This window comes from Ursus arctos, unplaced genomic scaffold (genome assembly GCF_023065955.2).
Source record: "Ursus arctos isolate Adak ecotype North America unplaced genomic scaffold, UrsArc2.0 scaffold_16, whole genome shotgun sequence".
Classification (NCBI taxonomy): domain Eukaryota; kingdom Metazoa; phylum Chordata; class Mammalia; order Carnivora; family Ursidae; genus Ursus; species Ursus arctos.
The window spans coordinates 24756895-24827186 of NW_026622830.1; the positions used below are offsets into that span (position 1 = coordinate 24756895).

The window sequence follows — 70292 nt, forward strand, 5'->3', positions numbered from 1 at the left end:
TCAAAAATGTGTGTTAAAGCCTAACATATGTAAGAAAAATGCCCGTGAGCGAATAGCTCAGTGAATTTTCACAAACTAAACACCCTCCCCACAACATCCAGATCAAGAAACAGAAGCCCGCCTCGAGCCTCTCCCGGTCGCTAACACTCCCCTCAAAGCTAGCCACGGTCTCCATCTCTGACGGCATGGACTCCTGTTGCTGTTTTTGAGCTTCATATAAATGGGAGATGCAACGTGTGCTCTTCCGTGCCCGGCTTTGTTACGTGCCTGAGATCCACCCACGTGGTCGTGTGTCATCGTAGGTCATGTTCGTGACCGTAGAGCATTCCCTTGGGTGACTGTCCCATGGTACTTTTACCCACTCTTTTGATGTGCATGCGGGGGTTTTACTCAGGGGCTGTTAGGACCACTGGTGCCGTGAGCAGTCTCGTCCACGCCTCGCTGTGTCCCCAGGCGCATGTTTCTGTGGGGCACCCGCCGGGGAGTGGCACTGCTGGGGCACAGGCCAGGCCTATGTGGCGCCCTTGTAGCCACCGCCCCCAGGGTTTATAAAGCGGTGTCAAGGCTCCTGTTGCTCTACCTCCTGTAAGACCTCTGTCCCCACTTTGCAGGTGAGGGAGACCTGAAGGTCAAGTGCCTTGTCCCCCACACAGCCATTGAGTCCTCAGACCAGATTCATCCAGCACTTAACAACAGGCATGTGCTGAGCTCGCACCCTGGGCCAACCCTGTGCTGGGGGCCGGGGGTCAACAGCCACTCTGAGGCACGTGGTTCATACCCGCATGAGACTTCTCCTGGGGCTGAATCGTATTTGAACTCAGATCTGTTCGGTGCCAACATTGACGCTTCTCTGCTCTGTCGTCCTTTCCCTGCACTCCACTGGAGCCTGGCAAACACTTGGCACATAATAGGTACTCAACAAATATGGGCTGAATGAGTGAGAGAATGGGAAATCTCGACAGGGCCCTCCCTGCTTTGATGAGCAAATGTCTAGGTGGGCTTCTGGCTGCAGATTACAGGAAAACAGTGTTTTCTCTGGTGTTTCTGGGCTGGCGAGCAAGCCCAGGCATATTTAGTCTTAGGATGGACCTTCATCAAGTCTGACTTCTGGAACCCTAACCTCGGGGCCCAGGAAGGGGGACCTCTGTACCCTTCAGAGTTAGAGTTTATTATAGGACAGGACAGGACTCCACAGGGCCTGTGGTAAAGGTTTTTGGGGGCAGTGGAAGCCCCACTCTGAGGAAGACCTAAGGTCCCAAGATGTGGACTCCCCTTCCGGATCAGTAGGTAGCGGAGGACACTCAAGTCGGCCCGCGGACGGTGGCTGGACTCACAGTTGGTTGAATTTATGGGCAGCAGCCTGTTCTGTAAGGAGAAGAGGCAGGATCAGGCACCAGGGTGATGGCCGTCCAGCCCCCTGCAGGGACTCTCACCCATCCATGCCCACCAGGGGCCAGGGCCTGTGACACTTGCATTAAAATTCTCCATAGTCCATGAGAGACTGTGGACTCTGGGAAACAAACTGAGGGCCTCAGAGGGGAGGGGGGTGGGGGAATGGGATAGGCCGGTGATGGGTAGTAAGGAGGGCACGTATTGCATGGTGCCTGGGTGTTATACACAAGTAATGAACCATGGAACTTTACATCAAAAACTAGGGATGTACTGTATGGTGACTAACATAACATAATAAAAATTTATTATAAAAAAATTATTTCCAAATGATAAGTCTTTATGTGCTTCTTCCATTCACTAGACTGTGAGCTCTGAGGGTGGGGACTGTATCTGTCTGCACATGGAGGGGTGGCCTCAGGTTTGGGGGGGCAGTGCTCCCTAAAGGACTGAGTGGAGATCTGGGGAGGACTTGCAGTTCCTGGTAATCTGGAGGTTTGGGTGACTTGGTGGGGCACAACCTGCTTGGTAGGGGTGCCCTCTGCTGTCCTAGCTCTCCCAGGGGACAGTAATGGTCACTGTCACACGGTCCCGTCTGAGTGTCCTCAGAGCACATGCAGACACCCCTCAGCAGGCCTCACTGGGAGCTCCCCTGGGGCACGTCTTCCCTTTGCCAATCCTGAGTCCGCCTCCCCAGCTGGCTGCAGACACTCACCCATGAGGCTCTTCAACAGTTTCACGTCCAGCTGTCTGAGGATTTCACTGATCAGAGGACACACCTGGGCCACCAGAGAGAAGGGTCAGGCCGGGGGTTGGGAAAAGAGAGCTAGAGAGCCTGCAGTTGGAAGCTTCACGGGATTTCCACAGGGAATCATAGCAGCAAGGCTCCCTTGTATTGAACGCCAACGGGATGCCATGCGCAGCACTTTCATGTCTGCCCTAATCCTCATGCTGACTCTATGAGATAGGGATTGTGGTGATTCCCATGCTACAGATGGGGAAACTGAGGCACGGGGAGGCTGAGGCACTTGCCAAGGACACACAGCCAGTAGATGACAAAACGGAAATTTTTCATGGAAATTTTTCAGGTCCTGAAGTCCAAGATTGGAAACTCTTTCCTGAATTGCCAGTATATATGTCCTGACCCTCAGACTCAAAGATACCCCAGGGGACAATATTTTTCTCAAACTTACCTGACTTTCCACCAGGTGTGGGGTAACTTTAGCCAGGTTCCCCCTGAAGTTGCGGAGAAAATGTTTCATCTTTGGTGAGATATCTCTAGAAAGAGAGATAGATGTACAGAACAGAACAGATAAATCCATGCAATACCAATGCCAGATGCTAGGCATTGAGTACACCTTACACAGTCATTTAATCCTCAGTGAGTCCTATACAGTCGAAGGGGCACCTCAGAGAGGTGATGTTACTTGCCCAAGGTCACTCAGCTAGTAAGTGCTGATTAGATTAGAACCAGGTCAGTAGAGCTCCAGAGTTCAGTCCTTCCCTGGCACTGTCCTAGCCATGAATGCCTGGCATGACTTAGGCAGTCAGCGAACGTCTGATGAATAAATGAATGGACACCCACTGAAGACCTAGTTGCTTTCAGCATTCTGGAATTACAGGGAGAAATCACACCCAGATCTTGCCCTTAAGGGACTCACAGTCTGCTGAGGTTAATAGACTTGGTCAGCCAGTATATAGATCTATTATACTGTATTAATACATACACCCCATAAATAGTTCTATTTTGTTTTTTTCTGTCTCGTTCACGATTGTATCCCTGGCATCAAGCATGCCATGTCTGGCTCATAATACGTTCTCAGTCAATACTTGTTGAATGAATGAGTGATGAGGAGGAGTTCTAGAGAAGAAGGGAAGGGCATTCCAGGCAAAAGGATCAACATGTGCAAAGGCACAGCGGTATGAAAATACATGGTGTGTCGATGGAGGGGTAGGTCCTTCAGTGACACAAGAGGGCAAAGGGCTGCAGAGCAGGGCAGGTGAGAGGACAAATGGGGTCCTAATGACATCCAGAACCAGTGGAGGGTTTGGAGCAGGGGCTAGGGGACATGACCACATTTCTGTGCTAGGAAGTTACTTCTGCTGCAGGGGGAGAATGGAGTGGAGGAGGTGAGGTCTGAGTCCAGGAAAGCCGGCTTGGCTCCTGCAGTGATCCAGGAAGTGGTCTAGGAACCAGGGTAGTGGCTGTGGGGATGGAGAGAGAGGAGGCAAGCAGGGGCTGCCAGTAGGTCATCGATGGGAGCCGGGGAAGGTGACTGCAGGGTGTGAGGAGGAGGAAGAGTCTGGCTGCTAGGGGAGTGGCTGGGCCGGCACTGGGATGCTGACTCAGGAAGAGAGGTAGATCCTGGGGGGAAGGGTGAGATCTGTGTTGGGCCCATCCAGGAGGTGGTGGAGGCGTGCGCCCTCAGCTAGGGCTAGCCAGGAAGGGGCCCAGCCCTGGGGAGGCCCCTGGGACCTTACTCGGTTAGGACCGTCGTGTAGATGCTGTTCGGCTCCACAGAACAATTGCCTATCACCAGATGCCTCCGGCCAAACTCGTCTTTCTCCAGCCAGAACTCCACGACGAGGTTCATGCATGCATGTGTTTTTATAACTTTGTTATTGAAGGGCCTGGGGACGAGAGAGGAGGAGGAGGGAGAGGGCAGGAGACGGAGAGGAGGAGGTGGAAACAGCCAACACAAAGGGAAGAGTGACTTTTTCAACAAACCAGCCCTGCCTGTTGACTCCTGCAGCCAGGGACCAAGGAGCAAATTCTGTTAGGCAGAGTGACTTCTGAAAATCCTTTAGATAGACCAGCTTGGGGCCTTTGGATATTCAGAAGTGGAGGGTTCATCTGTTTTTAAAAATCTGTACTATTGAGCTGTGCTCTCCCTTTTCTTGGGGGCAGCTGATGGTAAAGGATGGTCTCAACAGATGGAGGAAAGGTGATGATATAATTAGTGTTTCTCTCTCTCCCTCTCATCAATGTAATGAACTCACATAGGTTTAAATGAGCAAATCACCAGGGCTTGCCATCCACATTTCAGCTGAAGAAACCGGGGTTTGGAGACGTGAAGTGACCTGCCCTGTGTGACCTGAAGTCACACAGCAAGTGAGTTCAGAAGCCAGGATTTGAACTAGGTCGGAGTCAGAAAGATCTGCATTCCCCAGGTTGCCAAATTCCACCCTCCCCCCAACTCGTGGATTCCCACTGGAGAGGAACAGTGCCCCACCAACCCTGCTGATGTATGACTCACAGTCTCAAGTCAATGTCAAATTCAAGTAAGATGTTTGCTGAGAACCACTCCTTATGGAAAGACATCCGGATCCCACCATAGTCTAGCTGAATGTTGGTGATGTTGGCGCTACACAGGGAAGAGCAGAGGTGGGAGGGAGCTCAGACATCAAGGCCTCAGGCTGACAAAAAAGGCTGGCATGCTGTTTATGAAAAGGGCCTGGCGGTAAGCTTTGGAGTCAGATCTTTTTAAAGATGCTCAGAGGGCAAGAGCCACCTGCAGGAGCCTGGGGCTGCAGGTTGTCCCAGAGGGCCCTTCGCAGCTCCACACAACAAACGTGTGCAGCCACAGCCAGCTGCAGACCAGACTGGGGCTGTTCTGAGACCCGGCCACAGCCTCCCAGCACAGGGCCCCACCACCTGCCCAGATACCCAGGCCCGAGCCCCAGGAGCCTTCTTGGCCTTCTCTGTATTCTTCACCTTCACATTCACCCCACCGGTGAATCATGCTGGCTCTGCTTACAAAATATACCCGGAATTTGGCAACTTCCCACTCTTTCTGTCCCTTTCACCTGGACCAGGTCACCATCACTTCTCACCTGGAGATGCTCTAGTTTCTCTCTGGGCTCCTTGCCATGAACTTGGCCTCTCTACAAACTATTCTCCACGTGGCAGCCAATAGGCAGCCCTATTACTTAACATTCTTTCTGGGTTTCTCACTGCTCTTGGAATAAAATCCGAGCTCCACGCCATGGCTCCTAAGACCTGCAGGGTCTGGTCCCCCCCGGCCTCCATAGCCACACCTTCTACCACCCTCCTCCTTGCTCACCCAGCCACACAGGACTTTTTCTCTTTCTCAGACACACCAGTCTCTTTCCTACCTCAGGGCCTTTGCACTCACTGCCCTCCTATGTCCTTCATGTGGTTTGCTTCCTTCTCTTCATTCTTCCTAGGGATTATCTCCTTAGAAAGGTCTTCCTGATCAGCCCCTCACTCTTACCCCTTACCTTGCTAAAGTTGTCTTCATAATGTATCTCTCTATCTGAAATTAGTTTTTTACTTTTGTGACTTAACTCACTAACTGAGATATAAGATCCAAAAAGGCAGTGACCATATGTCTCGTTCATAGCTGTATTCCAAGTACCCATCCCAGGTCCTGGTACACAGCAGGTGCACAATGAATACTTGTAACAGCTGTTAAGGGACTGGAAGGAGAGAGGTGATTGTGGCCGCACACGTCCTGGGAAACCCTGCTGGCGAGTACCAGTGCTCATTAGAATAGCGAGAATGAGGGGCAGAATGAGAGAGAAGGTGTCTCAAGAGCACAGCAGGCTGGAGCTGGGGTGCTGCACCGGAGCGGCTGGGAGCCTGGGAGGCTGAGGTCTGGCCCTCCAGAGGATGGAGTAGAACTGTAGGCGGGCAGCCCGGGTCCAGCTCTGCTGGGTTAATCGGAGCGCCCAATGCCTACACATCCACTAGGAGCAGAGAAAGCTCCCAAGTCCCCGAGGCAGGGACAATTATTCCGCCCATTTCGCTGATAAGGCTGAAGCTCAGAGACCTCAAACACCTATCAAGCAGAGTCACACAGCAGAGTCACACAGCTATCAAGCAATAGAGTGGGGTTCAAATGTCTGAGTCTAGTCCTGGGTTCCTTTGGCACCCCACATGTTTATCCAGTCTGTGCTCTGGGTACCCATGCTCTACGTAAGGTTGGAGTGCTCTAGCGATTTCCCCACGGTTGGTGGCAGACCCAGGATTTAAATGCAGAAGCTTTTATTCCTGGCTTTGCTTTAATTACCGTTATGCTGCCTCCCCAAATGACCCCTCATATCAGGCCCCCACTCTCTCTTGTATTGGGCCTTTTATCCCCTCCTTCCAGTCTTCCTGCTTTCCCTCTTCATAGCCATGTCCCTCCATGCCCTCAGCTCTGCCCTCTGACCCAGAGCTTTATAGAGCGTCCCAGGGCCAGGGATGGGGTTCAGGGGCTCACCTGCTTTCTTGCTGATGCTGGAGGCTCATGCCGCTTATTAGCCAGCCCACCATCCCTGGGGCCATCTGCCCCGAGGCATTCAGACTGTCCATGAGTCGGAGGTTCTGGATTCGGCCCTCTGCATTGTGCTTCATGAGGCCCTGGGCGATAACTGGAAATGGACAAGGGACCAGTGACCTTGCACAATGTCGTGGACAAGATAGGGGGTTTGGAGTCAAGAGGCCTAGGTCGTGTGTGGGCTGGTGCTTCCGCTTCCTTTTTTTTATAATGATTTTTTATTATATTATGTTAGTCACCATACAGTACATCCCCGGTTTCCGATGTAAGGCTCGATGATTCATTAATTGTGTATAACACCCAGTGCACCATGCAATACGTGCCCTCCTTACTACCCATCACCGGCCTATCCCATTCCCCCACCCCCCTCCCCTCTGAGGCCCTCAGTTTGTTTCTCATAGTCCGTAGTCTCTCATGTTTCATTCCCCCTTCTGATTACCCCCCTTTCTTTATCCCTTTCTTCCCCTACCGATCATCCTAGTTCTTATGTTCCATAGATGAGAGAAATCATATGATAGTTGTCTTTCTGTGCTTGACTTATTTCACTTAGCATTATCTCCTCCAGTGCAGTCCATGTTGTAGCAAATGTTGAGAACTCGTTCTTTCTGATAGCTGAGTAATATTCCATTGTATATATGGACCACAACTTCTTAATCTAGTCATCTGTTGAAGGGCATCTCGGCTCCTTCCACGATTTAGCTATTGTGGACATTGCTGCTATGAACATTGGGGTGCATATGGCCCTTCTCATTACTATGTCTGTATCTTTGGGGTAAACACCCAGTAGTGCAATGGTTGGATCATAGGGTAGCTCAATTTTTAACTTTTTAAGAGACCTCCACACTGTTTTCCAGAGCGGCTGTACCAACTTGCATTCCCACCAACAATGTAGGAGGGATCCCCTTTCTCCACATCCTCTCCAACAATTGTTGTTTCTTGCCTTGTCTATTTTTGCCATTCTAACTGGCATAAGGTGGTATCTCAGTGTGGTTTTGATTTGAATTTCCTTGATGGCTAATGATTTTGAACATTTTTTCATGTGTCTGTTAGCCATTTGTATGTCTTCATTGGAAAAGTGTCTGTTCATATCTTCTGCCCATTTTTTGATTTGTTTATTTGTTTCTCGTGTATTGAGTTTGAGAAGTTCTTTGTAGATCTTGGATACCAGTCCTTTATCTGTAGTGTCATTTGCAAATATATTCTCCCATTCCGTGGGCTGCCTCTTAGTTTTTCTGACTGTTTCCTTGGCTGTGCAGAAACTTTTAATCTTGATGAAGTCCCATAAATTCATTTTATCTTTTGTTTCTCTTGCCTTTGGGGATGTATCATGAAAAAGGTTGCTTTGGCCGATGTCGTAGAGGTTGCTGCCTATGTTCTCCTCTAGAATTTTGATGGATTCCTGTCTCACATCGAGGTCTTTCATCCATTTGGAGTTTATTTTTGTGTATGGTGTGAGATAGTGGTCAAGTTTCATTCTTTTGCATGTAGCTGTCCAATTTTCCCAGCACCATTTATTGAAGAGACTGTCTTTTCCCCACTGGATGTTTTTTCCTGCTTTATCAAATATTAGTTGCCCAAAGAGCCGAGGGTCCATTTCTGGGCTCTCTATTCTGTTCCATTGGTCTATGTGTCTGTTTTTGTGCCAGTACCATGCTGTCTTTGTGATCACAGCTTTGTAGTACAGCTCGAAATCCGGCATTGTGATGCCCCCAGCTTTGTTTTTCCTTTTCAACAGTTCCTTGGAGATTCGGGGCTTTTTCTGTTTCCATACAAATTTAAGGACTATTTGTTCCAGTTCTTTGAAAAATGTCCTCGGTATTTTGATCGGGTTAGCATTGAAAGTGTAGATTGCTCTGGGTAGCATGGACATTTTAACTATGTTAATTCTTCCGATTCATGAGCATGTAATATCTTTCCATCTTTTTATGTCTTCCTCAATGTCTTTCAAGAGTGATTTATAGTTTCTAGAGTATAGGTCCTTTACGTCTCTGGCTAAGTTAATTCCAAGGTAACGTATGGTTTTTGGTGCTATTGTAAATGGGATGGATTCCCTAATTTCTCTTTCTTCAGTCTCGTTATTCATGTACAGAAATGCAGCTGATTTCTGAGCATTGATTTTGTATCCCACCACATTACTGAATTGCTCTATAACTTCTAATAGTTTGGGAGTGGCTTCTTTTGGGTTTTCCATATAGAGTATCATGTCATCTGCGAAGAGAGACATTTTGACTTCTTCTTTGCCGATTTGAATACCTTTGATCCCTTTTTGTCGTCTGATTGCTGTTGCAGGGACTTCTAGTACTATGCTGAATAATAGTGGCGAGAGTGGGCATCCTTGTCGAGTTCCTGATCTTAAGGGAAAGGCTTCCAGCTTTTTCCCATTGAGAATAATATTTGCAGTAGGCTTTTCATAGATGGCTTTTATGAGATTGAGAAATGTACCTTCTATTCCTACACTCTGAAGGGTTTTAATCAGGAAAGGATGCTGTATTTTGTCAAATGTTTTTCGGCATCGATTGAGAGGATCATATGGTTCCTGAGTCTTTTCTTGTTGATATGATGTATCACGCTGATTGATTTGCGAATATTGAACCACGCTTGCATCCCAGGTATGAATCCCACTTGATTGTGATGGATAATCCTTTTAGTGAACTGTTGGATTCTATTAGCAAGTATCTTGTTGAGGATTTTGGCGTCCATATTCATCAGGGAAATCGGTCTGTAATTCTCCTTTTTGAGGGGGTCTTTGCCTGGTTTGGGGATCAAGGTAATATTGGCCTCATAGAGTGAGTTTGGTAGCTTTCCTTCTGTTTCTATTTTTTGAAATAGCTTTAGGAGAATAGGTATTATTTCTTCTTTGAATGTTTGGTAGAATTCCCCAGGAAAACCGTCCGGGCCTGGAGTTTTGTTATTTGGAAGGTTGTTTATCACTGACTCAATTTCTTCTTAATTAATTGGCCTGTTTAAGAAATCAATTTCTTCCTGTTTCAATCTTGGTAGTTTATAGGTTTCCAGGAAGGATTCCATCTCTTCCAGATTGCTTAGTTTATTGGCATATAGCTGTTGATAAAAATTTCTAATAATCCTTCCAATTTCAATGGTGTTTGTCCTGACCTCTCCTTTTTCATTCGTAATTTTTAATCTGGGTCCTTTCTCTTTTCTTTTGGATAAGTGTTGCCAGTGGTCTGTCAATTTTATTGATTCTCTCAAAGAACCAGCTTCTAGTCCTGTTGATCTGCTCTACTGTCCTTCTGGTTTCTGCTTGATTGATTTCACCTCTAATTTTGGTCAACTGCTTCCTCGTGCGTGGATTAGGCCTGTCCCTCTGTTGCTGTTCCAGCTTCTTGAGGTGAGAATATAAAAACTGCATTTTAGATTTTTCTATTCTTTTGAGTGAGGCTTGGATGGCTATGTATTTCCCCCTTAGGACTGCCTTTGCAGTATCCCATAGGTTTTGGACTGTTGTATTTTCATTCTCATTGGTCTCCATAAATTGTTTAATTTGATTTTTGATTTCCTGGTTTATCAAGTCATTCCTGAGCAGGATGGTTCTTAGTCTCCAAGTGTTTGAGTTTCTTCCAAATTTTTCCTTGTGGTTGAGTTCCAGTTTCAGAGCGTTGTGGTCTGAGAATATGCAGGGGATAATTTCAATCTTTTGATATCAGTTGAGACCTGTTTTGTGTCCCAGAACATGGTCTATTCTTGAGAATGTTCCATGGGCATTAGAATAGAATGAGTATTCTTTGGTTCTGGGGTGTAGTGTTCTATATATATCTATGAGGTCCAACTCGTCGAGTATGGCATTCAAAGCCTTTGATTCTTTGCTTAGTTTTTGCCAGGGTGTTCTGTCTATTTCTGATAGTGGAGTGTTGAGGTCCCCTACTATTAATGTATTTTTATTTATACGTTTCTTTATTCTGGTTAAGAGTTGGCTTGTGTATCTTGCTGCTCCCCTGTTGGGGGCATATATATTTATAATTGTCATATCCACTTGTCGAATACTTCCTTTAAGAATAATATAGTGCCCTTCTGCGTCTCTAACTATAGTCTCTAGTTTAAAATCCAATTTATCTGATATAAGAATTGCTACCCCAGCTTTCTTTTGAGGTCCATTTGCGTGAAAGATGGTACTCCATCCCCTTACTCTCAGTCTGAATGCATCTTTGGGTTCTAAATGAGTCTCTTGTAGACAGCAAATGGATGGGTCATTTCTTTTTATCCAATCTGCAACCCTGTGGTGTTTTATGGGAGAATTTAAGCCATTAACATTAAGACTGAGTACTGAGAGATATGATTTTGATGATGCCATGTTGCCAGTAAAGTCTTTGTTTGTATTGGCTGTGACTTTCTGTTCTGTATCACTCTTGGGGCCTTTTTACTTTTATAGAACCCCCCGTAATATCTCCTGTAGGGCTGGTTTCATGGTTACGAAATTGGTTAGTGACTGGCGATTCTGAAATGTCTTTATTTTCCCATCAATTCTGAATGACAGCCTTGCTGAATAAAGGATCCTTGGCTGCATGTTTTTCTCTGAAAGAGCTTTAAATATGCTCCCCCAACCCTTTCTCTCATTCCAGGTCTGTGTAGACAGGTCTGATGTAGTTCTGATGCCTTTGCCTTGGTACGTGAGAAATTTCTTTGCCCTGGCCGCTTTCAATACTGTATCCTTGGATCTAATATTTGTGAATTGCACTATGACGTGACGTGACGTGGCGTAGGTTTGTCGTGGTTGAGCTTGGGAGGGGTCCTCTCTGCCTCTTGGACACGAATGTTTGTTTCCCTCACTAGATTAGGGAAGTTTTCAGCTACAATTTGTTCAAATATCTCTACTAGACCTCTGTTTTTCTCCACCCCCTCGGGGATGCCGATGATTCTAACATTGGATCGTTTCATTGAGTCAGTAATCTCCCGTAACCTACATTCATGGGCGTGGATTTTTTTAAGACCATCTTCTATTTTCATTTTTTCCTCTATTAACCCATCCTCCAATTCACTAAGCCGTTCCTCTGCTTCTGTGACCCTGGCCGTCAGAGCCTCTAGTTTTGCCTGCATTTGGCTCATAGAATTTTTAATTTCTGTCAGATTCGCTCTCATTTCTGTCCTTAGGGATTCTATATTCTCAGTAACCTTTTCGTTAATACTTTTTTCAATTCTACTCATCATTTTGACCATCGTTACTCTGAATTCCATTTCTGATACTTTGGTTACATCCATATCCATTATTTCTGTGGCAGAGGCCACGGACTCACTGTCTTTTCTTTGCTGGGGGGGGGCTTCTCCTTCTTGTCATTTTGATGAGGAGAGGTTGCGGGGTTGTCCAGAACCCAAATTATTGACTGGGTCCCAGGCAGTGCGCACTTGTTTTATAAGGATCTTAGGGATGTGGGCTTCTTCTTTAAAGATTTTATTTATTTACTTATCTGAGAGAGAGAGACAGACAGTCAGCAAGAACGGGAACAGAAGCAGGGGAGTGGGAGAGGAAGAAGCAGGCTCCCAGCAGAGGAGCCTGATGAGGGACTCCTTTCCGGAACGCTGGGATCACACCCTAAGCCGAAGACAGGCGCTCAATGACTGCGCCACCCAGGCGCCTGGGTTGTGGGCTTCTTGATTTTTCAGACTGCCTTCTGTGTTCTGGGGGAGGGGCCTGCCGCTCCGATACTCAGGCAACCCTGTTTGGGTAGAGTCTCCGTGTCCCCTGCGAGGGGGGATGGGGATGGGCTCTCTCTGAGCCGGTATTTCCAGGCTTTTGTTCTCCGGCGTCTTTCCCTGGCGGTTTGCTGTGCCTCTTCTGGGAGTCAGAGCAGCAGCGGCCAAATTTCAGCCTCTGTCACAGAACAGAGGGATTGCGGCCCGTTCTCCACTGATGTTCTGGCCACTTTAACTCCGTTACTGTTGGTGCTGCTCAACCCTGCAGCGTCCTGGGATGTGCGCCCCACACCCGGCGTCCCAGCCCTCACTTCCAGGGCTGGCGCGTCTCTGTCCTTTGTGTTTCTAATGCCGCCAGCCACCGGCCTGCGCGTCTCTGTCCTTTGTGTTTCTAATGCAGCCAGCCACCGGCCGCCCCGCGCGCTCCCGGGGTCTCCCGGTCTCAGTCTATGCCCGGTGAGCACACCAGGATTCCGGAGTTTCGTGAGAAGCCTGGTGGCGCGCACCCGGTTCAGGGTCTCAGTCTGCTGTTTCGCAGTGCCGACCGCGAGTCCGCCCGCTCCCCCGTGCAGGTGGCCCGCCAGCCGCCAGCCGCCCCGCGCGCGCTCCGGAAGCTCCCGGTCTCAGTCTGGATCCCGTGAGCACACCGGGATTCCGGTGTTCTGCGAGATGCCTGGTGGCGTGCGCTCCCGGCTCACCGGTCTCAGTCCGCTCTCTCGCGGGTGCCGTCCATGAGTTCGCCTGCTCCCCTGTGCAGGTGGCTGCCGCTTCCCGGCACCCGACCGCAGCGGCTCCCTCCCCCTTCCGTTTATCTTCCGACATCTGTGCTCGGTTTTACGGCTCCCCGCTTTGTACCTCAATACTCAGCGCTGGAGATGTTCATTTGTAGAGATCCAGATGTATCTTCCTGCGTCTCAGGCTGATTCCGTGGTTGTTTAGGCTGGTCTGGTACCTATCCAGCTTGACTCGGGGGACCGGCTGAAAAAGGGGTCCCCTACTTCTCCACCATCTTAACTCTCAATCCCTCCTCCATCTTAACTCTCAACCTGGTGCTTCCGCTTCTTGCTGAGTGATAGGTGCTTGTCACCCCCAGCTCCCCTCTCTACATGGAAATCCATGTGCCTTATCTGGGAAATGGTGCTTTGCAGGGCTGAGGCAATACCCTGGCAGCGGGTCTGGCAGGCAAGAGCTGCTCGAAGAGATACAACGGTGGAAAGCCAACCTGGTGCGGTCTCTGAATCTGTACCACAGAACCTCATGTACAGCATGTCCATCACAATAGACGTTGGCTGAGGAGAACAACTAAGAAGAGAATGAACGTAATCTCTCCCGCACTATGCCTGGAATCAGATGTAGGACTAAGCGGAGCTACCAGCAGAAAAGAGTAAATTCCAGAAAGGAAGGGGATTTCAAGTGCCGGGCATGCTGAAATCCTGCTCTCTTGGTGCTAGGATTGGGCCTAGCTCTGATGAATCTCTGAGCACACCACAGGACACATTGATCTCAGTGCCTTGACCCTCCTTGTGATCAGAACCCACACTGCAGAGCAGCAGAAACCATGGTTCTCCCTCACTCCCCTCCCTCCAGCTCCCAGACCCCCTTTCAGTATCCCATGATTCTGTTGCCTGCAAATAAGAAAGTGTGTCTGGAGTCCTAGATCTGGGTTGAAATGCTATCACCTTCCTGGGTCTTGATTTCCTCATCAGTATAATGGGGGCAGTAATATGCCCATCTCACAGGATTCTTGTGAAGAATATTGAGATAAGTTATCCAAAGATATTTGAATAAATATCATTTATCCAAAAAAGAATATTACCGAGCATCTATTGGGTATCAGGCCTTGTGATGCATACCAAAGACACAAACCAGTTTTCTATCTAGTAAGAAAGATATACATTGACCAAATAGTTTCAGAGGTAGAGTGATACTATAGGTATGCCTAGAACTCTTAGTAGTTTTTGGTTAATGATAATAACAACACTTGGAAAATTGTGAGCAGTAGACATTAGTAGTTGCCAGCCCAATATCCATTTATCCATAGACCCATCCATCCATCCATCCATCCATCATCCATCCATCCATCCATCCATCCATCTTCCATCCATCCTCCATCCATCCATCCATCTTCCATCCATCCTCCATCCATCCATCCACTTACCCATCCATCCAACCATCCGTCCTCCATCTATCTGCCCAATAGCCACTCATCTGTCCATCCATCCACCCTCCCAGTCATCTTCCATCTGTCCAAATATCCACCCATCTATTCATCTATCTATCTATCCTCCCATTCATCTGTTCTGTCATTCCCATCTGACACCTGTTTTGATTCAGGCACTCTCTCCAATTCCTGATCCAGATGAGGCCTTTGATTATCTGAACCATCATTGTCCAGTGATTGTTTCAGATGTAGAGTGGGCATGTGACCCAAGTTAGCCTTATCAGACTAAACAGAAGATTGTATGTTTCACGTTTGAGGGAAAGTTTCTTTCTCTGTCTCCTACTGGAAGGGAGCAAGGCAGTCTGTTGCTTTGATGGTCACTGGCCACCATTTTCCTATCACACTGGGAACGAGCGGCCTGAGGATGAAACTATGATGATAGCAGAGCTGAAAAAAAAAAAAGGACAAAATCCAGCTCTGGATGGCACCTTTGAGTTGCTGATTGGATCAGACCTGGAGCTTGTCCCATCTATGAGTTTGGTTATGTGAAATAACATTTTTTTCATTGTTTAGGCCATATTGAGTTGTTTTCTGTTCTGTGTAGCTAAGTATACTAACTGATATGAGAGGTGGTTATAGTGATAAATATATTCACAGTTGAAAAAGTACTTGGCACATGCTTTTCCTCATTTAAATCTCCAGCGTAACCCTATGAAATAGCATTCTAACTGCACCAGTTGTAACCGTGAGAATGCCTGGGCCCCCAAACACACACGAATGTATCTCATAACCTATATGGAATGGATACCTTTGTGGCAAACCATAAAATGCCAAGTTGTGATGAGGGAAATGGGAAACATTGATAATCTAAGAGATTTAAGAAATAGAAATAGTAATTGAAGATTTCATTCCCCAAAAGTTTTTGATCTGGATGGTTTTGGGGAAGAGTTTTACCAAACTTTATACAAAAAGAGATGATTGTGAAAGAAAATAAAAGAAGATGATGCCAAATTCATTTTATGAGGCTAGTGTAACTTGCCCAGCTTCCAGAACAGTACAAGAGAAGAAAGGTCCATATCAATTTCACGTATGAAAAATCTGCTAAAGTCCTATAAAATTACCAGGTAGCAAATTGAATAGCCAACAGTACATTATAAAATGTATTTTAGTATGATACATTGTAAGTACATTCTAGTATGTTATAAAAATAGTACATTATAAATATATCATTCTAGTAAATTACAAAAATATCCTATTTATTCCAGAAATGCTGGGATGGGTTCAACAGAAGAAAATCTATTAATACAATTTATCACGTTAATGGTTTAGAGGAAAAAATGGAGTAATTTTTAGATGCAAAAAAAAAAATTCGTTAAAAGCCAATACTGATTTATGATTAAGAAAAATTCAGAAAAAAAAAGAAAAATTCAGAAAACCAGGACTATGGGGATTTCTTTAACATGATAAGAAAGATTTCAAAAACCTCTGGAAGATGTCGTACTTAGCAGAGAGAATCCTAGATACATTCCCGTTCCTATAGGAGGCCTAATATATACTACAAACAAGAAAAAGGCACAAGAAGTGTAAGGTTAGAAGAGGACAGGAGATGAACCTGTCATTATTTGCAGATGCTACAATCCTCTAGATAGAAAATCCAACAAAATAAGTAGAACAAACTATTAGAACTAAGAAGAGGTCAGTGAGATTTTTGGATAGCAGATTCATTTCCAAAAACCAACAATTTTCTTCTCGTCAGAACCAGCAATACCAACTAGCAAATATAAAAGAAAATTAGGCAATATTTACCATAGCAACAACTATACATTTCTCTAGGAATCAATTTAATAAAGCTCAGGACTTTAACAAAGTTCATAGGACTTTAAAATTCTACTAAGGGACGTAAAATAAAATCTAAAAAACTGAAAAATATGCTAAGTTTGTAATGGGTGACCTCTCATTGCAAAAATGTCAGTTCTCTCTAAATTAACAAATTCAGTGAAACCCAAATCCAATTTCCAGGTGATTTTTTTTTTTAAGAACTCAGCACACTCTAAAATTCAAGAAGAAAGGTCTATTGGACAAAACAGCATTTTACAAAGATGTAGTATTTAAAATATTCTGCTGTTGGTGTAGAAATAGTTACACAGACACAGAATACAGAGCCCCAAAGGGAGTCCACGTGCTTGGGAACTTGATCTTTCATAGCTGGGTTGAGAAAGCAGACTCCTTACCCAGACGGAAGTGAAGCTGGTGCCGTAACTTACATGCATAAGCAACATAAAAGTGGCCTTCAGGTGGGTTAAGATCCTGAACGTGAAGGGTGAAACGATAAAGCTATTAGGAATAATAAAGTAGAAGATGTCTGGGGTAGAGACAAGGGTTTACGACTAATCAAACATAAACCATAGGATCAAATTTTGATGAGTTTGAAAATCTTCCTGTTCGGTGAAGGATCTACAAAGTTGTGACAGTTCGAGAGAATGTTAGCACTGGTTAGACCTGACGAAGGACCAGTGTCAAGTATAAATTAACACTCAAATGAGAGAGTCTAAAAAAAAAAAAAAAAAAAAACCCTGGGGGAAGCAAAAAGAAACAAGAGATAAGAACAGGGAATTCGAAGAAGTCAAATGGCTAACTAAACTAGGATGAGATGCCCAAACTTCCCACTGATGAGATGAAGTCAAGCTGAGACAATTCGATAGCACTCAAGTGCACTTCAGGCTGGCACAAAGGAGAAAGATAGTGTTACGTACTGAATTGTGTAGCTCCTCCTGCCCCCAAATTAATATATTGAGGTTTTAGTCTCCAGTGGGACTGTGTTTGGAGACAGGACCTTGAAGGAGGTAAAGAAGGTTAGATGTGGTCCTGCGGATGGGGCCCCAATCCAGCAACACTGGTGACTGGCGTCCTTCTAAGAAAAGAGACAGACAGCAGAGTGCACTCTCTGTGCACACACAGATGGAAGGACATGTGAGGACACGGAGAGGGCAGACACCCACCAGCCAGAAGGAAGAGAGAAGAGGGGTTTCCACAGAGACCAACCCTGTGGGCGTCTTGATTTTGAACTTCCAGCCTCTAGAACTGTGAGAAGAGAAATGTCTGTTGTTTGAGCCTCCAGCCTGTGGTATCTGGCTGTGGCAGCTGCAGTAGACTGAGGCAGATGGATCCTCCCCAGTGTTGGGAAACAGGTGTGGGGATACAGGTAGGCTCTTTTGTCACTGGAGTGGGTGTAGACCAGCACAACCCTTCTAGAGAGCAATCTGGCAGTCCTTAGTTAATTGCGTTTGTACCCCTAGGGCCCAGCCATCCATTCCACTTCTGGTTCTATCCCAGGGACATTCTTCCATGGCTCCTAACAGGGACACATGCAAGGATGTTCATCTCAGTGTAGCCTTTAATAGTGGGGAGTTAGAGACAACTCAGGTGTCCATCTCTAGGGACATGGCCAAGCAATGGTGAGGTGGAGGAATCTCATGGACTTCTCAGCACCAGCCTGAAGCAACAGATGTCAACAGCGCAGTGTCCAATGAAAACAGTAAAAACCAACAAGATCTATATGACAGTACCATCTATGCAAATAGAAACACTGCATGTTGTATCAGGACATGAGCGTATAGAAACACATGTGTCAAACACACCACAGGGCCTGAGGAAGAGGGGGTGGGCGTGAGAATAAGAGGTATAGGGAAAACGACAAACACAAGAGGGCCTTGCCACGATTCACGGTAATGATGATGTGCTATGAACTGGCGTGTGATCAACTCAACCTCAGTTTTCTGTACTTGAGGTCTGAGAGAAAAAGGAAGAGAGGCAGTGACTGACCCGAGTTCACCCAGCAGGATGATGCCTTCCCACCCACCCTGTGACAGTGGGCAGAGTATGGGCTGAGCTTACTTCTCGCCAGAGCTGGTTTGCTGTCCATGTGGGCCTTGGCCAAGCCACGCCAGGGCTGCTTGTGCAGTGCTGAGGGCACGGACAGCAAGCTGAGGAGGACCAGGAGCCTCCGGATTGGACACATCCTGGGTTCTGGGACTTGCCGGTGTCAAGAAGGGTCAGATGGTACCCAGGTGTGTGGTTGCGGAGGTGGCTGCCTGAATGAGTGGACTCATGGCTTTCTGTGGGAGGACGACACCAGAGTTAGCCCTGAGCATGCTGTGGGCAGGTGTCATGATGGGCTGTGGCAGCTGCCACTGGGCTTTGCTCACATGGTGAGGGCAGCAGGTGGAACCCTGTGGGGAGGGCCAGGGATTCAGAGGGAGGCTGTGTTGCTTGGATACGCCCAGTAGAGCCCACTGTTGGGTCATCCAGCGGGAGTCCTCTCCCAGACCCTGCACAGGCTGGGTGTTGGGGATCCCACAGTAAATGAATGAGGGTGGCTAATTTCAGGCTCTCCAATTGAACTAGGGCTTTCTTAAGGGCAAGGTTATTCGCGATGCCTACCATGATGCTTGCTTGCCAGGAATCAGTGTTAATGAATGTTTGTTGAGTGCTAAATGACTGAATACATGAATGAGTGAGAATAGTTGATCTCTGAACCACCTACCGAATTATAAGTTTCTGGAGGACAGGGTGTGAGTCGATTTAATTCTCATGTGTCCAGTGCCTCCCATGTTTACTGCATGGTAGTTAGCAATAAATGGTTGTTAAATGATATGAATGAATGAATGAATGAATGAACAGTTGGATGGATGGTTTATGGGTGAGATTTACAGGAGGCAGACAGAGAGTCTTGAAGCCAAAGCATTAGGTTTTACTTCATTGCTCTGGATTTGGGGGTCAGAGAAACTTCAGTTCGAATCCCCCTGTCCTCGCCATCTCAAGAAATGGTGCCACAATCCATCTAGTTGCTTTGGCCCCAGCCCTTGGAGTCCCTCTTGACCGTTCTTTCCTCATTGCCCACAGCCCATCTGTCAGGAAATCCTGTCAGCACTTCCAGAATCTGACCACGTCCAGCAGCTCCTTCTCAGCCACCCTCACACTGGCTTGGATTACTCAGGGGTGTTCCTACTTGATTTCGTGGCTTTCTCCCTTGCCCGCCTACAATCTCTTTTGCACACAACAGCCTGTACAATCATTTTTTTAAAAAAAATTTGTTTATTTTTATTTGGGATGGGTGGAGGGGCAGAGGGAGAGGGAAGGAAGAGAATCCCAAGCAGACTCCCTGCTGAGTGCAGAGCCCAAAGCAGGGCTTGATCTCACCACCCTGAGATCATGACCTGAGCCAAAACTGAGAGTCAGACACTTAACTGACTGAGCCACCCAGGTGCCCCCTGCATGGTCATTTTAAGATGTTAATCAAAATTCTTTAAAGTTTCCCACTGCAGCCACACAGGCCTCCGGGGTCTGGGCCCCACAGTTCAGCTCTGAGACAAAGGCACTCTTCACTCCGTGCTCTCCTCCCGGGCTGTAGGGAATGTGCAGGGTCCTTTGCAGAGCTCATGAAGCCCTGGGGCCATCCTTGGGCACTTCACATCCAGTTTTGTAAGCGATCATAACGAAAGCATTAGTTCAGGGTGATGGCTTTCCGGAATTGACGTCCTCGCAGGGTTCACACTCCCCTTGGGGATGTTTGCAGAATATCAATTACCTCGAAATGTACTTTTCCAGTCTTCCTGGTCTTGTGTAACCAGTTGGGATTTTGTTATTTTTTGTCGAGAAAATTGGAGAAGAGTGGGCACTGTTGGGAGGAGCAAACCTGTTGTCATTGGCTCTTTGGAGGTCTGAACTTGGCAGTCCTGCCCCATCATAGGCTGTGGGTCTCAGGGCCACCGAGTCTATGGAGATGACGAGGTAGAGGGTGTAGACTTCCAGCCTGGTGCAGGACAGGGGAGCAGGGAGACACTGCTCAGGGGTGAGCCCTGCAGTTCCTTGTCTTTGTGGTGCCCCCCATCCCTGTGGGGAGACTGACAGTCTTCAACCGTCCCTGCTGTGAGCACGTGATGGTGACATGTGGTTGTGAAGGGGAGGCGGGAGGTGCTCGGCGAGGGCCCAGTGAGGGAACACCTGAGCAGTGGGGAGGGGGTTATCAGAGAAACGACTTCCCTGAGGAGACGGGGTTTGAGTGGACATTGAAGGGAAGGGTTAGCTGGTGGTCCGAGGATGGAGGTGCTGACATTTATTTGGTTGGCCTCGTTCACTGAGCTAAGCCTGCTCCACGGGTGATCTCATCCCACCCTTATAACATATGTGGGGGGACAGGGACCCAGAGGGACTCAGCGGCCTGTGATCTTATCCCGCCCTTATAACACATGCGGGGGGACAGGGGCCCAGAGGAACTCAGCGGCCTGTGGAGCTCCCAGCCGGGACAAGGGCGAGCTGCCACCCCGACAGGCTCCCTGGCTCTTCCCAGGGTGGTGAGATGTTGTTTCCTGTGGAAGGTGGAGCTGCTGAATGCCCCAAACCTCATCTATTAGCCACCACCTTCCAAAGAACTTTCTTTAGAACAAACTTCTTTACCTTTTTGGGGGGCATTTTGAAAATGTGATGAAAACTTTGGTTTGTCTGTTCAGAAAAACAAAATGTACCTAGTTAAAAAATGTTGCTCATAGTAGCAGGATTTCCATCCTCCTCCGAAGGTATGCCCATTGACACCAATTAGAACGCCCGCTTTGCGGGGTAACTGACTTTCAAGGAATTTGACTTGGGTAAAAATGTATTTATCCAGTCACCTATTACTTTCTGTGGGCCTACGATGTGCCAGGCACTGTGCTTGGCTCTAGGCAATAACAGACACCCTCCTTCTCCAGGAACTTCTAGTCTGGTGAGAGAATCAGAAGCAGACAAAATAAACAATGCATGGAATAATTACAAATCATAGCAAAGGGAAGAATATGGGTGAGATTGAGAATAGGAGAGAGGCCACTTTGGGTGACGCGTAGGGAAGGTCTCTCAAGAAGGTGACATTTGAGCTGAGTCCAGGAAGAGATGGAGTCTGCACTGAGTGTAGATGGGGGAGGGTGTGTCTGGCAGACAGAAGGGCAGGGGCAAAGTCCCTGAGGTGGGCAAGGTCTCAGTAGATTGGAGGAACAAAGGAAATGGGTGTGGCTGCATCTACTGGGTCAGAAGTTGGTGCCCAGGCTCCTGTTCATGGCTCCAGGGAGGGGGTGTCCAGCGTGACAAGGAGGCAGGAGTTTCCCCTGGCTGAACCAAGGGCCAAGCAGGCTTTTGTTCATGAGCACCCTCCTATAGTCGGGCAGAGGTGCCCCCCTCCGCCAACCCTGCAAACTCCCCCACACCCACCCCCCTGCAGCTCCTTGGGCTCTCAGGCAGCTCCAGGTCCCCAGCCAAAGGCAGAGGTCCTAAAACTCCAGGGGGCAGCAGAATGGGTAGAAGCAGAGTGGTGGAAGATTCCTGCACCTGATTCAGTGGGGTGGGCTGCTTTAGTTCATCGAGAATCATTCTTATATGGAATGGGACTCATTATTCACACAGGCATTCATTTATTCCATTTTTTCATAGAAATATATGTTTTTAGGGGTGCCTGGGTGGCTCAGTCGTTAAGCATCTGCCTTCGGCTCAGGTCATGATCCCAGTGTTCTGGGATCGAGTCCCGCATCGGGCTCCCTGCTCAGCGGGAAGCCTGCTTCTCCTTCTCCCTCTCCCACTCCCCCTGCTTGTGTTCCCTCTCTCGCTGCCTCTCTGTCAAATAAATAAATAAAATCTTAAAAAAAAGAAATATATGGTTTTTTTTTTAAAGATTTTATTTATTTATTTGACAGAGACAGCCAGTGAGAGAGGGAACACAAACAGGGGGAGTGGGAGAGGAAGAAGCAGACTCCTAGCGGAGCAGCCCGATGTGGGACTCGATCCCAGAATGCTGGGATCACGCCCTGAGCCGAAGGCAGACGCTTAACGACTGAGCCACCCAGGCGCCCCAGAAATATATGTTTTTAACAATCATAGAAGTCTAAAGACTGGAACTTTAACCCAAAGACAAACTTCTTGAAAAGGGGGTGAGGGGTAGGAGGGGAGGGGGTGCCCTCTGAATGGAATATCGGGTTTGACAAAGGATGATGAGGTTCTGGGTTCTGGTGTGGCCTGAAGCAGGGAAGGGAAAGTGGAAAGCTGGAGTTTCTGGGTACCTTGCAGTGCTTTCGGGAGGACAAGTGGGGCTTCTAGAAATGCAGATTCCTGGGCCACCCCTGAGCAATTTAGTCTATCTCTGGAGGTGGGAACTGGGACTAAGCTTCTGGGGGAGTCTGCTGCACGTGGTGCATGAGAACCATGTAACTGAAGTAGGAAGATGGTGCTAGACAACATTCGTTGAGAACTGTGCTCAGAGGGCAGTCTAAACGCTTTCCTTGCGATCATTTTTTAACCCTGCACGCAGCCCTTTGAGGGAGGTGCTGTTTTGACTGGCCTCCCTTTGCAGAAGCACAGAGAAGTTGAATAAAATCCCTGAAGTCATCAGCTGGGGCAGGTGGGGCTGGGGCAGGAGCAAGGCAGCCACACCCACAGAAGGGAGATCAGAGGAGCGGTCACTCATTCCCCATCTACCTCCTCCTCCCACATCCCACTCTGCTCCCCAACACCATCCCACAGCCCCCACAGGCATTGCAAGGAGAGCCAGGAAGAGCAACAGCGGACTTGTATTGAGCCTCAACTCTGTGCCAGGCTCTGCTCTAAGCTTTTGTTGTAGATTAATTTCATTAATGCAATAGCGCTGAAGGGTTGTGCTGTTTCTGCCGAACTTCTCAGATGCAAAGCCTGAGACACAGAGAGATGGAGTCACTTGCCCAAGGACACGCAGCTGGTAAGCCTGGAGCCAGGAGTCAAACCCAGGCTGTGTGGCTCTGTAGACTCTGTCTCGTCTCTAGATAAACTTGCCCACAACCCTTGCCCTTCATCCTGGGCTCTGTGAGCCTGTCTTATCCAGTGGCATTTCCTCTCATAATCCAGAGAGGCCACTAAAGACTCCAGGGGACTTGCATGGCAACTGTCAAAGATTTTCAACGAGCTGGAGTAGATCCACCAGGGGCAGTGAAGACTGCAGGTCTCACCATAACCATGAACTCTCTGAACCACTAGGGGGCGGGAATGGGCCCCATCAAGCCCAGGGTCCTACCAAGCAGAGATGTCCTCAGGAGAAAATGACCGGGGCAGGCCATTCACAATGACTAGCTATTCAGAGCCACGCCTGCGTTAAATGTCAGCCAGCGGGGAGGAGGAAATGTGCTCGAGTCCTTCTCCTTAAAGTGCACATCAGACCTCAGCATTCGTTGTAAGAAGCTTGAACAGGAGAAGTCAACTAAAAACAAAGCAGGCAGGGGTGCCTGGGTGGCTCAGTTGGTTGAGCATCAGACTCTGGGTTTCAGGGCATGATCTCAGGGTCCTGGGATCAAGTCCCTTGGTGGGCTCTGTGCTCAGCACTGAGTCTGCTTGAGATTATCTCTCCCTCTGCCCCTTGCCCTGCTCCTGCATGCAGTCTCTCTCTCTCTCTCCAATAAATATAAATCTTTTAAAAAAATAAAAACAAAGCAAGGAAGTAATAAAGATTAGAATAAAAATTAACGAAATAAAAACGGAAAAACATTAAAGAAAATCCATGAAGTCAGAAGCCAGTTGTTTTAGAAGATTAATACTATTGATAAAACTCTCGTCAGGTAGAGTCAGAAAGAGAGAGAGAAGACACAAATGACCAGTATCAGGAATGAGAGGGGTGACAGCATTACAGACTTTATAGGTATTATAAGGATAATGAGGAAATATTATGAATGACTTTATGCCAATTAATTCCACAACTTAGATAAAAGGAACAAATTCCTTGAAAGACACAAACTACCAAAGCTTCTCAAGAGGAAAAGGATAACCTGAAAAACCCTGTATCTATTAAAGATATTGACTTTGTAGATAAAAACCTTAGCGCACAGAAAACTTCTAGGCCTAGATTGCTTCATCGCCAAGCACCACATTATACCCAAGCAATTCCAGAAAATCGAGAAGAGAATACTTCTCAAGTCCTTCTATGGAGCCAGCCTTACCCTAATACCAAATCCAGACTAGGATCAATACTACAGACCAATATTTATCATGAACATAGGGACAAAAATCCTCAACAACATATTAGCGATTTCAATACAGATTTAGGTGTATAAAAAGAATAACACATCATGACTAAGTGGGGGTTTATCTCAAGACATCAGGTTTAGTTTGGCATTTGAAAATCAGTGTAATGCATCATATTGAGAAACATGGTATGTAGTCCATGAAGGACATCTCAGATTGCATGGTTATTTGATGTCCATGCTTAGATATTCATCTCTACGAGGACTCAGCAGCAAGACAGGAGCTAGTTTTAAAAATTAAAAGTTATCTGCAGGCCAGCATAGGGCTTTTCTCCAAAGCCCTAGAGATCCGTGCTGTGTTTCTCTTATTAGAGCTTGCCAGAGCATCTATAAACATCCTCATTTGCCATAGATGCTCTGAAAGTGCAATTGGTTCTGCCTCTAGGTCGTAAGGACAAAGTGGTAGAGAAAATGGCACTGCTTGCTGGAGAGCCTATTCTTGCTCTGATTCCTACTCGAACTGGTACCTTAAAGTTACTCCGTAGATGCATCAAAATAACACTTTTAATCGTGGTGTGCATTACCTTAAAAATTAAAACAGCCCATGAAGCTTTGTGCCTTTTGGTACTTGCAGAAACTTCGTTAAAGTGCTGGGGACCTGGGCTTTGATGAGATTTTATCTCACCTTCATCCTCATGTGTATTTTCCTAATGCCTTTAAATGCTTGTTAATTCCTGCTCATCGAGTTTAATCAGCCTAATGTTAACAATGTATTGGACATATGTGATGTTCTGTGATGTCAGCATGATCAAGATTTTTATGGATTATGCTGTGGTAGAGAGTCGTGCCGGGGAATACTGTGAAGGTGTGCTGATAGCGCTGCCACGTAAAAGCAAGCTGATTCTGACGGTCCCTACATCTTGAAATAGGGGGGAAAACATTTTCAAGGGCAGTAATGAATCCCAGGTGTCAGGGGCTGGGCTGACTTTAAGGACAGTGAACAGTCTTGTTAAATGGGGATGGGATAAGTATTGTGAGGTTTTTTGTTTTTGTTTTTTTCTAATGTGTCAACTTGGCTACAATCCCATTATTTAATCAGATGCTAACCTAGGTGTTGATCTGAAGGGAGTTTTCAGATGTAATTAAAGTCCATAATGAGATGACTTAATGTAAGGGAGATTATCCCAGATAATCCAGGTAGGACTAATTCAATTAGTTGGGAGGACTTACAAGCAAGGCTGAGGGGAGAGAGGGAGAGAGGGGAAGAGAGAGAGACAGGGAGAGAAGAGGAAGGAGGAGGAGAGAAGGAAGAAATAGTCCCTGTGGACAGCTTCAGTGCTAGATTCTCCCTTCCTCACGACTTGACCAGTGGGTTTTGATTTTGCTTAACCAACCCCCATAATCATGTAAATCAATTCCTTATAGTCCCTCTCTTTCTCTCCTCTGCATTAATCCTGACTGATACAAGTATCAGCATCCTTTTGTCCCTCAAATTAAAATGATGGCCTTTGTCTCTCCAATTTCCCCCCATAGTATTGCTTTGGTTTATTATCCTGTTACGAGAGAAAGCTCTGGTAGTTTCCACTTGGCCTTTCTTCTCCCAAAAGCTCTCCCTCCATGGATCAGAGAGCCAAATGGGGGTTCTGCCAGTTGCTAATTATGGCTCTTCCAATTACACATTAAAGAATTGGAGAAATAATCACAGAACGGGCCTATGTAATTATCAGACCCATTCTGAATCAAACGCATGCCAGAACTCCCATTTATCATTTGACAACCATAAGCCCACTTTGGTGGACCATAAAACTATTTTGGGTTACTGGAAAATAGCATAAATTCAGAGGCAGTAATAAATGTCAAAAGGTCAATTTGGGAAAGAATTGAAGGAAGACTTGGAGTGTATGTTATGGCAATATTGCAGGGTCCCTTGCCTCTCCTTCAATCAAGGATTCCTGATCCTGAACTGGCTTTTAACTGGAAATTGGATGAAAAGCTCTGACTTTCCATTTTGGCCACCCAAGTCAAGTTTCTGGATTCCAAACCTGGAGATCCTCCTGATCAATTAACATTTAGTAGGTGGACCATCTCTTTCCTTTCTAGGGAAACTGTGATCAATTAATAATTGCCGAATATTCTGATTACCCATTCATCGTTGTTATCCATTACAATAAACACGCCCTCTTGTTTCTACCAGTTTAGCTCCACCACTTGCTGTGTTCCTGGAATATCGCATCATCCCCCATTAAGATCAGGGAGTCCCTTTCAATGGCAGCATTTCCTAGGTAATAGAAAACAACTTTTCAAAAAAAAAAAAAAAAAGAACTTTTCAAGGATGTGGATGCTCTCCTAAGTAATGTATTTTTCAATTTTTTAGTGAAGAGATTGTTGTTTGGGCCCTCTCAGGAGATGTAATGGTGGGGGCACATGTGTTTGCAAAAGATAAATCTACTCATGGGGCGCCTGGATGGCACAGCGGTTAAGCGCCTGCCTTCGGCTCAGGGCGTGATCCCGGCGTTACGGGATCGAGCCCCACATCAGGTTCCTCCGCTATGAGCCTGCTTCTTCCTCTCCCGCTCCCCCTGCTTGTGTTCCCTCTCTCGCTGGCTGTCTCTATCTCTGTCAAATAAATAAATAAAATCTTTAAAAAAAAAAAAGATAAATCTACTCCAACAGTCCAATCTCCCAAGCCTTTGGATTCCTTACTTACATTGAACCTGGAAAGTTCTCAACCTCATTGAATGAAGGCCATTCTTGAGTTTATTTTCCAGTAACCAACACAATGAGCTATCTAGTATTAAAGCCAGAATCTTTTTTTTTTTTAAGATTTTATTTATTTATTCAACAGAGATAGAGACAGCCAGCAAGAGAGGGAACACAAGCAGGGGGAGTGGGAGAGGAAGAAGCAGGCTCATAGCGGAAGAGCCTGATGTGGGGATCGATCCCGGATCGCCGGGACCACGCCCTGAGCCGAAGGCAGACGCCCAACCGCTGTGCCACCCAGGCGCCCCCAAATCCAGAATCTTTGATAAAGGTACCCACCAATTAATTAGGAGCACCCCAGTTTATATTCTATCTTCTTTTGTCTAACAGATTTAGAATCGATTGCTGATGTGAAGAATGATGTGGTTTTAGAATATAGGTGAGGTTCGGTGGGGTGAGGTCCGGAGCTGAGGGGCCAAGAAAGAATTCTTGAGACGTCTTTGGTGCAGAATGATGGTTTTATTAAAGCATGGGACAGGATCAGTGGAAGTAAGGAAAAGGGAGATTTCAAAAGAACTTTCATATGCCGAAGAGGACCTATAAGATACTGGAGGATTTACCATTGTCAAGTTAAGGTTGTTTTCCCCTTTAGCAAGGTATTAACATTAAATAGTTGGGAGATTCCTGGAAGAATGTCACACATGTCCCACCCAAGAGTGGGGGGGTGGGGGAGGTAGCAGGGTGTCAGCTTGTGCTTTGTCTTCAGCTAACCTTCTAGTCCCTCATCAGAGAACAAAAGCAAAAGAAAAAGAATTAAACTTCCTTACAACTTACAGCCCATTGACAAGTATTTGGGACAGGCAGAGTGACCTTCCACAAGGAGCTTAGCTGCCTTGATGTTAATACTTTGCTAGAGGCAAAAGTCAACCTTAACTTAACATTAGCCTAACTCCCAGGATCCAGTAGATCTTCTTTAACATATAAAAATCCCTTTGGAAACTTCCTCTATCTCTATCCCCCAAGATATATGTTAGCCATCATCCTCCAAGCATATGGCCCACTAATATATATCTGAAGGATCTCCTGACTAGGGTTTTACTAGACAGTAGTAAATGACTTTTCCTAACAACCGCTAGTCCCTCAAGGTCCTGGAAACTTTGCTTCCAAATTCCTTAACACTATCCCTAACTCCTCTCAACTTGAAAGTGTATGGTCAGTCACTCCTCACAACCCCAGTGCAGCTTTTACTGCCCACAGGTCCTGTCCCCATGTTTTAATAAAACCACCTTTTTGCACTGAAGACATCTCAAGAATTCTTTCTTGACCGTTCGCTCTTGAACCCCAACATTTTCCACATCAATTGCTACACATATTCCCCACGTCTGCTGATATAGTTTTTTTTTTTAAAAAGTAATTATTTTGAGTATGTAAGTTATTCTATCCTTTATTCTTGTCCCGTGAAGCATGCTGAGATATGAACCAACTAATGGGTCTAGTGGTAACAAAGGGTGGTTGGGATGAGTTTTAAGGATCTTGGAGGAGAAACTCCAGGAACTGGGAAGTAGACTTATGAGAAGGGGGCTCCTGTTGGCTGGTGCAGTATTCTGAGGAATAAAGCTAATTTTGGAGCATTAAAAAAACAAAACCCAACAACTTGTAAACTGAGACCAACTTTCCCTGATTTGGTGAAAAAACCATTGCTGGGTGATGCTTAGGGGAATAGGAAGCAAATAGGAGAAAAAAGTTTTCTTTTCTCCTCCTTCAGTCTTGCAATTTCCCTCTAGTAAAGGATCCTAACAAGGAGTAGGCCAGTAAAGAAGGTAGGTGGTTTTCAGAGACCAACACCCAGCGCTTCAAAACAGAGAAAGATAGATTTGTAACCAAGAGAAAAAAGCTTAATAACCAACACAATTTATTTAAAAGAATAAGTGATGTAATGTATGCGTGCACAGAAGAGTGCCAGGCATGAATCAAGGTAGTGATAAGGAAGAAAAAGAGGGGGAGAAGCAGGTAGGGAGTAGAGTGGAGTGGTCATGCAAAGTTAATTGCTAATGACTTGAGGGACATGAACACTGAATAAAGGGCTCACTGGTGTTGGCCATGAAGGAAGTGATAGATGACCTAAAGTTAGTTATTTTGAGTTGGGTGGATAAGCCAGATTCTTCAAAATTGAGCACTGGACACTAAAGGTGAGGAAGTAGAAACAATGGATAGCAGTATCTTTCTTGAGAAATTTGGTGATAGAGGAAAGAAAAATGGGATTATCAGGGCTGAGATAAGTTTTCTTCCATAAACCACAGCTTTGTAGGTTGCCTGAGGGACTTATTGGATGAGACCAAAACTCTCACTTCACAGTGAGGAGATTGTGGCCCAAGCTACCCAAGGTCACAGAATCAGTCAGAAAACACCTCAGAAAAGACAGGATGACTTGTTCCTTAGTTTTTGGGAAACTCCCGGCCAGAGTGTTGAGGTATTTCTTAGATAAAGGCTAAATTAACCTAGGAATCCTCCCCCACTCTGCAAACTTTTGTCATCATGATCAGACCCACTGCCATCTCTAGCTATCTTTGCCCCTGCCCCACATGGCACTATAGAGGCAGGACAGCCCACTGTTCAGAGCTGCAAAAATTAAGTTTATTGTGAAAAGATTACAGGGAATCAGCACATGGCTTCTGGTGTGGAGTTACAGGGAAATAGCTTCCATACCCAGAGAAGTAGGAGGTCCTTGGAGTCCAGGGTGGGTAAAGAAATTCCAGGCGGTAGCTGAATAATCAACATGAGTGTCTGTATAGTTGATGGTCTGCAGTGTGGACAACATTCCAAGGAGGAGATCAGCAAGTGGGACCTGATTCTGTGTGAGATAATAAAGATACTAGTCAACTTCGTACTCCTTTATAACGAGGGTGTAATCCAGAGCTGAAAGCCTCTTCCTCTGCTAGCTCACGTCCCTTGTACTGCTGTCCACTATCCCTGGTGCTGAACCATAGTGCAGTCTCAGCACCCATCCCCTGCCTATCTCTGGATAAAAAATTCTGTTCCCTGTACCGTTTCTCATCAACTAATGGATCTTCCTTCTCACCTTGACTTACTTCATGACACAGGATGTAAAATACTGCCAGATGTCCTGTTTGATCAAAAGGCATTTCTTACTTTTAATATGGACAACACAGTCACATTTACAAAATAGTTTAGTTGAACCAAATATGTCTGTGGACTGAATAGGACATGGGGGCACAGTTTGGAGCTGCTGTGATAGATGGCAGCCTGGATGTATTGGTGGGTATGAGATGAGATGCTCCAGGCTTTTCAAAGTGCTGCAACTGGCAGCACGTTAGTTAGAACTACATTGTCCAGTATGGCAGCCACTCGCCAAACGTGGATGTGGAGCAATTGCAGCTAGTCCAAATTGAAATGTCCTATAAGTATGAAATACACGCTAGATATCAAAGACTTAGCACAAGAAATAGAATGTAAAATATTTCATTAATAATTTTATATTGATTAAATGTTGACATAATATTTGGATATATTTGACAAATGAAATATATTGCTAAATGTAATGTTTCCTTTTCCTTTTAAAAATTTCATCACTAAAAATTCTAAGTTACATGTGTGTTTTTTGTTATATTTCTATTGGATAGCACTCGTTTAGAATCTTACATAACTAAGCTATCAACCCAAAGACATAAATTCAATTATAGTGTTGGCCATTTAATTTCTTATGTTCCTTTTCATGGACTGCACCTTCTTCTTGGTGGCTCAACCCATCACATGAACCCTTGTTCTCAGAAAACATGTGTATAGTTCACTACAGACTTGTCCTTACCACTCATGCCTCCATCCTCTATGACTCCTATGACCAGTCACCTAGAGCTTCTGCCCACTGTTCAGAGCATCAGGTCTTTTCCACTCCCGTGTATTTGCACATCATGTATCCTCTGCTTTTAATGTTTCTTTCCCACCATAAAAAAAACTCTTAATCATTCTTCAACATCCAGTTTAAATCCTATGTCCTCTTGAAGCCCTCGTGGAAGTCCCCAGGCAGTGCTGCTGGATCTTGCCTCTCTACTTTCACAGACTCCCAACCAGAACACTTCATTGCATATAAAATTGCCTATTTATTTGTCTTATCCTTTACTAGGCTGGGGACTCTTAGGGCTGTCTGATTTTTGTAATGCTGGCACCTGGGGTACAACGGGGAATAAGAAAAAGTCCTTGCTTGCATGAAATACACATTCTAGTAGTGGAGACAGAAAAGAAACAGTATAGTAAAAAGTCAGATCATAATGAATTTTACGAAGAAAAATAAGGAGGGAAGAGAGTGGCAGATATGCTTTTTTTGGGAGACCTGAGATGGTGACACTTGAGCGAGTGTATTCAACATAGAATAGTTGCAAATAAATACATGATATGTGAATAAAACTCTTTTCACAGAACGATGCCTCCTATAACCGAGCCCCTCCCACATCCCAGTCACATTGCTCTCCTTTCTTGCTTCCAGAAGGAAAACTCATTCCTGCTTCAGGGCTTTTGCACGTGCTCATCCTCCTGTCTGTGATGTTTTTCCCCTCGGTCTTGGCACAACTCCTGTGTTACTGTTCATGGCTCAGCCGAAAGATCTCACAGAGACTTCTGCCTGACTCTACTCTCTTAATTTGATGCCTTCCTCCCTGCCCCCACCCATCACTCTCTCACACCCTACTTTGTTTCCTTTATAGTACCCACCATTCTCTGGAATTTAGTTGACCGTGCATTTATTTCCTAGCCCATGTCAGTACACCCAACTAGGATAGAAACTCCGGGAGAGCAGAGTCTTGTGTTGTTCATGGTCATATCCCTAGCAGTTAGCACATGTAGAAGCTTACTTGAAATTTTAGGAATGAATGAATGACACATTTATAATGACCCTAAAGGCCAAGTGCCATCACTAAGAAATGGAAATATGCTCTGATCTCTCACCGGATTGGTGCAAATGTGGCTCCTTTACTGTGGGGATATTTGGATGGAGGCTCCGTACCCGCCCTGTTGCAGCAGCAGACCTAGAAGGCAAAACAGATACCTTAATGGGAGTAAAGGAGGATCAGAGAGGCCAAAGGAGTTTTCTCCTGCTCCAGATGGGGGCAGAGCAGGGTCAGGGAATGAGCCAAACACTTGGGGACATGAGGTTGGGGCTGGAGGCTCTGCTAAGTTGCTGGCATCTCTGATCACTTCACTGACGGTTCTGGGCCTTGGTTTCCTCATCTATAAATTGGGAGCAACGGGTCCTCCCAAGCTAGTAACTAAAGAGCTATACATTGAAACAAGACCGTGAAAGAAGTTGGCATTACAGCAGCTGGTCCCTATTTGCCTGGCCGCATCTCCAGAATGGTGGCCCAGTATCAGCGAAGTGAGGCTATTGGATAAGCTGCCTCACGCACATTTACTTTGTGTGAGTCTGGGAGCCACACTTTGGGAGCTTTAAGACTCATTCTGATTAATTGCCTTAAGCTTCCTACTTCATAAATAGTGAGCTCCCTGTCAGTGGAGGTATGTGAGCAGAGGCCAGAAAACTGCTTGCTGGGAGAGATATTTAAAGGAACTTTAGAAACTCCAGCAGCTAGCACTTGGTAGGACTAATGAATCTTCAGTGAACAAAGGAAGAGTCCTTTCAGCCCAGAAATTCTGTTGGTTTTCAGATTCTCACTGGGGGCCTCAGCTGCCTGCTTTGGCTTCTGGCAGACCTGGAAACTTTGGGTGCTTGGAAGTAGACACTACTAGAAGGAGGCAGTCTTTGGGCTGAAACCAGGCCAATAGTCTGCTCATTATGCAACATCATCCAATCTAGAAGGGTAAAAGAGAAATCAGGCAGCCTTTTTCCCCCAGAAAAGCTCCCATTTATATCTCAGCTTCTCTAGGCTTTGGGGCCAGAATGGAATTGAAACCAGCACATGTTTGGCTAGTGGCAGAGGTTCAGTGGTCAGTACAGGCAGAGTGTTTAACCCTGGCCGTGGGGCCGGGGCTGGCTCAGTAAGCCCGCTGAGTTTATGAGGACCATCAGTGGCAGGAACCGTTCTGCCTCACTGAGGACGGGTTGTTTCCTCTAGGAGAAGCGTCAGGGAGAGGAGATGTAAAGGGCGAGGGAGCAGTCTGAGCTTTCTGCCGGGGTGTTCCTCTGTCTTCTCACCACCAGCACTTACTAATCAGTTCGTTAGTCACTTGCGGATTCAGGTTGTGAAGAAACGAATTAATGAAGGGACAGGTCTGAAAGACAAGAAGGTATGCAAGAGTCAGGAGGAGGGCTCCACCAGTGGAGGCTGTGAATATTCAGGGGGCAATCAGGGCAAGTTCTCCTTCTAAGCCAATCTATCCTAGGGAACAATCAAGTAGGGGGGTTGGGGGGACAGACTGCCCTGGGGTCCCATGTTAGCTGAGCTATTTGGCAGCTCTGTGACTTAGGTAAGTCATTGGCCATCTCTGGAACTTTTTCTTAAATCTGGAAACAGATAATACTCATTATTTAGAATACGAGATTGTTTGGAGGATAAGAAAATTCATATAAGACCCTTAGCACAGTGCCTGTGTGCTTAATGAATATTAGCTGTTCGTTTTATGATTACTTATACTTATTTTACAGATAAGGAAACTGAGTCTCGGAGAGGCTTATCAACTTTCTCCAGTCACACAGACCCTGATTTTGACTTGAAGAATTTAGTATCTGTAAAGCATTTTATCAGTGCTGGTTGCAGAATGGGAACTTGATAAACGCCGCTTCCTCTCTCCCTAACTGTCCTTCCTGAAAGATGTCCTTCCAGTTTATATATATATATTTAAAGATTTTATTTAATTATTAGAGAGAGAGAATGAGCTGTGGGAAGGGGCAGAGGGAGAGGGAGAAGCAGGTTCCCCTCTGAGCAGAGAGCCCGATAAGGGGCTCAATCCCAGGGCCCTGAGCTCATGACCTGAGCCAAAGGCAGCCGCTTAGCCGACTGAGCCCCCAGGCGCCCTGATGTCCTTCCAGTTTATTAAGAAGATGTAGTCCACCAAGCTCTGGGTCTCAGACTAAAACACTGAAATACTCTGGGTTTGTATACTTACTTTTGCTCCCAAATTATGGATTATTAGGTCTCCCAGGACTCTCTCTACGTTTTCCACAATAAGTTTTTTCACTGGGGTGACACTAAATGAAGAATGAAAGTAGAACAGATTAAATTCTCCCAAACTCTCCTTTCTTTACATCACTTATGTGCTCAGTTGACCCCACGTTATTTAAAGTCTCCTTGTTTCCACGGCATTCCGTGACCCCAGCCTTGCCCTTCTGCTCCAACCTACCTCTTGCGCTCCTTAAAATTAATCTTCCAGTTGAAATCACCCTGCCCTCATCGTTGTTCCCCATGACCCACCCCCCATCTCCTTGCCTATTTTGTTCCTCTCTTGGAATGCCTTCTTCAGCTTCTACTACCCTTTTAGGTCCTGATCACTCTCTCTCACTTTCCTATTCCTCTCATTATCTAATGCTCCGATAGAATTTTTCTCCTTAGTCCTATGGTCGTGTCTTCATGGAAGGGGTAGTGTAATGTCATTCTTCGGTTGGGGGAGAGGAGAAAGAAGCATGGGGGGGGGGGGTAGCAGTGTAAATGTGTCTTCAGAAAGGATAGATCTCATTTTCAGGCAATGTTTGCTTTACATATAAACCAGCTGATCTACCCCTTCCCCCCTGGGGACTCAGATTTCCCTCAAAGGAAAGACTAGTTTTCTTCAACAAATCAAAAGACACGGAGCCACACTGACAGAATTTCCCCTGAGGGAAATGGCTGTGAGTCAAGGGTGTCATTGTCTGGAACAGGACAGGAGGACATTACCAGAGGTGTTAAGAGCTCAGAAAGGATTCCACCCTCAGATCTTTCTTGATAAGAGTGAGCAACTGGGAGATGAATCAGAATAAAGAATTCACGAATGAAAAAGACCCGATGTACAATAGGTTGGTGATGACTGTTGGATTCAGTTGATCATGGGCATGAGCCTAACTTTTTAAAAAATCTTATAAAAGAAGTCTGTAAAAAAGAGATTATAAATTTAGAAGATAACACTTCATAAAAGGTCAAACCTCTGAAAAGTTACTCTGAAGAGGAGGTGTCAAGGACCAATAAACAAATGGTGAAATCCTTGCTCTCCTGGTAGTCAAGACAATGGCACCCATGCGATTTTCTGCTGAAACTCCCTACTGAAGAGGGAAGTTGTAAAGATGAGAATAATTGGTCCAGATTGGCTATGGGGTGAAGTTTGACCAATGCCAGTCAGGAACACCTCACTTCAGTTCTGTTGGCGAGGTATTTGGTAAGGGATTTGGAACGCCTTAAAACTATTACATACCTTCAAGTTTAAAGGTCATAAAACTGTTTATACTCTTCCAGTAATCTTAGGAATCTATAATTTCCTGCACCAAAAGTTTCAGGATTATTTACAATAGCAAAAAATTCAGAAATAACCTAAATGTCAGCCAGTAATCTAGTAAGCCTGCTTTGTTTGTCCTCGGTACCATTCAGGGAATCTCTTTTCATGTCAGTGAAAATATTATTTTCATAATAAACAAAAATTCTAAATGACATGAAGTTCTTTTTGTAAGACACACATCCCCAAATGCACAAAAGGCTCATTGGAGAAGGGATTGTTTTGCTGGTGACATCTTTCACGTGAAGACTCCTTGGGGCAACCTCATAACCACTTGGATGCAGAGAGAGAGAAACATGGAGAACTTACAGATTTTCAGATTGGATCCGTACAGTGTCAGGTGCAATCCTGCAATGCCCAAAGGCAAGTTGGTGTTTGCCGCCTGCACCCTTCTCCAAATAAAGCTGGACTCTCATATCTGTCTGTACATAGAATATGCAGGGATTGAGAGCCGGAAACCTGTGGGAGGAAAGAATGAAGGCTGGTGGGAGAGAGCCTCAGGACTTACTTTCCTCCCATTTGTTTCCAGAATGAGGGTTCCCCCTGTTTGCGCAGGTCCCTCAAAATCACCCTGTGGAGTTCATTTCCTCATTTTTCAAAAGAGGTGATTGGAGAGAACAGGGATGGCATTCTCCAAGTCGTGCATCCAGCCAGTGGCGAAGCCGGGTGGGTTTGTGTTCAGGGTGTATAACTGATACCTGCTCTCTCTGGCTCGAGGGACAGTTAGAAAGGAAACGGTTGATTTCTAAGTATAGCATCCTATCAAAACTGAGAAACTGTGACTTTGAAAAATACTCTTCTGCAGGTCACACACTCCACGGCCTCCAGAGCCAGGCTTGAGCTGGAAATGAATAAGGGAGACCAGGGACTGGTTTCACAGAGAGGGGTGACAGCTGGGATGAACGGAAGAATGCCTGTTCTCCCCGAAGACACACCGTGCAGACCAAACAAAACACACCTGTGCACAATCTCTAGGCAATGGTGCCAAGGGGCATTGGGGTCTAGAGCAGATTCTGTGGGTTGTCTTACGTTGTATTCAGCCAGAGCTGAGTGAGCTCAGAAGTCCAAATAAATGAAGGCGGGGCAGTCTGGGTAAAGCACAGAAAGGAAACTGGCTCAACCTGCCCTGCTTTCCCTAGAGAGGCCCCAGCTTGGAAGCATTCAGGTATTCCACATGCTCTGATCCTACCCGTAGAGAGTGGCCCAGGCCCGGGGAGGGAGGGTGTTTTGCCCCAACCACACGAGACTTCCACTGGACACCCTTTAGTTATGGCTGCTTCCCACACCCACACATCTGGGCAAACGTGGATGAAACTGTACAAGCAACTTGCAGCGTCTACTTACTTTGTTTGTATGGAAAATGCCAATGGTATCCGCAAATCGACCCCCTTGAAGTTAGGCGAGTTCTCAAGGGAGACCCGAAGGAGTCGAAAGTCTTTCACCTGCACCCTGGGTGAAAAAACAGCACAACAGGGAAGGTTGTGACTCTAGCCACAGGTGGACCCTACTGTATGCAAAAGCAGGTCCCCTGCAGAGCAGAAGCTGAACGTAGGCAAAGATGGTTGCTGACTCATTAATCATGTAATTTATCGCATAGCTGTTGTGCTCCGGGAATACAGCCCTGAGCAAACAGAAGCTCTTCCTTAATGCATCACAGAATGGTCATGTCTAGCGCTTTGGCCAGCACCAAGCAGGCTGGAGTAAGTGAGTGAATAAATAATAAGTAGAAGATGGAAAGCTCTAGACAGCTCCTGCTTGGGCAGAGCGTATATGTGTACAAAAGTCAATGCAGTAAGTGAATCATACAGAATGTGTCAGGTGATGGGTGTGGTGACGAAAAGGCCTGGCAGGGTTAGGTGAAGAGGGTGACACTGCGAGGAGCGATATTTCCGAGTGTCTGGGAAGGCTTCTCACCACAGGGAACACTGGAGCAGGGTCATGAATGAAGTTACGGTGCAGGTATGAGGATAGCCAGGGGAAGAAAGGGCCAGGCAGAAGACAGGAAGTGCATAGGCCCTGAGACTGAAACGGCAGTGGGCTCAGTGTGGCAGGTGGGGAGGGGGGAGAGGAGAGGGCAGTCAGGGCCAGGTCACAGGGGCCCTGTGGGCCAGTGATAAGACCTTTGGGTTTGGTTCTGAGAGCAACTAGAAGACATTACAGGGTTTGCGCAAGGGAGTTACAGTGTCTGGCTGACTTCTTGGAAAGACGCTTCTGGATATGGGTGGAACAGAATAGAGGGGGAGGGGGCTTGCCGTGGAAGCAAGGGGACCTGGGAGCATAAGTCAGAGGGAGATGATGGTGTTTCAGACCAAAGGAGGTGGAGAAAATGGTTTTAAAGGTATTAGTGACGGGGTGTGTGGACAGGCTGCATGGGGCTGTGAGTGAAGAGAGGGGCATTGGACGATGTCAGGATTTTCGTTTAGAGCGACTGGGTGGGTGGAGTTTCATTAGCTAAGACGGGCCTGGCTGGGGGAGGAGCAGACTGGGACGGGGGTGGGAGTCGGCCGCTCTGTTGAAGGTACTAAGAAGAGGGACCTGGGTCTTCTAGGCTCTGCTGGTCAGATGGCATCGATTTTTGTGATTGTCACATCGTTACTGCAGGGGTTGTTGTAGCTGGTACTGCTGATGGTCTTACTGAGGACAGGGAGCTGTGTAAGCCCGTTATGTGTATTTTTTATTTCACTTAATATTTACAACAGTCGTATGGGGTCAGATGCTAGAGTTCCCATGTAACAGCAGCAGGAGTTGAGTCTCAGAGGGGGGAAGAGACTGGGGGTGAGCAGCCATTCTCTTCCCCGTCAGAGAGACTGAACCCCAGTCTTCAGCATCTCCCTGGCTTCTGCCTCTGTCCCCAGTGGGGATTTCTCTCTGCCAGTGGGTCTTAGTCCATCAGAGTGGGAAGGGCTGTTAGTTGAGGAAAGGGCCTCTGTAGAATCAAGAAAATGCCAGGAAGGTGCTCACAAAACAACAACCCAGGACAGTCTGGACATGGGGTTTCTGCTCAGAGACCACTCACATTAAATTGGCATCTTGGTTGGTGAGCAGGCCGCCCAGGATGTTCTGGTTGCCTCCTGCAACGCTGAAGACACTCTGCAGTGACCCCTGGAAGTCAATTGTCTGCAGGGCGGAAAGAACGTTCGTACCAAGGAGTCCTTGTGTCAAACCTGAAAAACAAATCCGCCCCCCGACCCCACCATTAGACATTTAGATGCCGCAGCTTCTCAGATGCAGCCTTGACTCTGAGCATGTCCCACATGTGGACCCTACTCCTCATTCGCCTAGTTTTCCTGGCCTGCTTGCTGCTGGGCCGCGTTCCAGGCACGATCATTCAGCAAATATCTGTAGAGGCTGACTATGTGCCAGGGCCATGCCAGCCTGCCTCGGTGAGAACAGGCGGCACTCCCGGCCCTCGGGGAGCTGGCGTTCTGGTGGGGATGAGGGAGGAGAGATGAGAGAGTAGTGAATAAAGGGACATGCGCGAGTCAAGTGCAGATATGTGCTGTGAAGGGGCTGGTTTCGAAATACTCCACAACCAGGTGTGCGTGGGCACCAGCCAATCAGGACATCCGCCAGAGCTCCGTGGTCCTGCAGCCCCTGGGCAGTGCCACGTGTTGACTCAGTAGGTTTTGGTTGGTGAGGAGGCTGGAGTCCTGGGGCTGAAGGTGGGGTGGTTAGGGTGATGGGGGGTGTCATCTGGGGCATCTCTGAGCAGGGGCTACTTCCCAAGGAGTTTAGGAAAACATTTCAGTATTTTAACCACCACAGCCAGACTATGCATTCTGCTGAAGCTATTTCTGTCATGAGGGAAAAGTAAAAGGCAGAGTGAGGAGTTGAGAGTATTGGGCGAAGGCAGTAATTCATGCAAGGATATCAAGGAATGTCTTCTGCAAATGCAACGTTTTAGCAGAGACTTAAAAGAACGGAGGGAGCCATGTTGATAGTTAGCGGAACAGTGTTCCGGGCAGAGGGAACAGCAGTGCTAAGGTCCTGGGGTGGGCTCAATGTGTTGAGGAGACTACTGTGGCAGGAGGGGAGCCAGTGAATGCGGGGTGGTACGAGAGGTGAGCAGGGGCCAGTCGAGGTGGGGCTGGGCCTTTTGATGGTGGGTTTTAATAGAGAGACCAGGGCAAGGAGACAGGAAAGAGGGGAATCTTGGGAGACCAGTATTAAACACAGTAATGTAGTGATGATCAGAGCAGCTAACGATTAATCATATTATTAACTGTGTCCCAGGCACAATGCTAATTAGAACTTAACCCACATCGGCTCACGGTCTAGACTTTCAGGAGAGGCCTATGGTCCTGACAAGGCCAGGGGTGACCCAAGGCAGGGCAGTCTCACCATTGGTGATCTGGGAAGAAACTCGGGACAGGACCTCTTGAGCAGAGGCTGAGGCAAGCAGTCCACAGAGGAGGACGAAGAGGCCGGAGAGCTTTAGCATCTTGGGTCAGGTACCTGTGGGGGAGCAGGCAGAGAGGGTCAGCTGTGGGGTCATTCTCTGAGAGGGTCTCCCCAGAGCTTGGGTCTACGGTGGCTACAGAACTCATGTGGACATATTTTACAGGTGGGGCCAGTGAGTTTCAGAGAGGAGACATGCTTTTTTCTTCACAGTGTAGAGCAAGAAATGAAGAGTCCAAGAGATGAAGTCACCTGCCCCAGGCCGCACAACCTGTATATAGGCCCAAGGGTGCTGGACATAAAAGCTTTTCCTGCAGGGCTACAGTCTTCCCCGGTAGAGCTGCTCACTAGCCCCCGTGAGAGGCTGTGCGTGTTACAGTTACGGTAACAGTCTCCTAAGCCCTCCACCTCTTACCAGGCGTGGGATTGTGGGATTTAGGGCAAGTTGCTTCACCACATGGCATTGGGGGGAGGACATATTATCCTCATCTTACAGGAGGCATTGGTAGTGATGTGCACTGGCTTCAGAGACAGACAGGCCGGGGATGGAATCCCAGCTCTGCCACCTACTTGCTGGGTAATCTGGGCAGTGCAGAGTCTCAGAGGTTCAGTTTCCTCATCTGGAAAATGTGGATGATACGCACACACACCTCCCTCTCAGCCTTATTATAAGTACCGAGCGCAGCACTCTACACGCTGGAAGTGCTCTATAAATGGTTGTCATCATGCTGAAGAGTTTTATGATTATGAGGATTCTCATTTGGTGACTCCGAGTACTTATCTTCCTGAGTTGGTGGCAAACAATAGGCTCAGTGGCATGGACGTGTCCCTCAAGCCAAGGGACAAGGGCTGGTCAGTTTGCAGTGCTCCTCAGTTGGAACCCTCTGCTTATCTGGCATCTCCCTGGGCTGGTATAGGTCCTCAGGACCTTGACACTTACCTCATACTCCATCATGGGTCAAAGACATTCATGCACATGTCGGTGGGACTTTCAGGGCCTTCAGCCAAATGATAGTGCAAATGTCCTCTTTTGAGACCTGAGACTAACAGGTAGATGCTGGTAGGGCCCAATCCTCTCTTTAGACACATGACAAATTCAGGGAAGACTCTGAGCCCAGTCCCTGTCACCAATCCCATGTAAAGTGACCCATTTGGTTTAGTATTTTAATTTTGATGATCTGTTTTCAGACAAGTAGATAAATTAGAAAAGATATATACAAAGAAAAAAGTAAATAAAAATCAATTCTCAGAGATTAAATTCTATTGTATCTTCTTTCAGAAGTTTTTCTTTACGTACTCACATGTACACACACACACACGCATGCAAGCATTCATGTAACATTATATAAAAAACAAGATTGCCCTGGCATGCTGCTATAGAATCACTTAAATAACAACACATCATGACATTTGCAGAATCTTCTAACATATGGATTGACCAATGTTTATTTAATCATCTCTTACTTTTGACCATTTTTGTATTAACATCCCAAACAGCCTTGGGATGAACATACTTGGGCATTTTTCTTGGCTTACTTGCCGTACTATTCCCCATAAAACATTTTCTGGAAACAACCAATCTTGAAGTTGTTTTATTAAGGATGCAGCATTTCCTGTGTTGGAACTTCTCACCCTGAGCCCTGAATGGGTGGTTACAAATTTCCATTAAGATCTATGTGTGGAGCCTGTCCTGGGGCTCTATCTCATGACCCTGAGATCATGACTTAGCTGAAAACCAACAGTCTGATGCTTAACCAACTGAGCCCCCAGCGCCCCCAAGTTCAAAGTCTAGCTTCAGAGTTCTGGTTTTGGTCATGACAGAGGTACCAGACCAACCTTCCCACTAAAATCAACTATAAAATTTGGAAATATGTGAAACAATGGTTCGAGGCTATCAATGAGAAACTACGCAGGTACAATTGGAGAGCCTGTGATTCTTAGGAAAGGGTGTCTTTTAAGGTGAGTTCCACATTCACCCCAACTTCTGCCTGAGGTCATTCCCCAATTTGCCATATGGGGGACTAGAGTCCAAACAGAAGGATCGGTCTCACTGGGCTGACGAGGCAGAAGTTGGGGGCTTCCAGAGTAGTTGGGACTTGAGGAACAAAATCCCACAGAAGGAGGTACCACAGGGAAAGAACTCTGAAATCAGTGTACAGACTTCCTTCAGCTCACTGGACTTCATCTCACCTGTGCAGTGTGAGACTTGTGATATTATGATTCATAATAAGAAATACGTATTTGGTTGTTGCCCCATTTCTGGCACAGAGCTCCTAAAACTCTTGGAATTTCCGAAGTGATGAGAGAAGTAAAGGTGTCTTTTGTTATGTTAATGAGATAGCTTTTGGAAAGCACCTAAGGATGAGGGTTGGTTTCCTGGGGAACCAACCAGGTGATGAGAGGGTTGGACCTTTCAGTCCCACCTCCCAAAGCCCCCAACCTCTGGGGAGAGGAAAGGGGCTGAAGTTCGGTCACCAGTGGCCAATGATTTAATCAGTCACGCCCATGTAATGAAGCCCCCATAAAAACCCAAAAGGATGGGGCTCAGAGAGTGTCCAGGTTGGTGGACATGTGGAGACTGAGGGAAAGTGGTGCACCCAGTGAGCACATGGAAACTTCACGCATCTTTCCTCATACCTTGCGCTATGCATCTCTTTCACCTGGCTGTTCGTGAGTTCTGCTCTTTCATAACAAAGCTGTCATCTAGGAGATACATTTTCTCTGAGTTCTGTGACCCACTCTAGCAAACTAATCAAATCCAAGTCGGAGGTTATGGGAACCTTTGACTTATAGCCGGTCAGTCAGAAGCACAAGCAAGTCCACCACATGGACTTGAGCTTGGCGTATGAAGTGAGGACAGTCTCTTGGGAAGAGCCCTTAGGCTGTGGAATCTGATGCCATCTCTGGGTAGGGAGTGTCAGAGTGAGGGCAATTGTAGGACACTCAGCTAGTGTCAGAGAGTTGTTTGATTGTGTGGGAGAAAACCCGCACACATTATATTTGGTGTCAAAACTCATTAGACTCATTAGAAAAAAGCTCATTAGAAAAACTCATTAGAAAATAGCTGCTGAGAGTTAAAAAGCTGAGCAGAGATTTCATCACCTCCCCTGTGTGGTGCTGTGGAGACGCTGGTTTGAATTTAAGCCTGATTAAGGTGGAGTGGCCTTGACAGACACCTTGGACTTTTAGTTAAGACCCAGAAGATGATGCTGTAGGAGAAATAGCCATGCCCTAGAGATAAAGACTCCCCCTGAGGAGTAAGAGCAAAATCAAAATAGTTTCACCCTCATGAAACATAAGCCTAAGCCTCGGCAGAATCAAGGCACTCTACTTATATTCTTTGTTTTGGCTATCTTCCTCCCTCTTTGGAAAAAGATGCCACCATTCAGAGCCTCTATAATTTTTATCATAGGTCTAGCATTGAAAATTACAAGGCACACACACACATACACACACATACATACACACAAAGGACAAATGGACTGAAATCCAAGAAATTAAAATATACAATATAACAGACCCATAGGTGACTCAATTATTCAAATATTGAGCAGACAACAGGGCAGGCAGCCCATCAAGGATGAGAAGGAGACCTGAGACTTTCAGCATCTTGAGGCAGTACCTGTGGGGATCCCAGGTGAGTAGAGTCAGTTTCAGGACCACTCTGATGCCCCGGGTCTCCGTCAGTTGATTCTGAATGCGCTCTGCAGTGGGGCAGACCTTATAAATGGTGAGTGACCCCTTTGCTGGGGAGACGTGGCACTGGGTGATGGACAGCTGGGAAACTGATGGGAATCCCTCAATCTCACCACGTCTGTCCAGCACGTCCAAAGCAAACATTCCTGCATAGAAAGGCCTGGGGGATTAAGGGGGTAGGCACTCACTTGTGTCAACTGATGTATCAATAACATATTTCAAACTGTACATCATGAATCTCACCAAATGCAGAGGCACAGAGAATGTAGGGAGCATTGAGAGAGTCTGGAGACTGTGTCCTGACTCTCATTCATGGCCCTGTCCTGCAGGTTTCCGCTTCTGTGCCATGAGTGAGGTGGACCCAGAGACTGTGAGGGACGAAGCCACCAGTCTGAGTGGAGGCAAGGGGGGATGTACCCTGGCCTCAGTTGAGAGAGCCTTGGGGTCTAGCCTGGGTCTCCCTATTCCATGCTGTTTGACACTGGACAGCTCCCATGTCCTTTCTGGGCCTCAGTTTCTCCATCTATAACAGTAGCTGGCATTGACAGGCAATTTTCACAAATGCTTGTGGAATCCTTGTAGCATCCTTATGATATAAAGACTATTATTAAGCCCATTTTACAGGTGAGGAAACCAAGACTTAAGAAAAATTTGCCCAAGGTCAAAGAGCCAGTTTAGAGTTGAGTCAGGATTTGAGCCCACGCTTGTAACCTTGACGCCACATCCCAAATTCCTCCTTGTAGAGCAGAGCTGAGCCTCCTTGTAGGATGGGAGTAGCAGCTCTCTGTTGCCCTGGGAAGGCTTGTTCCTCAAGGCCCGAAGGACAGATATGCTCCATCATTTGCTCCAAAAACTGGAACCCCCCCTCAAGCTTTAACTTAAAAAATGTATTAAAACATATATTTCAGATTATTCACATAATCTGTGTTTATAAAAAATTTACATTTTTAAATATAGAAATGCATAAAGAAAACAATATCTGTATTTAGAGATGACCTCTGCTAGCACTTCAGTTCCTCGCTCTCTAGTCTTTGTTCTATGTGACTGGATATACACACAGATGTGGAGAATAGTCAGCCATCTAACCTTTCACAGCAGGTCTTCCTGAAGGGACACCTGAACAGTATAGTATATTCTCTTGTCTGCCACATTAAGTCACTTAACCATTCTGGCAAAGATCAGGCAGTTCCACAGAGTCCCAGCCATGGGAACCTTGTCATGCTGATCTCCCACCAACCATCCCTAAATGCTGCCTACTCATTGTTTCACTGATATGCCCTGCTCCTCCTACCACAGGACCTTTGTTCAAGCTGATCCTATGGCCTGCCTGGAAAGGAGCAAACACTCCATAAATCTATGTTAAAAGAATGAATGAATGAAGGACCCATTCTTTGAAGGCTTGTTCTTATCTCACCCTTACCAAGAAGGTATTAGAGATTTCCCTGGTAGAAATTAGTCTCTAACTCCAAAGCTGGACATTTGTCCCCCTATTCGACCCCAGGTCTGAGGATATCAGCTTCTGCCTCTAATTTGTCAGCTTTTAGGGGCTGTGTCTAAGTTTGGCTGTCTCCCTAGGCCTTGTACTACACACTTTGCACATCTCATCTCATTTCATTTCATCCTCTCCAAACCCTATGAGGGATTGACGCTCCAACACTCACATTAAGGGCAAAGAGGCTATGCTTTGAGAAGTTGAGGGATGAGCTTCCAGCCCCTAGAAGAGCCGAAATTCTTCAGGGGGTAGACCTAGGGGGTAGACCTAGGGGTAGACCCTAGAGCCAAGGACTTAATCACAATTCAATTTCATCCAGTATGTTTTCTACCTATGGGCACGTGTTAGAGCCAGAAGGCCATTCTAATGTGGGTCATTTGAGAGCAGGGGTTCCCAGAAGATATTTCAGCATGACGACCCGCCAAAACAACACCGCACACCCTCTCTTTGTAGAATGTGGGCATGGAAGCCCAGGAGAGGAGGCAGAAAGGGCAGACAGGGGTCAGATTCTAGGGGAAACATAATGCCAGGCTTGGAGCCTCTACCCTGAAGGTGTTTGTTTGTTTGTTTGTTGTAAGATTTTATTTATTTTAGAGTGGAGGGGGGAGGATCAGAGGGAGAGGGAGAGAGAATCTCAAGCAGACTCCCCATTGAGTGTGGAGCCCGAAGTGGAGCTCCATGTCCTGACTCTGAAATCATGACCTGAGCCAAAACCATGGGTCAGTCGCTTAACTGACTGCGCCACTTGGGTGCCCCTGTTTTCTTTTTAATAGACTATTTTTCTGAGTAGTTTTAAAAGCAAATTTGAGCAGGAAGTGCAGAGTTCTCTACCTCCTGCCCCCTATGCACACAGAGCCTCCTCCTTTGCCAGCACCCCCACCAGAGTGGAGCGTTTGTTACGGTGATGAGCCCCCACTGACACATCGTTACCTCCCACAGTCCACAGTTGACATTAGGGTTCGTGCTTGGTGTTGTGCATTCTGTGGGTTTGGACAACTGTGCAATGACCTGCATCTACTATCACAGTATGCAGAACAGCTTCATTGTCCTCAGAATTCTCTGCTCTGCCAGTTCATCCCTCCCTCCTTCTGAACCCCTGATAATACGGATTCTTTTTACTGTCTCTATAGTTTTGCCTTTTCCAGAGTGTCATATAGTTGAAATCATCCAGTATGTAGCCTTTTCATTTACTAGGCTTCTTTAACTGAATAATATGGATTGAAGTTTCCTCCATGTCTTTTCCTGACTTGATAGCTCATTTCTTTTTAGTGCTGCATCATATTCCACTATCTGGATGGGCCACAGTTTATTTCTCCTACTGAAGGACATCTTGGTTCTTCCAAGGTTTGGCAGTTATGAATAAAGCTGCCCGAATCTCCATGTGCAGGTTTTTGTGTGGACATATATTTTCAATTTCTTTGGGTAAATACCAAGGAGTGTGATGGCTGGATGGTGTGGTGAGACACTCTGGAAGCTTCGATCAGGGTTGTGAAATGTAGGTCCACAGGTATCATTGTCAGCACACCTGCTCCCTTTGGTCAGGTGGATGGGCAAGCGTTTGCAGGACAGTAGGGACCAATGTGACTTTGCCGGCTGATCTTGGATGCGAGCTAAGGAGAATCACTTTGTTCCTTCCTCTGGAACCAAAGGTGCGGTCTTGGCCCTTCCTACAGCACTCCCAAGCTGTGGAGGGTGGGATGCATGCTGCCGAGCCGTCAGTGCTGGCCCTGGAGCCTAGTCTGGCGGCCCAGGATAGCAAAGGCTCAGCATGAGTAAGCTGCAGGAGGGACTGCTCCAGCTGACCTTCTCTCGTGGGCATCCCTTCCCTGGAAGCCACGCTCTCTCCCTGGCCCCCAGCCAGCTCTCCACCCCAACAGCTCCTGCCCTGGGTGGGACCTGGACTGGCCATAGCCTTTGCCTCCTTTCAATCCACCTGACATATCACCTGCCAGAGGAAACTTCTGGAAACTGATTGCTGAGGCTGTGTCTCCCCCGCCCAGAAACCTTCCATGGCTTCCTAGTACCTAGCCCAGCGGTTCTCAAAGTGTGGTCTGGGGGCCCATAAGAAACTTCCAGGGGGCCTGCAAGGTCCAAACAAATTCTAAATTAATACAAAGACGTATTTGCCTCTTCTCTCTCATTTATCTCACAAGTGTAGAGCAGAATTTTCCAGACACTCCATGACATGTGATATTGCAACAGACTGAAGGCAGAGCAGATGTGAGGATCCAGCTGTCTTCTATTAAGCCAGTCGTTAGAGATGTAAAAAAATGTAAAACAGAGCTATTCTTCTCAGTTATGATGTTTTTAGAACATAGAGCTATTTTTCATAAAAATATGTCATTTTGTTAAAATGCAATCAGTTTATTATTTTTAAAAATAAATCAATAAATATATATTTAAAAAATGTCTCAGTATCTGTTTCTTTTATGGCAAATAGCGACGGGTGGAATCCATGTAGACAAAAGCTCTTTGCGGTCTTCGGGTTTTGAGGGTGTGCTGAGGACAAAGAAGCATAACTTGTGGCTCAGAGGGTCACGTCTAAACTGCCTGCAGCGTGGCATTCAAGACCCTGTCCTCCACTGGCCCTTCACACATTTATGCTCTAGTAGCATCCAGGTCCTGTGGGTCCCCAGGGGACACTTAGGTTGATTCTCGCCTCCCAGCCTTTGCTCACGGGGGTCACTTCTGCTTGCAATGTGCTCACCTCCCTTCTTTCCCTGTCGGCCTCTTAATTTCAGCTCAGCCGGCACCTGCTCTGGGAGGCCTGCCCCTTATGGCACGCAGCTCCCCCAGGGAGGCTGTGTGCTCGCGTCCTGTCCTCTCCCCTCCCAGTGCCCCCCATGGGCACAGAGCTTTGCAGGAGCCCCCTCGATGCTGCTGCACTTAGGGTGGGGGTGGTGGGGGTGGTTAGGGGTTTGGAGGGGGCTCCCTCTTTGGTCACCCCCGAACTGCCTGGCACAGGGCCTGGCCTAGCTGGGTGCTCAACAACCTTTCTACTTTTTGAAAATCCATTGTATTTATTGCACAAACATTAACACAGAAACAAGTCACCCCAACAAATGAAATTTGTCAAATTGTCGCATCCCTGTTCAGTTCCCCCACCCAGTGTCAGTTTTTGCATCATTGCAATACCAGCTAAGCACAGTCCTAAGATTTGTATTTTCACTCAGCTGTAAAACACAGTATTTCCCCAAATTAAAAAAAAAAAAACACTCAGAAAATAATCTGTTGAGTTGAGTAACAACAGACTCTCCTAATTTGGGACCTTTGGCTTCTCCGGTGTGATGAAGTTTATTCACCTCCCATTCAAAGAGCAAATATTTAAAATAAAAGTGTCCATCTGCTGGCAAATATATGGTGAAATGTATATGCTCTCTCATCATAGTGCAAACAGAAAGATCCGGTTTGGTAAATTCTGTGATGTGTTCCTGGAATCACAAAATATTCCAACGCATAAAGTAAATAATTCTGATCCTGAGATGTTATCCTCAAGAAATCGTGCAAACATTGGAAAGATCTAGCATTTATTTAACTGGATTAAGCCTTCAAAATTGTAGCCCGCACTGCAGTTTTGCACCCTAGTTTCTGGATGATTCGGGATCCAGTCAGGTTTTGCCTTCTTTCTGCCCATATATTCCCTTATGACAGTTGTTCCCTCACCTCCTCCAAGTGTCCTCCTCTTCCCTGAAGCCTCCTTCATGGGGCGTCACCATCTCCAGGAAGCCCTCACCCCTCTTTGGGGTCTGGGCCGAGTAGGCCAGCAGCCAGAGCTGGTCCCAAGGTGCCAGGCTGCCAGCAGGAGAAGGCTGCCTCACTTCTCCACCCTGTCACCTTTCCCCTCCATTGGCCACATTAGTCACCAGTGGGGCCGAGTGGCCTTGGCCCCCCCCCGCCCCATGTTCTGGCTTCACTTACCTAGGAGCCCCACATCGGGTCCATAGTGCTTATGTCCTCAAGTGCCAGGGATCTGGCCCCGGCTGACAGAAAATAATGACAAGTCTCCTATACCCCCAATCCTGGCTTGCTAGAATTTTCCCGTACACCTACCCACTCAGGTGTCCTGGAGATGGTGTCTCATTGTGCACAGAAAGAAGGGGTTCATTCATTCATTCAACAGTTGTTAGTGCTCATGCTGTATCTGGTCCTCTGGGCACCAGAGCTGCTGAGGAGAGGGAGGTACCTGCCGTCAAGGAGCTCGCAGGCTCAAGGGCCAGACTGATGAATAAAAAAGGTGAAAACCAGACTAGCCAGAGTTGACACTTTCTAAGTGCTGTCTCCATATTGGCCAGTAATGGCAAGGTCGCTTGGGTAGGCCTACATGTCGGGAAGCACAGTGTCTTTTTTGGGGAATCAAGGAGGGGCATCTATCACTTAGCTGGGGGTTGACTCCTGAGCAAAGTTTTAAGGCTGAGCAGCCAGCTGGAGAAGGAGAAGGAACGGTGTCCTAGGTAGACCTGACAGCATGGACAAAGGCTTGGCACAGACTCAAGCTGGTTACTGCCTGAAGAAGCCCTGAGTTTTGAGACCTCTTTGGCGTATTTTTTGTGAGAGGTGGGTTTGTCACAAAATAGAAAGGAAAACTCAGGCTTCTTCCCTGGCTGGAAGGGAAGCAGCCGCTCTAGAGGGTGAGGACTTTGGCTTCAATCCAGCTTTGCCTCTGACCAGCTGTGTGGCCTTGGGCAAGTCACTTGCCCTCTCTGAACCACAGTTGCTACATCTTCCCCCAGGATCCATACACTACATCACTCAGAAAAAAACAGAATTCTAGGAGATAACGTACATAAAGGTTTAATACAGGGTTTCTCAACACTATTGATATTTTGGCCTGGATGCTTCTTTGTTGTGAGAGGCTGTCCTGTGTATTGTAGGATGGTTAGCGACATCCCTGGCCTCTACCTGTGAGACGCCAGTAGTCTGCGACAATTGAAATATCTTCAGACATTAGAGGATGTGGAGAAAGGGGATCCCTCTTACACTGTTGGTGGGAATGCAAGTTGGTACAGCATTTTGGAAAACAGTGTGGAGGTCCCTCAAAAAGTTAAAAATAGAGCTACCGTATGATCCAGCTATTGCACTACTGGGTATTTACCCCAAAGATACAGACGTAGTGAAGAGAAGGGCCATATGCACCCCAGTGTTCACAGCAGCAATGTCCACAATAGCTAAACTGTGGAAGGAGCCGAGATGCCCTTCAACAGACGAATGGATAAAGAAGATGTGGCTCATATATACAATGGAATATTACTCAGCCATCAGAAAGAACGGTTACCCAACATTTGCAGCAACATGGACGGGACTGAAGGAGATTATGCTAAGTGAAATAAGTCAAGCGGAGAAAGACAATTATCATATGGTTTCACTCATTTGTGGAACATAAGGAATAGCAGGGAGATTGGTAGGAGAACGAAGGGAAGAATGAAGGGGGGTAAACAGAAGGGGGAATGAACCACGAGAGACTATGGACTCTGGGAAACAAACTGAGGGTTTCAGAGGGGAGGGGGGCAGGGGACTGGGATAGCCCAGTGATGGGTATTAAGAAGGGCACGATTGCATGGAGCACTGGGTGTTATATGCAAACAATGAATCATGGAACATTACATCAAAAACTAATGATGTACTGTATGGTGACTAACATGACATAATAAAAAATTTAAAAAACCCACGAAACTCCAGACATTGCCATCGTCCTGTGGAGGGGCAAAGTCACCTTAGGTTGAGAAACACCAGTCTAATACAGTGCCTGGTATGGAGTAGGGGCTCAATAACTGTTTATTTTCTTTCCCCTTCCAGTCTGGAGGGAGCACTAGCTCTTGTCCTGTTGGAGGAGGAAGGGCCTTTAGTGATCACTGTGCAAATAGGGAAACGGGGCTCAGAGAGAAGTTAGTAGCCTAATGTCACACAGCATGTTACTGGCAGAACAAGTTAGGTAAATAGAGACAAAGTAGCCTTGACAAGGAGACCCCAAAACATAATGGTTTAAATAAGCTAGCTCATTGCTTTACTGCCACAGGGCCCAGAGATGGGTAGTCAGGGGCTGTTGAAACAGCTCTGCTGTCTTCAATGCAGGGCTCCCACCTCCAGATCTCAGGCAGCTGCTCCACTTGTTCCCATTTGTAATTGGAGAGAAGAAGAGAAGGTCAGGAGGAAGGGGAGGGAATGCCCCCTTTGTCTGTTTTCAAAGAAGCGCAATGACTGACGTGGAGCTTGAACTCCCAACCTCTGAAATCAAGAGTCGCAGGCTCTATGGACTGAGCCAGTGAGGCGCCCCTTTCGTTTAAAGCACAAAGTGGAATTTGTGGCATCACTTCTGCTGATATGCCATTGGCCAGATCTTAGGCACATGGCTACTGCAAGGGAAGCTGGGAAATGTAGTCCCAGGCTGGGGGCCAAGTGCCCTGCTAAAACCTGGGGAGGGAAAGAAGACTGATCACTGGGGGACCGTTGGTAGTCTGGCCATAAAGACAGGGTGAAAACCCAAGATCGCCAATGACCATGGTTCTCTCAACCACATCAGGGCTTTCATCAGTCAATCAACAAACACAGGGAGGTCATAACAGCAATTTCAGCATGTAGATGGGACACTTACCTGGGCTCACTAGCTGTCAGGCCCCAGTTAGACACTTCCCACCCTCACAACAGTTCAGCGAGGGAAGTTGTTCTGCTAATTCCATTTGATGGGTAAGAAAACTGAGATTCCCAGAGGTAAAGTAACTTGCCCACGATTTCAGGGCTGAAAAGTGGCAGGGACCATGTGGAGCTCAGATGTGCCTAATCCCCTGGCCCTAGGCTTGTGCCCAGCAGCCCCTCGGGACAACCTGAACTGAGGTCTTCACAGGAGTGCTCGAGAGAGCTGGTCTGTGGCCCCTCCAGGCCACCCCAAGGGCTCAACGGTCCTCTGAGGTGACGACCCCGTGAGGCAGCCTTCTTCAGAGGGGAGGCCTTTGTGGAAGGAGTGGCGTCCTCCTCCCTACAGGGCAAAGGGGAGACTGGGGCCTGCATGTAGGCAGAAGAACAGCCTCAAGAGGCTCTCATTTGTCCTGGGCAGAAGAAAGCAGTGCCTACCAGGGACCAGGGAGGCAACCAAAGTGCCTGGGCAACAGGATATCAACTCTCTAGGCAAAGACTTTCATAGTCATGTGTTCAAATCCTGACTCTGCCACTTGCTCACTGTGTGACCTTGATGAGTCACTTTGCTCTGTGAGCCTTAGTTTCTTCATCTGTTAAATGCGGGCAAAAATAGTGTCTCCTGGTGTTGTTAGGAATTGGTGAGGTTACATGTGCCAGCAAAGGCAGCTCTCCATGATAGCATCAGCAGAGTGATGCTGTCTTGACCACGGCCAGGCACAGCCTGGGGTGAGCTGAGTTCTAGGGTGTGGGTGGAGAGGCCTTGGACGGAGAGAGGAGCTGGTCTCCGTGGGGTGGTTGAGCACCCTCAAAGTGCTTGGCTTCACCAGGCTGGCAGGGCCCTCGTGCAGCCTAGCCAGCGGGCACACAGACCCTCAAGGCTGGGTGGGTGAGCCCTGGTGTCCAGGGACCATGGGTGTTCTCAGGTGCTGCTTGAATTGATGTCTGTCGCAGGGGAATCCTAGCCCTTCAGAGGCACGGAGGGGCAGACTGGGATGTGGCCCAGGCCCCTGACCCTATGTCACTCTGCCCTATACTCCTAAGCCCACAGACCCAATGTCCCCCATCCTCCAGAAGCCTTCTCACAGTCTCTGGAGGGGAAGGAAGGAAAGCTGTGGGTGCGGTTACCCAAAATGTGACTGTCCCATTCTCACTGCCTACCTGGGGCAGAGTAGGCCCTCACTAAATGCCTGCTGAGCAAGTGAATGGATGAATCAAGTCTGCCATCGCCACCAACTGGCTGTGTGACCCGGGGTTGGTTTCTTACCCTCTCTGTGTGTCAGTGTCCCCATTTGTAAAACAAGCTGGAGAGTCCCAGAGGTCCCTTCCAGCTCCCACCCAGGTCTCTACCACTCTAGTTGCCCCCCCCCCCCAATCCCAATGGAGGGAATGAAATGGGCCATGCAGGAGGTCTTTTATTGCAGGGGTGGAGGGTGGTGAGCACAGAGGCTGCTGTCCCAACGGTGAGGAGTCGTCTCTGGGAGGGCTCCTTCTGGCTGCGCTCAGGCCATCACTCTGGTTGGGGGTGGCTGCACCTTCCCAGATGGAGATGCTACAAGGGACACCGTTGAGCCACTGGGCACCTGTCTGGAATGAGACCACAGCCATCAGACACTGTTGTCCAAACTCTTTCCTACAATCCCAGGCAGAGTGTAAGGCCTTGAAGAGGGGGCTGGGGCCTGTGGTTTGGGCTTTGTCTCTGACACCTGGTCCTGACCTACCCTCCTCCCCTTCTTGTGTCCCCTCACCTTAGGAACAATGGCAAATGTGAAAAGACTGATCAGAGGCCAAGACTGGAGCCGGGTTCAGGGCTCAGTATAGGATGAGGATCATGGATCAGTGTGAGATCAAGGTCAGGGCTCAGTCTGTGACTGATGTCACTGCTTAGTAAATCACTGAAGTCAAAGCTCAGTGTGTGAGCAGGATCCGGGCTCGGTCTGGGTGTATGAATAAGGCTCAGGGCGCAGAGTGTGACCAGGATCAGGGCTCAGGCTGGGGCCAGGGCCACAGTTCAGTCTAGGACCAAGATTAGGACTCAGCCTGCCGCTAAAAAGAAGAGAAGCCAAGCCTTTCTTTGGGGCCTGTGGAGGAGCCTCATCCTCTGTCTGGGGCCCAGAGCCACCCCTTACCTTCAGGTGGGCATCACCAGCAGTCCTCCTCATCTCCCTCTTCAGACATCGTTATGCAGGTGGTTTTCCTTTTGAAATTTATCTGAAGGAACAAAATAAATAGCAGGCCTCAGTCTCCAGTAGAAACCGGATCCCTGATGGCCGCCCCTCTCCAGTGGGTTAGTCTGACAGCCATGGGATGTCAGGCACGTCAGTCCACCTCTCTGAGCCTCAGTTTTTTTATCTGTAAAATGAGTATAATGACAGTACCCACCCCACAGGGTTGTTGCGAGGATGCGATGGGATGGCATTTGCAAAGCACAGAGGAACTGATGCCCAAGGAACTGATCTGTGGCTGTTTCCATAGAAGGGCCACCTCCAGGACCCTGACACCTTCACTTACCCCACTTCTATTGCTTCAGCATCCCCAGCACCCCCAGCCTTGCCTAGAAACCCAAAGGCCGAAGAGAACCTACCCCCCCAACACACACCTAGAGAAGCCACAGGTTTTCATAAAGAGGGAAAGAGAAGGGCAGGTGTTTGCTAGTAATGCCTACTGGGTATTAGACTCTATGCTTTTTCTTTCAATCCACTCGTCACCCTCCAGTGTTTACAATCTTGGTTCACCTGGGAGGAAACTGAGGCTCAGAGAGGCAGAGCCACTTGAATAAGTCCCCACAGTTGCTAAATAGCAGAGCCAGAATTTGAACCCAGATCTGGCCCATCTTCTTTTCTCACATCGTTCTCCCAGGCAGGTTCTGCAGATTCAAAGAGGGATGATGGTAGAGAGCTCACAGAGGCCCACAGAACCCTCTCAATTTTGCCACACTCTCCCAACTTGATCTGATGCTGGGCCTCCTGCTTCTCCGGTCCCCTGCCCACACCTGCTGTGGGGTGGGCACAGGGTGCACGCCTGCCCTTGGAAGGCTGCAGAGGGAAAGCACCCCTGGTCCCCAGGCTGTGACTTACCAATGATGTCCTGAACAATGTGTGCATCCAGGGTGGAGAGTAAGGTGTGGATCAGTGGGCACACCTGAGGGGGAGGGAGAGAGAGAGAGAGAGGGAAGGAGGGAGGGAGAGGAGGGCCAGGAGCAGGAAGGAGGACAGATCATTACCAGTTGGGGTCAAGCTCCCACCCACCCACCAAGATCTCAGAACCTTTGACCCTTAGGATTCTAGAACAATAGACAGCCCAAGACTGGAGAACCATAGGATGCTGTAATTCTAAATCCTTAGCGCATTGGATCCTAGAACCCTGAGAATCTAGAGGGTTAACATCCCAGAAGCCTACAGTCTTAGAAACCTTGAGCTTTGGAATGCTGGAATTTTAAGAAATCCAACAGCGCCCTGGGAACCATAGAACAGAGAGTTTTTCACTCGGTATGTGTGTGCAATTCCCTGAGGATCTCATTAAAATGCACATTCTGGCTGGGAGCCTGCTTCTTCCTCTCCCACTCCCCCTGCTTGTGTTCCCTCTCTCGCTGGCTGTCTCTATCTCTGTAGAATAAATAAATAAAATCTTTAAAAAAAATAAAATGCACATTCTGATTCAGCAGGTCCGGGGCAGCTGCAGGGTAGGGGGCGGGCAGCACTGAGAGCCTGCATTTTCTCACCAGCTCTCAGGTGAGGCCCCGGGCTGCTGGTCAGAAGATCATATTTTGAGTAGTGAGGCTCTAGTTCAATGAATGACAGAGCCACCTGGAGGATTTTTCTTTCGTAAACCCCAATTCCCAGCCCCCTTCCAGAATGACTGATTCAGACTCCCTGGAACTTTGGGCGCAGGGTAGAAATGGATTGGTATGATGCATAGATGAAAATACCCATTTTATAGCTCTGTGTTTATGCTTTAGATGAATTATATAAATGATATTCATTTCTAATTATGGTAGCGATACAGTTTTCTTTTTAAAATAAATGTATTTAAATAAGCTTAAGTAAAATTGTGTTGTTTAAAGGAGGAACACCCTAGCTAAAGGGGCATATCGCGGGAGTAGGTAGATACGGCGAATGGCCCAAGTTTGGGACCCAGGGATTTCAGCTAATGTCAGGTCCCTGCTCCTCTCTCCCCCTCCCCAGGCTGAGTAAAGGGGCACAGGTTTCAGCTGACAGCCCGATGAGGAGTTTGCCCCTCAGAAGAAAAGGTGCCCAGAGAGTACAGTCGAGGCTGTGAATGGCACACCTGCCGCCCCTGCCCCCCAGGCATGTCTCTGGGCCCCGAGGAGTGGAGGACTCACATCCTTCTCTACCAGGCGGGACACGGTCTTTGTCAGGAAGCTGCTCACGGTGTTCACGGCCTTCCCGATCAGAGTGTTGTGGCTGGAAAAGAGTGGCAAACGATAAAGCCTAGTTAAGTGGGCCGAGCAGTCACGCAGCGGGGGTGGGGAGAGGGTGGGAGGTGGCGGAGCACCTTGAAATCAGGTAAACCAGGGACACTGCAATGCCTTTCTAACCACAGACAGGGCCTCTCTTCAGGGTGCCCCACTTCTGACCAGAGGCTCGCCACCACCTGTGAGAGTCTCATCCCAACCTTAAGACCCCACTCTTTCATTCGACACCTATCTACAGATCACCACCTGCCTGCCAGGCGTCCACGGCGCTGAGCAAAGCACAAGCAGCTCCTCACCTGGTACCTAAACACGACACAGGTCTTGCTAACGCTGGCTCCTTCCCACCTTTAGCTCTCAGCGTGACTGACACCTCCTCAGGCAGCCCTCCCTGACTGCTTGCCTAAGGGAGGGCTTTGTATCATACAGTCCTGTTACATGTACTGCTCTGCCGAGGGCTCATCATAATCTGACATTTTCCTTGAGGGCTCTTGACTGATGGGCTGGGCACTTGTCTGTCTGCCTTTCCCTCAGGACAATAAACTCCAGGAAAACAGGGTCCTCCTCGGTTATCACCAATAAATTCTCCAGAGCTCAGAGCCTATTTGGAACATAGCAGGTGCTCAAACATTTTTGGCTGAATGAAGGACTGAAGTAAACATAGAATTAAATATAGAATGATGGGGCACTTGGGTGGCTCAGTCAGTAAGCGGCTGCCTTCGGCTCAGGTCGTGATCTCAGGGTCCTGGGATCGAGCCCCACATCACGCTCCCTGCTCAGCAGGGAGTCTGCTTCTCCTTCTCCCTCTGCCCCTCCCACCCCCACTCATTCTCTCTCTCTCTCTCAAATAAATAAATAAAATCTTTGAAAAAAAATAGAATGACAGCTTGTGACAAGTACTCTGAAGGGCAAGAGTAGATGATTTTGAGGGAGAATAGGAAGAACCTTTTTTAGAACCTGAAGGTTGAGAAGTACGTGGAGGTGGAGGGGAAAAGGTGTCCTGGCAGGCCAGAAGAGCGTGTGCACAGGTCTGGAGGTGGGAAAGAACTTGTGCGGGGCCCAGAGTAAAGGCCAGTGCGTCTGCAGCAGGGTGACCGAGGACAGGAGTGCAGTGATAGGAGGGCGGAGCCAGATGACGTTGAACCCAGATGGCCGCGGGGAGTACTTGGCATGAGCAGGCTTGGGCACCAGGGCAGAGAGCCATTTCACAGATGTGGACACTGAGACCCAGAGCAGCGGGATGAATTCCCTGGCGCTGCAGACAAGGCAGTACCCAGCAGGGCTCAAGTCTGTGCATCTACCTCCCAGCCTTCCTGAATAACATCAACAAGTAGAAGCTTTCTTTGCTTTGGGGGGATCTTTAGGCAACCTGTGATCAAATCCCTCGAGGGGGTAAGGTGGAGTGACTGACCTCTGCTCAGGGCGCTCAGGGCTGAGAGCCGAGAACCCAGCCTTGTTTCCCCCAAAGCCAACCTGCACGGCCTTCAACTTCCAGACCATTCTCCTCCAACAGCCGCCTCCAGGGTTACCCTTCCTCCCCCCACCTTCTTCCTCCACCAAACCTGCCCTTGCAAGCACACAGTTTAAGAAGTAGATTTTGCGGATTAACAGGGATCAGTGATTTAAATGGAGAGGCTTCAGTTTGCAAGATCTCGTTTCGGGAATTTTCCGGTGAACGGAGGACTCTCTGGGGACAATCTGAAATCAGAGCCCATGGTAAGCATTTCCTTCTCCTCTCCCTCCCACATGGAGGCAAGAAGGAAAATACAATTGATTATTATTGTGATGATTATTGAGGGATATAATAATGACGAAGAGGGCGATTTTTCAAGAAGAAACAATCCTTAATGTGCTGCACTAACAATGGAGCTTCAGAAAGCACGGAGCAGAACTGACAGAGCTGTAAAGTGGTCAGAGGACAACGCTCCTGTCTCAGGAATGGAGAGAACAAGAAGACAGTCAGTGCGGGTATCCCCATCCCCGAGCGCTGAGTGTGTGCCCCGCTCTGTGCTAAACACTCGTATTTTCCCAGCCGGTCGGTCAACCGCTGGGGAGAAGGCACTGTTGTCACCTTCGGTTTACAGATGGGAAAACTGAGGCTCGGAGGGGCTATATTGGCCACGAACTTGTAAGTCGGTAGGTGAGTGTTGAGCCTACACTCTTTTTTTTCGCCACGTTGTGCCACCTCGTGGGTACAGGAATAGGGCTGAAGCTCGGGGTCCTCAACTCCTCTGAGAGCCCAGCTCTGCTGAGATGGACGGCCCTTACCCGCCCAGCACGGTGAGTGAGATGCTGTCCGAGTCACTGCTGCATTTTCCTATGGTCACGCTGGGGACTCCAGTCTGGGCATTGGCTGCAACTCTGACATCAGTCAGGAGGTCCAAAGAGGCCTTCAGGTTGACCACCTGGCCAATGACAGGCCTGTAGGAAATAAGATTCCCAGTGAGCAGAGGTCTAGAAGGCCCGCTGGGGTTCCTCTGCCTGTGTGGGTATTTAACCCTCCAGCCTGTCTGTGGATAATGTCAGCATTGTCTGGTTTCCTAATTAAGATTTACATTTAGGGCTTCTTCGCCTGGCCTCGTGGATGTGGTTCGTAGGACAGTTTTATATAGTACCACCCTAATAATGAAAATAATAATAGTTAACATTTATTGAGGGCAAATTATATATTAGGCATTCCTAAAAAGCATTTTTTGGGGGCACCTGGGTGACTCAGTAAGTTAAGTGTCCAACTCTTGATTTTGGCTCAGGTCATGATCTCAGGGTCCTGAGATTGAACCCCATGTCGGGCTCCCCACTCAATGGGGACTCAGCTTGAGATTATCTCTCCCTCTCCTTCTGATCCTCTCCCTCCCCTCTCTCTGTCTCTCTAAAATAAATAAATTTTTGGGAAAAAATTCATTTTTCCTGGATTAATCCATGTTATCATTACAGCAACACCATGAGGTGAAAGTACTATTATTATTTTTATTTTCACAATGGGGAAACATTGGCATAATGCGGTTAAGTAACCATCCCGAGATCTCATAGCTAATGAATGGTGGAATCCCCGTGGCCTCAATTTATCTTCTTCCCCACATGCTCATTTTCCTACCTATTTCTTTCAAAGTAATTAAAATACTTTAAAATTAGGTTTTCCACACGTGACTTTCATTGTATACGGTACACTACTGTATGTGTTTAGCCATGATGATCACTGCTATTTAAAGAGAATCTCAAGAGATGAAATAATGCTGGGGGAAATTGTGCTAAAGAGTTATAAAGGCTCATGTCTTCTCAGTTTTTCAGATTTTACAATTAGACAATGTTATGATTTCAGAAATATTTAATGGAGGATTCTTTTCAAAGAGCCTTGGTTATGGCCAAAGTTCATTAGGACATTTTAAGGCTTCAGATTTCGGAGCTGGAAAGGCCCCTTCATTTACAGATTACGAGACTGAGGCCCAAGCCACACAGTAGCAGGGAGAAGAGCCCGATTCTGGTTTGGAGCCCCACCGGCCGCGCTGTGCTGCCTCTCCCAAATCCCAGGTTCTAATGCATACTCACAGGGCCAGGGTGACATCAGCGACGACGGGGACCCTTATGTTAATGCCTCCGGCATCAGGAGTCAGTTCAACTTTGATTTTCAGGATGCGGGAGTTAATGATGTTCAACCTGTGCAAAACCCACAATTTCCCTTTGTCATTCCTCGTGACAGCCATGTGTGGAACCCTTCGCTACGCCAGCATCAGCCTGAGCATTTGGGCCTCACCGACCTTGCCTTCTCTGGCCTTCACAATAGCCCTGTTCAGAGGTTTGATCCTATCCATGTTATGGCATGGCGTCCTGAGGCTCAGACAGACGTAATTTCCCACAAAGATTCGAGGGAGGACTAAGTACCAGAGTCAGAATTTGAACCCATAACTGTTTGACTCCCAAACTCCATGTGTGGAGCCAGCTATGTGGCATGAACTCCTCTTCTCTCTCCTCAGGGGATTCAGAATTTTATCCTCAGCTATATTTGGAGAAGAAAGTCTTACTCCTCGGAAAAGGGATCTCAGGCATCAGCAAACAGGTGGAGGTAAGGATTAAGAACATCTTCACCCTGATCCTAAAATTATATAATATGGGAGCCCAAACCCATGAGATGCCCAGATTGGCCCCACAGCCCTCCTCTAATATGCTCAAGATCTGATGAACCTGGCCTCAGACCACCTTGACTCTGTGGGGAGGAATGTGATTTATCAACCTTTTTGTCTTTGACCTTAAACTCACCTCCCCAAAGGTGTGTGTTCCCTTTTCTTGGAGCAAAGATCTCCACCTTGAAGCATCAACTCACCCCAAAGTCTCATTCTTAGCTGAAATGATCTTAGAAAGAGCATCGTTCACCAAGTTCTTCACTTCTTGCAACTTCTGCTTGGCCAGGTGCCAAGCCTTGGATTCCTGAAGCTTCCTCAAGTCAGCGGTCAGTTTCTGAACGACAGCTGACAAAAACAATTGCCATTTAGTGTCATGCATCACTTTTGGAGCAGGAACCATGTACCAGACACTAGGTAAGACTATTTGCCTATATCATTTCATTTACTCTTCATAACAACCCAAACGAGGCAGATATTGTTACTATCTGCATTTTCCGATGAGGAAATAAAGGATCAAAAGGTTGAGAAATGTGCCTAAAGTCATGTGGCTGGGGGGTCTTTGTTCCTTCCATGCTGCCTTCATACTAATATATACTCATCATTCATAAACAAAGCAGTCAATTAACCAGGCATTGCATATTGCTTGTACACAAGCTTCTAGTAGTGACTTGGGGGGGGGTGTCTATTGCTCTAAAAGAGATGTTCACATGAGTTTGAAAAACTAGGTCAAACAAAATGAGAGAATAAGAAATGGAAAATCTAGAACCAAGGAAAAAGTATGGCTCCAACTCATAAAAGTGGCAAATGGGAGTCCCAGGTTGACAGCTTCGCAGTAGGCCCAGAGAGCAATAATTCGTATAGAAGTATGAAAACAAAAGGTCTTAATGGAAGGGCTCCAGGGGAAAGAGAGATTAGATAGACATGGCAGATGTAGAACAGTACATATGAAAAGAATTAAGGATATGTGTATAGAAAATAATTCAAGTGAAAAACAAGGCAATTATTAACTCAAGGAAAAACAAAGGCTGTACAAGAGAAGAAATGTAAGTATGGTTCTGCAACTTGGGTCTACAATGGATGGTATCTACCTAGTTATAATGATTTAACAAAAGAGAGTACCAATTTCAATAAAAGTATTTTTGGTCCTATAAATCATTAGGTGACCTTGACTCAGACACTTCTGTTTCTGAACTCAGTTTTCCAAGCAGTGAAATTAGAGAGTGGGTCTCTCCTATACCTTTGAAGCTCTAAGCCCTAACGATCCCTAAGCCCCGACAACGTTTGAAAGGTAGTCATTTATAGCATCTACTTCCTCCTGTGTTTATCAGTGTGCTGTTAATGTCTCAAGAAAATGAAAAGAAAGCCAAATTCTTTTAAGAAATCAGAATAAAAAAGAGACATGAGGAGCACCTGGGTGGCTCAGTCAGTTAAGCATCTGCCTTCTGCTCAGGGCATGATCTCAGGGTCCTGGGATCGAGTCCCGCGTCAGGCTCCCTGCTTAGCAGGGAGTCTGCTTCTCCCTCTGCCTCTCCCTCCCCCTTGCTTGTGCTCTCTCTCTCTCTTAAATAAATAAATAAATAAATAAATAAATAAATAGATAAATCTTAAAAAAAAGAAAAAAAAAGACATGATTAAATATAAAGCTAAGTAGCTTTAAAGCTACCTTGGCTTAGGTATAGCTAATTTCCTTAATTTCCAATGCATTAATACATATCAATAAGAAAATTGAACAACCTAGCAGAATATGCTATGACTACGAACAAAATATTTATTCTAAAATATATAGCTAATAAAATATGAAAAAATGAGTGAATTCCTTTATAGTTAGAGAAATGCAAAGTGAAATGAGTTATAATCTTTTATCTATGAGATTAGCAAAACTTTTAAGTTGCTCATACGAATGCTGTCAAGGGAGTAGAAAAAAACACACTCTCCCAAGACCTTTGGAGATAACTTTCATTATTTATAGGGAATTATTTGTCAACATCTCCTATAATTTAAAATGTGCATACCTTTTGAACTTTTGAAATCTCACTTTTAGGAATTTATCCTTTGAATGTATTAGGAAAAATTTGCCATGGTATAATGTATAAAAGGATATTCATTTGAGCATTGCTTGTTCCCAGAAGAATAAATGAATGAACCAGGAACTGAATAGCCACCTTTCTCAGTAAACCACCCATTAAGAGCAGCCCCTGGTGGCAGCCTCTGATAATGCAGGCATAGCATTCAGGAGGCAAGTTCCTAGGTACCACTCATCATCCCCTGTTGACTCACATTCAAGTGTATCGTCAATGGTCTCAAGTCCTTTTTCAACAGCAGGTTTCAGCTTGTTCACAGCATTACTCAGGTCATCGTCAAGATTTCCAAGAAGAGATGCTGAGGTCCCAGTGAGCAGACCGCATAAGAGAACAAGTTTCCAAAGCTGAAGCATCTTGTCTTGACACCTGGACAGTCACAGGAGGAACAGGAGTGAGAATTACCCAGAGGAAAAAGGAATCTTTGATAAGCACCTCTCACTCTTATACTTCACATTCCTTTAAGATAGATGTGGTTGGCTTCTATTTTACAGATGGGCAACTCAGGTCAGAAACCTAGAACAACTTGTCCAGAGACACACAGCCAGTGAGTAGAGGAGCTGAAATTTGAAAAGTCACTCTTAACTCCAAGTCTATGTTCATGACACAAAAGTCCTTTGCACATGCTGGCTCCTCTGCCTGGACCATCTTTCCTCGTCTCCGCAATTGTACCCAAGTCATTTCCTACCGACTCTCCAGCTTCAGTAAGACATCATGCCCTCCGTGAAGCCCACTCTGGGCCCCTTCCCTTCCCAGAGTCAAGGTTAGGGGGTCCCACCACACCACCCTGCTATCTTTGTCCTCTGATCAGAGTCTTAGGTGCCAGTTAGTGATGACTTGTCTGCCTTTCCCACCAGGCTGTGAACTCCTTAGGGGAGGGACCACAACTTATTTTACTGTTCACTCTCCAGCCCCCAGTAAAAAACCTGGACCTAGTTCGGTACGATAAATATATATTTGCTGAATAAAAGTATGAACAAATAAATGGGCACCACGTCATGACCCTGCATGGCTCATCGGTTTGATGCTTCTTCTAATATAATCTATCTCTTAATATGCTATATTCAAAATATTGGTAAATCCAAGAGGCCCCATCCTTCTGCCTCTTGCCCCCAAATATTCTGAAGATCACCATGTGGGGTGCCGGGAGGGGGGGAAAGCCCACCACTCACAGGTTTGGAGGAGGGTGTTCAAAATCCTTGCTCGTCTGTGCGGTCTCCTGGGGTTCTGCTGGGTGTTGGTGGCCTTTATATGGTGGTGACAGGATGGGAGGCTGTGCACAGAAGCAAGTGCTGTTCCAGGGCCATCCAGAGAGATTCCAAAGAAAATAACCCCTGTCCAGGATGAGCAGAGAGATTTCCAACCCAAAGGTCACACCCAGGATGCTTGAACTGAAATGGGTGGACATGCAGAGATCTTCCTGCCAAGACTAAGACCAGGCTCTCGTGGAGCCTCCAGTGGCCAGCCAAGACAGTGGCCATCATGAGTGGGGGCTGGGGTAAAGACTGAGAGTGGATGAACAGGAGAATGGTCTGGTGGGAGGACCCATAGTGATTATGCGGCTAATTCTGTCCTCACTTGGGAACTGAGGCACAGAGAGGGGAAGCAACCAGTAAGGTCAGGTCACCCAGTAAGACAGGTTCAGAGGTGGGGCTAGAATTATGGCCCACAGAGAGTCAGGGTCAGTGACCAGGGAGGTCATTCTGCCCCACCCTCCTCTGGTGTCTGAGGGCTCTTCACAGCATCATGCACGCTGGAGCCGGCCTCGGTGTGAGTGTTTGTGATGACAGAGGCCTTGCCAGCCCCCAAAGCCTGCCTGTTCCATCTAGCTGGTCAGGAGTTCCTCCTGAGAGTGAACAAAATCTGCCCCCACATTACCCCCATATATGTGGGCAACAGTGAGGCCCAGAAAAGTTGAGAGCCTTGTCTGAGGCTGCACAGCCAGTGTCAGGAGATACATACCACCAGCCTCATCCCTGGTCTCCCTCTGCCCACTCGCCCACATTCACTCCACTCTTAATAAGCAGCCGGAGAGGTGTCACTCAGCCTACCCCCAGAGTCCTCACCATGGCCCGCGGAGCCTGTGTTGTCCGCTCTCTGCCTTTCTAAACTCACCCCCATCTCTCCCTCCCCAGCCCCTACAGGCCTTTCTTCTGTTCCAGAAAGATGCCAGCCTCTTTCCTGCCTTGGGCCCTTGCATAGGCTGTGCTCTTGGCCCAGAGCTCTCCTCCCCAGCTGTCCCCAGCCCTAGATGCCACCTCCTGAGACCCTCCCTGACAGTCCAGCTGAGGCAGCTGGATGCTCCCCATTATCCCGCCCTCAGCGACTTGCTGGCTTTTTCCACAACAAGTCCCAATCCAATCGCAATTGGATTTTTTGTTTTAACTCGTTCCCCTGCCCCCAGCAAGTTGTTACCCCCTTGCGCTCTGGGCCCTTCCTGTCACGTGGGTCCCTAGGACCCTGGTCCATCCTTAGAATGTTCCAAGCCTCTCCCTGGAGAACCCTGTAGGGCAGCCACCACCTAGGCAGGTGGGGAGGTCCCCACCACCAGAGATGCTCAGGAATTGGACTAGGTGGAAGGTGACTGCTGAGGTCCCGTGTGGCTTCACATGGCTGGAGCCATGATTCTAGATCTCCTTGGCCTCATGCTTAAAGGGTGATGTTGTACATGTTTATGATTCTTCTCAGGTTTCCTTTGTGCCTGGGCCCACCTGCCTTGCAGGGATGTGGTTCCCTCAGGCTTCCCGCCTCTTTCCTTTTCTCACCGCCCCACTCCCACCCCCACCCCCAGACTCCAGCCTCCAGCCTTGCTGTGACCTCCTGGAGCCACCGTGGCTGCTGCCTCTCCCCTGGCATAGCTGCCTCTCACAGCTGAGCTCTGAGGTGATGTTGACTAGAAGCTCTTGTCCCCTGGGGTGGGCCTGGGGTGGCACAGAGGCAGGTCAGTGAGTAGTGGGCCTGTCCTCCCCTGTGCAGCTCAAAGGTCCTGCTGCTTAAGGAGCCATATTCTCCTGGTCGTTCACTCCTCTGCTGCTTCACTGGCCCGGCTCACGTGAGGACAGGACCTCGCCACAGCCTTAAGGGCCCCCTTCTGCTGAAGCGTTTGGGGGACCCCCCAAGACTGGCATATACCAGCCTAAATCTTCCAAAGTAGGGAGAAACTAGTCCCCCTTCTTCCTGAGGCTCTCCAGATCCTACTCCCGACAGTGGTGTGGAACTCTTGAACAAGCACCTATGCACACGTGTTCACACACGTACACATGTGTGTATGTGTCCGTGCAAGAACAAGATGGCACAAGCTCGACTCCTGTGAAGAACATGGATACGTGTCCCTGCCTGCAATGAGAACGTCTTATGCAAGCCCGGAGGTCATGTCACCACTGTTTGGAATGAAAGAGGGGGGATTTGCCTGGGTCTGTTTTGTTCTTTAAAGACTTCAGATACAATTATCTGGCAAAGCCCAGTGGAGAATGAAGCCGATACTAAGGAAATGAGGAGCTATGTCATTTTAGCACCTAGATCCAACCGTGCCTGAAGTCACATATATCCCTGGACTTTTCAGTTTGAATAAATTTCTTCTTCCTTTCTTCTTTTTTTGCTTAAGCCTGTGTGAGTGGGATTCCTGCCAGTCATACCCACAGCAGTCCCGACTCAGGCGTTCATAGGCTCACACTGGCCTCCTCCCTTCTGATGGCTTCTCAAGGGTCACACACTACACTTGAAACATCACAGAGCCTGAAGCCAGAGGGAGCTTAGAGTGCATCAGTTTAACCTCCTTGCCGGGAAGTCTGGGGAGCCTGTGGCCCAGAAAAGGAGAAGGACTCATCCAAGGCCGCACTGTGACCTTGGACCCCGCTTCTCTTCCTCTTTTATTGTAGATCTTTCAGTTTTGTTGGAATTTTCGACTTTGGGCAATAGCCTTACAAAATGATTAAACAAAATGACTTAGGAAGCATGTGTACCATACAGGCTCTTGAATCTCACCCCTAGCTGATTTGGGCCAGGGGCTCTGGGAGCCCCAGGGGCATTCTGTGTCCCAGCTACCTGGGGTTGGGGGGCGGTTGACCAGAAACGGAAACCACCGGACTGGATGACCCAAAGGTGCCCTGTGCCTTGAGTCCTATGACCTGGGACCCCACGCCAACCTCCAGAGCCTCAGCTCAGCCTAGACGTGGCCCTTACAACCCTACACTCAGGTGCACAGCACTCTACAGTGTAGGCTGGCCGTCCTGCAGAAACTGAGACCCATAAGAACAGACTATTGAGAATGACAACTGCCACTTATTTGGTACCCACTCTGTACCAGGTGCTTCCCCGCCATCATGGTCCAGTACCCCCACAACCCCGCAGGGTGTGTGGCTGCCCTGTTTTTCAGATGAGGAGCGTGGGGCTCACAAGGTAAGGACCACTTGCTCAAGGCCACGCTGTGGACAGGAAGGGCCAGGGCTGGGAGGTAGTAACCTCAAGTCTGTGGCCTGGCCGACTGAGAGTGGCTGCTCCAGGCGTGGCCTCCCGCGGAAGGTGCCCATGCTGGCCCGCAACCCAGCAGGTGCAGGGAAGCACCCCACCGCTGCTGTGTGCCTGGTGCTGGCTTGGTGTTTTAGGGCCGCTTTCGCCAGGCAGTCCTCACAACAACCCCCTGAGGAGGCTTTGAGAGCCCCCTTACCCGTGGAGGAAACCGAGGCCCAGAGAAAGGGGGTGGCTTGGCCAGGCCTTACCCAAACAGGAACTGGGCGTTTGGTGCCCAGGGAAGGTCCTTCCACCCTGTCACGCTGAGGCCATCCGGCCGGGCAGCAGAGTCTTTGAGCTTGAACACCCTGTTTATCCCTCGGCCTCTGCTGTTTGACTTGGTTGTAACGCCTGCTGCCTTGGGCCCGTGTCAACCCGGAACAGGCCACAGGCAACTCCAGTGTGCCACTTGGCATGAGGCTGGGGAGCCCTGGCAGAGGGCTCAGCGGCATCGCGCATGTGGCTTCTCTGCTCCCTCCCCTGCAGCTCCGCAAGGACCGGTGGGCCTGTCCTTCGCACGAACGTGGCCCAGGCAAGGGTGGGAAAGGACTGGTGGCTCCGGAGCTGGCTCCGCGCACGCTGACCGTGGCCCCACCATGAGTGCACAGAGCAGGGAGGAGGGGGCAGCCCGGGTCCCCAAGCCTGGGGCTGGGACCTGGAGACCCCCTCCAGTAGAGACTTGCTGGGTGGCTTTGGACCAGTCATGGGAACCCCCTCCCCGGCTGCCTGGCACCTAGTTCTGCAAACATCTAGCCCCTCTTCCTTTAGCCATGGGGCCTGGAGCTGAGGGTGGTGCTGAAATCTCTGAAGAGAGTTTTCCCACCCTGGAAACACAGCCCAGACCTCAGGCCTGGCACTGGCCCATGGAAATCCAAAGGGTGCCGAGGGGACGCGGAGGGTGCTGGTCAGAGCCTGGCTCCGGGCTTGGGCAGGCCTGGGTTCGAATCCTCTCTCTCTGCCTATTGCTGGCTGAATGACCTGGACAAGCGGTGTTATTTCGCTGAGCCTCACGTTTCCGATCCGGGACGTGGGACCAACAACAGGCCTTACTTCCAGGCGCGACCCGTGTGGAAGGGTTAGCATGCAGTAGGCCCTTGACACATGATGATTATAAGTATTGCTGGTTTCTGGTCACGCCACTGCTCCCCACCTCAGTCTCCCCACCTGCACGGAGCCCGGCCACCACGGCATAATGGAGAAGGTGAAATGAGACCATGTATCCAGTCTGCTTAATGCTCAATTAATTGTGACTGTGCTTCTGATCTCCGTGTGCCGTGAAGTCCTGATGATCTAACGTGGGCTCAGGCCTCCAGGATACCAGTGCCAACCAGTTCTGGCTCTGTTAGCTGCTGGTACATGACCCCAGCCAGGTGCATTGCCTCGCTGGGCCTCAGTTTCCCTTCCTGGGTCAGTTTAGGGAAGTCCGAGCACTCTGGTCTCGTGCATGACTCTGATGGCAGGGCCCGGATCGAGCATCCTGCTGAGAAGCCCCCCAAGGGAAGCTCGCGGGCTGGGAGTGGATGTTGGATCAGGGAGGTCTGCCGCCATTCAGGAGGGGCGAGCGGAGCCTCAGTGATGGCTCACGGTCCCTCCAGCTCGGCCTGAGCATATCTACTCTGGAGTTGACCTTGGGTGTGTGTCTCAGTCTCTCCCCTTGTTGACTGTGTGACAGCAGACAAGTGCCCTCACCTCTCTGAGCCTCTGTTTTTTTACCACAGAATGAGACTTAGAATGGTCTCTGCCTCAGAAGAGCTGCTCGCGGGGCCTAAATGCGGAAGCGTGAGTGGAGAGCCCAGCTCCGCTCCTGCTGGAGAATGTGTGCCATGGACCCCAGTTCCCATCATCATCATCATCATCATAACTGGAGTAAACGGTGAGTGGTGATGCAGCGGAGCGTTTAGGAGATCAGGGAAATTGGGAGGGTGACGAGAGACACAACAGGCCTGGGTTCAAATCCTCGCTCGGCCATTTACTAGCCCTGTGATCTTACCTTTCTCAGGTTACTCATCTGTAAAGTGGGCACAAGTGTGCCTGTCTCGTCGGACCGGTTAGGAGAGCAGACAAGGTTCCATGTATACACCCATGAGCCCTCCCATTAGAATGGAAGCCCCGGGAGGCAGGGAGTCTGTCTGTTTTGTTCCCTGCCATGTCCTCAGTGCCATAATGACCCCTCGTGGAAGAAAAGAAGAAAAGTTCTTTGAGTTCCTATGATAATTCCTACACACAGGTCAGGGTCTTTGTCCCCAGCTGGCTTCCCAAGGGAGAGCCATGCGCTCTGTCTCCAGTACTTTCCACGTGTACCTGCCTCTCCCCAGCCGTTATGGTATAACCCACCTCTCCTTTCTCTCTCTGGCCCCTGCTTGCTCCTGGTGACCCTGGGTCTGGGAGGTGGCCCGGAGCATGGGCTTGGCTGGCCAGGCTGACTTCTCCCCTCAGCTGTGGCCTCGGGTATCCCTGGCCCCTCTGAGCCCATTTCTCTGCTCTGGGTGCCAGTGCCGGACTCCGTGCTGCTCCAGTCCGCTGTGACGTGCCATAAGAGGACATCAGTGTGGGGCTGGCACGATGCTGGGGTGCCTCGTCACTGCCCCTTCCACCCCAGCAGACACTTTCCAAACCCCCCGGGCCGTGAGTGCAAGAGGGCACAGGAAAGGTCTTCAGTGGCGTGTGGGGAGGTCGGTACTCTCAGAGGTCATCTGAGGTCCAGGCCCGCGCGTCCGGGTCATCCCGGAAAGAGAAGAGGTGACATCCTGCCCCTCTCTCTCCGCTCTCCAGGTATGTACGGGCAGTTCTTCTTCCATGGCAGGTATTTGGCTTTTGGGGACAAGGGCCCCAGCCTTGAGGGTCGTGGGATGAATTTCTCATTGAAAATCTCCAGCGAGGCATTAAGGATTAGCTGTCTGAACTCTGGGACAAGCTACCTCGGCGTGACTCCTAATCCTCACTCTGGCAGCTTCCTGGTCCCACTGACCCAGCCCTTAACCTCGGAGCTGGTATCTTTTTCCAAACACGCCTCAATTCCCTGGCAAGAAAGGGCCTAGAAGATCATCCAGCCCACTGAGATCAGAGAAGGGGGGTGCTGAGGTGGCGGGGTGGGGAGTGGGGGGGCTGGGGGCTGGGCTGAAGCTCTGACCACTGGCTCCCCCAACCCATTCCCCAGGCGATGGCGGATCGCTGTCACCACGGAGTGAAATTCCTTTATTTTACTGTAAAAAGGCTGAAAGGATGATCACTTTTTCCTTTGAAATGAGTCTGGTACGAATAATTCATTCAATTTATAATAGGCCCCAATTTCCCACGCTGAACTGCCCACCCAGGAATTCTTGACAAATAAGG

General features: G+C 47.9%; 3 protein-coding genes across 3 annotated transcripts; all 3 read right to left on the bottom strand.

The window, feature by feature from the left end:
- Window positions 1-1330: 1330 nt before the first annotated feature.
- On the bottom strand, window positions 1331-18496 carry BPIFA3 (BPI fold containing family A member 3). Its single transcript, XM_026502917.2, has 7 exons — window positions 18373-18496; window positions 6615-6765; window positions 4647-4754; window positions 3871-4020; window positions 2583-2667; window positions 2105-2168; window positions 1331-1365 (listed from the first exon to the last, which is right to left on the bottom strand). Exons 1-7 carry the CDS (start codon window positions 18494-18496, stop codon window positions 1331-1333), a joined length of 717 nt encoding a protein of 238 aa, XP_026358702.1.
- Window positions 18497-32126: 13630 nt separating this feature from the next.
- Window positions 32127-40050, bottom strand: LOC113258270 (latherin-like). The gene is made up of 7 exons (XM_026502916.3): window positions 39951-40050; window positions 38626-38773; window positions 36954-37058; window positions 35919-36068; window positions 34257-34338; window positions 33359-33422; window positions 32127-32221 (listed from the first exon to the last, which is right to left on the bottom strand). Exons 1-7 carry the CDS (start codon window positions 40048-40050, stop codon window positions 32166-32168), a joined length of 705 nt encoding a protein of 234 aa, XP_026358701.3. The 3' UTR covers window positions 32127-32165.
- Window positions 40051-43538: 3488 nt separating this feature from the next.
- BPIFA2 (BPI fold containing family A member 2) lies at window positions 43539-62806 on the bottom strand. Its single transcript, XM_026502915.2, has 9 exons — window positions 62650-62806; window positions 60573-60717; window positions 59801-59908; window positions 58523-58675; window positions 56165-56246; window positions 54900-54963; window positions 54669-54817; window positions 48859-48968; window positions 43539-43863 (listed from the first exon to the last, which is right to left on the bottom strand). Exons 1-9 carry the CDS (start codon window positions 62804-62806, stop codon window positions 43539-43541), a joined length of 1293 nt encoding a protein of 430 aa, XP_026358700.1.
- Between the last annotated feature and the right edge of the window lie 7486 nt (window positions 62807-70292).

Coding starts and splice junctions, on each gene's coding strand:
- BPIFA2 (XM_026502915.2), bottom strand. CDS start 62,806: ATGCTTCAGCTTTGGAAACTTGTTCTCTTATGCGGTCTGCTCACTGGG. Junction 60,718..62,649: donor CATTGACGATACACTTGAAT/GTGAGTCAACAG, acceptor TGTTTTTGTCAG/CTGTCGTTCAGAAACTGACC. Junction 54,818..54,899: donor CATTGTTCAGGACATCATTG/GTAAGTCACAGC, acceptor CCCACCCCACAG/CAGGTGTGGGCAGGGGACCG.
- LOC113258270 (XM_026502916.3), bottom strand. CDS start 40,050: ATGCTAAAGCTCTCCGGCCTCTTCGTCCTCCTCTGTGGACTGCTTGCC. Junction 38,774..39,950: donor TTCTTCCCAGATCACCAATG/GTGAGACTGCCC, acceptor TTTGTTTTTCAG/GTTTGACACAAGGACTCCTT. Junction 32,222..33,358: donor AGTGACTAACGAACTGATTA/GTAAGTGCTGGT, acceptor TTTGCCTTCTAG/GTCTGCTGCTGCAACAGGGC.
- BPIFA3 (XM_026502917.2), bottom strand. CDS start 18,496: ATGTGTCCAATCCGGAGGCTCCTGGTCCTCCTCAGCTTGCTGTCCGTG. Junction 2,668..3,870: donor TACACGACGGTCCTAACCGA/GTAAGGTCCCAG, acceptor CTCTCTTTCTAG/AGATATCTCACCAAAGATGA. Junction 2,169..2,582: donor CACACCTGGTGGAAAGTCAG/GTAAGTTTGAGA, acceptor CTGGTGGCCCAG/GTGTGTCCTCTGATCAGTGA.